The sequence below is a fragment of the Varroa jacobsoni genome, unplaced genomic scaffold (assembly GCF_002532875.2).
Source record: "Varroa jacobsoni isolate VJ856 unplaced genomic scaffold, vjacob_1.0 scaffold_1129, whole genome shotgun sequence".
NCBI lineage: Eukaryota > Metazoa > Arthropoda > Arachnida > Mesostigmata > Varroidae > Varroa > Varroa jacobsoni.
Genome location: NW_019214031.1, coordinates 222,552 through 294,640, shown reverse-complemented (window position 1 = coordinate 294,640; position 72,089 = coordinate 222,552). Strand labels below are relative to the sequence as shown.

Genomic DNA, 72,089 nt, shown 5'->3' with positions numbered 1-72,089 from the left:
CAAACAAGGACAGAGCCAGCGGTTTTGTCATGAGAAGAGACGCCTTGCACTCATAGTTTGTTTTAGCTCTCTGCGCGAGAACGCCGACGATATCAAGGCCCTATTAAAGTAACATGGAAGAAAAACATAATTAAACGTAATCATCACAGCGCGAAAGTATATGCAATTATAACGAGTACATTTTGAATGAACCCATAGTGATGTTGAATACATCTGACAGTCTACTTATGAAACACTCTCAATGTTTTTTTCCGTTTTAAACTTTGGGTTTTATTATATAAAGTGCTGGAAAAACAGCACCAGCTACAGCTAACACATGTGTGTCAACGTACTAATAGTTGCACTCTACAAAAATGTGCATCATTCAACCATTATTATATAATAATAGTTTACATTGACCTTCACTTTATGTATACCGCAATTAGCTCACCAAATTATAATAATCGAAAGGATTATTAACTTATTATCCTCTATGATATTTTATTTAAGTATTTCTTTATCAATTGATTTCGAGGTTTTACATCTGAGTTTTTAATTTCGCTAATATTGCTAATTTTCTCCGTTTTAAATACTTACCGCTTTCATGACTTTTGCCCGAAGTCTATCTGACTTCGAGCAAAAGACTAGATTGTTTAGCTGCTTTATACTACAATATTTGGCTAAGCGTGTTAATGAGCGGATGCGGATACATATCGTGGTGTATATACTAAAGGTGGCCGTTAATTGACTTTAACTACCTATGTTTCGAATTTTACCTCCGGCATCGCCTTTAGGTATTCTATCAGACGGTCGGCTGGCTCCCAGCAAAACCGGAATGGGTCTGTCTTCGGTTTTGGGGACTGATTCTAACCCGACCTTATTTTTATGTTAATTTTTCAAAGTTGTTTTTTCGTCAGAGGATGTGCAACTATGAAAAACTATAACATAAGGCATGGCATGCGTTCACAGATTTGATTCAATATACGCATAGGTCGATATCTGGTAGAAAGCTATGATTCCACCACAAAGAAGACCAGGAATGTAATTGCTCGTAGATAGTCGAAGGCTTGTAAGGGACAAGGAACAAAGGTTTCATGTTATATGCCTTAAAACTAAAGCAGGCGCGTTGCACCCGGTAGTGATTAAACTCCTACTTGCACTAGCCACGTGGATGGCATCTACGAGGCCTTACTCTTACGGCTATCGTGACAAAACAACGCCAGTTAATAGCTACCTCATGAGGGCTGAGTGTGAGACTCAGCCCCGCCGCTGGACTTATTTCAGTCGAAACTACTACACAGTAATCCTCTCTCAAGGTTCAGGCCAGACCTTCATGTAGCATTGCTACAAGCTGGTGTTGGGGAGTGGCTAGCCCCTAAGATCATTAGGCCGGGCCACTCTGGTCGCGTTTCCTACCTTCCCAGACAAGCTAATTGCCTTCGCACAGGTATGAGCCACCCCGCGTGCGTCCTCTGAATTTGACTAAACATCGCATGCCACATTACTCAGCCGTACCTTAAGGACCCGCTCTTCTTCCTTCAAGACCACCTTTGCTAGAGTTTCACTTGCTCCTTAACACTGTCGTGACCGAATGATGAAGGATACAAATCTATTATGCCGTTTCCTAGAAACAATATCAGTTCTCTTATCATGTGTCCTTCTTCAATGTGGGTATAGGTTGCTAGCGCTTCATGCCAGCAATGGAGAAGAATGCAGATTTCCCATAGGACTTTACGAACTTCGCAAAGAAAGCGTCGGAAAGCTCCGTTACCCGTAAGGATCTATGAGAGGCAGTAAATGCACGCTCCACGGGGGCATGCAGTCCAAGTCTATATGTTAAGGATAATATCCTTTATCGGCACTCTCGAAGCTAAATTGGGTATTGCCTCCCACTATTTTTGCCGCATTTTTAAGACTTTACCTTCCGTATCATCCGTTGAATTGTGGCACAACATACATTTTCTTTAACTTGAAAATCTTAAGGTGGAGCCTGCTAGAACCGAGGTCACATCCGCGCCGACCTTGTGGTGCCTTGGATAATCCTAAGCGTAAGGATTCACTGGGCACTTCTGAGTAGCTTTTTGATCGTGACCTCTATAGGTTTCGGTAACATCCAGACGGGTGGCCCGAAAAGCGCGATCAATTCTGCTATTGCCATGAAGAGTTTCCTCTTTTTTTCCTATAAGTCATAGATGTTTAACGAAAAATTATAAGCACTATAGATGCTGCGGTAGGAATTTTTAAGGAGGCTCTAGCCGCCTCTGTAGTGGTTTGCTTGATATGGCGCACTTTTCTTTTTATTAGGTTATTTCTCCTCTTAAAAACTGAGTGTAAAAGGCTGGCCTTTTTCCCTGTCAGCACGTAGTTTAAATTCCGACCTTGCAGAAACAAAAGACAATTCGTATTCTTTCATGGGTATCAACATCTTTCTTGCAGTCTGGTTTGCTCTTCATTACAGTTCCTCTACTGCTTAAGCCTGAACCGTGTCAACGAGGTCATTTGCACAGGTAGTAATTCCCACGTTTGAAAAAAGATTGCTTTACCTTACCACTTCATCATATGCTAGAATCTAGGGGAGGAAACCCAAGATAGACCTTTGTGGAACCCTTGCTGTTATAAGAAATATGGTTTCTTCATTGACTACCGATCTGTTCCACAGGTGCTATGGGACCAGAAAGACTAATAACTGCGGAACTTTTCCTTCCTTCAAACATATAAGTACTGTCCACAATGGCAGGTAATTAAAAACATATTTAACCTTTAAGAGGATCGTAACATTAAGGTTTCTTGTTTTAATCGAACTTTCCCTTATTATCTTAGCCTTCCTGAGGACCTTATTGATCACTGTCAGCAACGGAAACCATACAGACTCGCAGGCAAAAGACCATTTTCTTTGGCAAAGTTTCTAAGCCTTTGCGAATCAAATGAAAATGAGTCGAGGCGATGATAACATCGCCTCGACTCATTTTGCCAGCGTCCCTAGCGGTCATATAGATCTGTAAAAACTCTTACCGTTAATTATAAGCATGAGTTAATTTCTTTCTACTCAAGTGGCAAACGGCCTCAGCTGAAAACCTGCGTGGGAACCATAGCAAATATGTTAGGAAAACCCTTAAATAGTCTTTGTAGGTACGGCCGAGAGTCCGCTCGGGCCGGTGCTTTACTCGTTTAATTATGTTTTTTTTACCTTCAATAGCTCTGCTCTAGTAACAGGTCGGATCTCTTCTTCAGAGCTCTCACCTCGATCAAAAGGCTGGAGAGATGAAGACAAAGATCTTAGCACTTTCATTTCCTCTTCTTCTGGCAAAATATATTTTTTTTGCTGCCCACTTTCTTTTTTACGGACTTATAAGAGCAATCCTATGAGTCTTCTTGTAGAAAGCTTCTTTAGCAGTTGTTTTTGGTATCCCCGTTTCTTGTCTTAAGCGTCGCGTTTTTGTAATTGTAATATTCACTAACTGCGTGGAGCAGGCTCAGGTTGTTGCAGGCCCTGTCTCATTTAAGTTTTTTCTAGCTCGGCAACATGTTTTTCAATTCTGAATGATTCCTTCGTTTCATCGGTAGCTTAGTTTCCATGTTGGCTTACCCTACAAAACCCTTTAGCTGCGCAAACTTCTACTAGAAAGTTTTCTACTAGGTTGTAGATCTTATACACCTTGTGGGTCTCCGTATTCCTGCGTTTTACGCTTTACGACCTCCGCTGCGCATTCTTTTCCAAAGTACGCCAGCGATATTCTGTTGCTAGGACTCCTGTTCGCCTGGGATATACAAAGAAAACCTTATAGCATTATGACAGCTTAGTACTTGCTCCTTTGTAGACACTCTTAAGCAAGACGACCTGCTCCACCTCGCGTATCGTGAAATCTACGAAGAGTAAACCCTAGTGGCCCTGAAAAGTGGACGTATCGCTCGTACTTAGTATCATCGGGTTTTGCGTGGCTATTCGCTCTAAGAGCCGTCGACTTCCCCTGTTCAGCTCGACGCCTCTACAAGCACTCTATGTCTTTGATGCTATATTAAAGTCCCCAGCAATAACCACCAAAGCATCTCCCACTTCGATCATCAATTCCGACACGCCATCTGAAATCCTATTTAGGCCTTCTATAGCCCTATTAGGACTTCAATAGTAATAGTAAATGCGAGCTAGGTTCTCTATTTGTACTAAGGAAACTTACCACTTTTTTCCCTTCCATCTGATCAAATCCTCAGCCATCGGGACTTTATGACTTGCCATTGTTTCGCCACCATTAGCTCGCCGTTTTGTAGACCAGTGTTAGTCACACTAATAAGCAATATGGTAATCTCTTTTTTCGTGCAAGCCTCTCGAGCAAGCCGTGAAAGGTTCTGCTTCTGCTTACTTACTCCAGAGCCTTTTCCGATTTTCACATAAGGGAAAAAAGCTATTGTATGGTTTCCGCTGTCCTCTTTGTCTTTGATGTTCATCGCTGTCTTGAAGTTATTGCCTTCAACGGCCTGCTTTTAAGGAACAGGCACTGCAGCCGGCTAATCTGTGTTGTTTATTGGTGTCAGGACCTTACTAGCAAGTAATTTACCCATTTTATTTACCCGTATTCGCCTGAAAATTTCCTCTGCAATCTTCTCTCTGTAATTCGAGCACATTGTAGAAGTCGCAGGATGGCCTGTTTCATCACAGTAATAACAGGAAGGTTCACCCTTGCATTTCTTAGGACATGTCCTGATAACCCGCGCCAGCAGCATCTTTTCGTCGTAACAGTCTAGTTAAAGCACTCAAAAGCTTCGAGCTCCCGCCTTTTGACATTGCAGGTAACGCGGCACGGCGACCCATTCCGTCACCTTGTGAAAGGTCCATCTCATGCACAATTTGCTTTATACTACAATTCTACTTGCCGCTGCAGGGTCCGTAGATCGCACCTTAGCCGAACAGCCTCCACTAGTTCCATTCATTGCTTCATTAAAAAAGAAACAATCTCTTTTTGCCCGAGTGCTCTTGATGGCCTTAGAGGCCGTTTCCGCGAAGGTTCTCTCTAAAAGATTTTTAGCTAATAAGCGCTTATCGCAGGCGACGTCGACTCATGTCGATACAACCTCTTCTCCCTCAACCACCTTTACAAAAGCTTGAAATGCTCCCGCGCACACTTCTTTTATGTTAGTACCAATGTCGCCGTTCCGTAGAATCTTAACCTCGTGTTGCAACGTAGAATGCAACCTCGTGTCCATATTTCGTTGAAGCTTTTTTTAAAACATCTGCAGAGAATGTTTCCATAGGCATTCCTTATTATTATGTAATTCGAGGCTGTGTTAGATACCTTCTTAGTGTTGTGGTTTGCGGTCGCCAACTGCAGGTGCATTCCATGAGTCGCATTCTATACAATCTTCCTGAAAAGCCCGTTGTTTCTTGTACTCGAATATATTAAGTACGGTATTGAGTTTTTAAGTGTACATTTGGGCGAGTGACTAACCCAGGTTGACTGTAATTATCGCTCCTCAGGTATGTACCATATATAAAGACCGTACTGTAGGTCTTCCAATGAGTCTCGCTTAGTCTCCTTTTGATCCGCTGTGCGGCCGTGTCCGTCCAGATCAGGTTTTCTGTTCTCCTTTTGATGGCATCAAATAAAATTGGAACACTTAGGAATCTCTTTTATCCTCGAGCATATACATCGCTCTACCAGTTTTTTTAACGTCTCCTGGTGACAAACTTGTAGTTTTTTTCTTATCTTCCTTATTTTATATGCAATTTTCCTTACCTTGCTGTGTAGATTCTTGTGTAGGTAGAAGTTGTCTTTGTCCTTAAATTTTGTGAATAAAAACTGGGTTTCTCAGCTAATTTGGCTATATCTGACATCAACTCCAGAAGTTCAGAGTCAGTCGCCTTCCTTTTACTGAATTTCTATCCACATCTCGGAGAATCGAACGTACCAAATGATGTTTTGCCTCTCTCTATCTCATCTCTAGAGACCTTCATGTTCGTTTTATGGCCAGCAGGGTTTAGGTCTCTCAGCTATATCTTCCCTTTATCCGGTAATCGCAAAATTGAGATAAACACGCTTTCCAAGCGCTGATTCGTCCAATAGGTCTCAATTAGCGTTATAGGCTGTAGTGTCGTCCAAACGGCGACGTTCGCGCCAAGATCCTGAACGTTCGCCGCTTTCGAAACTATTCCCACTGACCTGACTTGTCACGTGTTTGGCTTAACAGACCGCGTATGCGCAATTTAAAAAAGCTTTAAGCCGTACAAGACAGAAACTGACTATCTAGAAACGATGCTTTTGACTGCTCTAATTTCTCTGTGCAATTCTACATAGGATAGGATGGTGACTTGTAGATTTGTCCTACCGTACCAAGCGTTATGGCTAGCACCTCGTTTAAACTCCCAATGGACTTGTTATTGCAGTAACCACGACTTAAGAAATTATCAAACGGGCCGAAAAGCACAAATTCAAATTTGTCTTTTCCAGCAAATCGCAAATCTTTGCACTCTTTATCTCGATTGAATCTACATGTCGCTATTTTCTTCATAAGACACTCAAAATAAAAGGCTTTAACAATTAAAATCCGCCCGTTTTTGGGAGCTTATATCAACCACGACCGCTCTTTGCGAAATCAAGATTTGATCTAAGAGAGACAAGAATACGGCGATAGGAATAGGAATCAGCCCAAAGTGGCTGTTTAGGTACAATGGGGTAACTTCAAAATATGAAACATGATAAAGTGCTTGCTATACTTAATCGTATTCAGAGTGACATTTATGAGTACGGTTTCTGGGAAAAGAGCCATGATATCATATGAGCAAGTTTGTTATTGGATAACGTAGGAGATTTCTGGAGCTATCCTAGAGTAATCAAAATGAGATAGAATAACCGGTGTTTCAGGTTTCAGATATAACTGTGTAGAGCCTCAACTGTTACATAATAGATATCCATCCACAAGAAATCGGCGCTTAAGCTTTGTAGCACCAGACATGTTGATGTCAGATACGCAGACAAACGCATACACGGAATTCAAGAGTAAGTCCACAAATAGGAATAAGTACCGTAAGCACAATGTAAGAGGTGATGCCGAAAAATCTGAGACTTGAAAAGTTCCTTCTATTGGTGCTCAATTCTGTCCTTCGAAACTTGTGTATTTGCTGCAAAATTATTGAGCCAGGCCCTTGATGCTGCCGTATCAATAAAAGGGGTATATATCGTCCACTTGAAACCTTTCTTTATTTCGAATTGTAATTTTCGTAACCTGTTCAGCTCCATTTCAAAAGGAGGAAACTTTCGAATATGGGTTCCCGAACTGAATGTATAGATTAAAAGAGGCCTTTTCCGATCGCTTTGACTTCTTATATCAACTAACCCATATCCAGTAGTCATTCTTGCATCGAAACTACGTTAATCAGTCACAGTTTTTCGTTGTGCCGTTGCTACGAAGTGGTATGCGGAAGCCAAGCCCGAACCGTCTTTTTTTTAGCTTGTAGACGTCGTCACTTATTAGACATTTACATCTTCGCACTTGTGGAATCTTTTTTTTTTTTTGTTAATATTTTCGGCCATTTTTGCTACGTGAATAAGTAACTTCTTCACTAAAGCGTCAATCACTTGTCTGTACTAGGTCTATCCAAAATGGGTTTTTCTAAATCTATCTAGGATTTTCCTACAGACCTATGACATGGATAATAATCATATGCCAACGCTTTAAACCAGTGATGGCCGCACGTTCATGATTACCGCAGCAACGTCTTCAAAGTGATGTGTATTAGCTACGAAAATTGTACTTTCGCGCAATTGATGATCCCTAAATTTGAACTGGCAGTGAGTAAAGGAACGGGCAAAAAGGTCTAAAAGGTGCAAAAGAACACAAATAGCAGAAGAAAATTACAGTCTACGTAGATGAGCCTACACTTCACAGATAATGACATATCAAAACAGCCCCAAATATCTCACTCCCAGATCATCAGCAACGACACGTTTTAATAAATTTTCTTTTCTTCAGCCCAATCTGTATCGTGGATTCCCTTTGTTGATATATAGAAATATCCATGGGATTATTTTATATATAGGAGAACGGCCACTGATTGGGAACAAATTAGATAATGAGCCCAATAAAAACAAAGTATGTCTTCGCATAAACATTTATTTTACATAAGCTTCAGACATTTATTTGCGTCAGCCAGGTTTTGGTTACTTTTTTGCACTTATCAGGCTTTACCTGTAAAATGGCAGGACGGAAGCTTTTCGTTAAGCTTGTCTACCGTCAGTGGACTGTCATAATACATCTTGCCTCATAAGTACCTCATTGAAAGCAAGTCGAGTAGAAAGAGCTATATCATATGATCTATGGTGTCATTTGATGTTACACCACTTAGAGATCTGCTGCTCACAGGATGGATCCTTTAATAACGCAATTACGTCATTAGTTACGTGGCGGAGTAAACCATATTGAAAACCTTTCTCAACGACTTGACCCGACGTACAAACCCTGAGATCATCTTCTTGTGGTAAATAAAGTTCATAGTTCTATCAAGGAAACACGATAATCCATCTGGCTCTCATGCCGTATCAAACAATGAGATTTTTGGGATATAAACTATTGGAGGGTAGCCCGAAGGTTCTTGATCTGCCATAATCCACGGGTGGTAAACAATTTTGAGGAAAATATGTGTGCCTTCATTTCAAGGATGAAGCCTCACGTATGCGACAAAGCTTTCCAAAGTTGAATGGCGTGAACAAGCGCTACAAAGAAAGCCAAGGAAGCTTGTCTTATTAACGTTATATTTAAATATAATCTTGAACACGTTAAGTTCGTAATAACAAAAGATTTATGTAAACTGATTCTTATTATTGTCATTTTGAGGTTGCCCCCGATCGACGGTCGTTCTTATAGTGTACATATATAATGTTGTGGAACTGTCATATGGCACGAAAAAACTCCGACATGTACTATTGGTTTCTGTACATTCATGCGAACATAGGCAAATATCGAACCAACAGCAGCTATTACATAATAGAATTAACTAACTAGTCTTATTACACGAGGACGTCAGCTCAAAAAGTTATTTTTCTTAGACATAATTTTTTCCTATATATCATTGAAGCTCAAATACATCGGCAGCGTACCACCCACCTACCTCACGGCTTAAGATAATCCGAATATATACACCACGCTAATGAATTTGTTTGGATTATTCAGTGATGGAAAAAAAGAGCGTATAAAGGGACATGTAAGCTAACAGCATATACGAGTGACGAATGGGTGTCGTCTTGTGACCGATGTCGGCACTTGTTTGGTGCCTCTGCTAAATTAAAATCTATATATATTACACACATTTTATGATATTATAGAACGGACCTTGGGACACGACCGCGTGGTGTGGCCAGGGCCAGCTGTAGGCCAAAAGGAACGACGATATGAGAAACTTTAAATCACATCTTCGCCAGTGAATTTTAATTTCAATAAACTACATTGAAATATCATATAAAAACTCAATTAAGGACTAGCATTTCAAACCTCGCTTACAAATTGAGATAACGCAGTGCTATTGATCTACCGCGCGCGTTCGTCTACCTATATGGCTTTTTCGAATGTTCCCCTGCAATCAAATTGGTCCCTTGAGCCATCTAAACCAATAACTTAAGTAAAAACAGAGAAATTTACTTTTTCTCATACGTTCGAATATTCCGATTATACCTATGAAAGCATCGTAACTATGATGGTAACGACAATGCGATGGCGATAACCATGCTGGTTATGGTTACTTTTAGAAGTTGCTATTAATTTACACGAACGCTCTTTGGTGCCTATGCCCCAAATCTAATTTTATGCCCTTAATAATGCAACGATCGATAGTCGTGCATATGCTTGCTGAGCCTGAAAAACTGATTCATTTTTTTCTACTTTTTCGAAAACGCGTTTTAAAAATTTCACCGTCACAAGAATGCGAATCTTACTTACGCCGATAATGTACCAGCATCATTTACCCTTGTTAATTTTCTACGAATGATAGTTCTTTTTCTTTGTTCGACGCTCTATCGGGCTCTAGATCGTGATTTGCTTTGAAGACTCATTTGCACCGGGCCGCAACTGACGAAATCTAGTTTATCTCACGCCTTACGTTGGATACCCTGTTTACTTTTCTCGTTCTGCATGTAAGATTTGTTGTCGTCCGCAGCCATAGATGCGCTTCTGTATGCAAGCTTACGTCTGTTTGAAGATCAATTTGTGAAATAGCTGCACAGGTACAACGCACGTCAAATGTTATTGTAGTTGGTACGCGGGCATTTGAAAAGTCTGAGCGTCTAAATCAGGCTTAGGACAACGACAATGACAGGTATTATGACCGACATGTCACGCACAAATAAAAAACTTAATTTGAGAATACATAATGGCTTATATGGTCTATGGGTAAAATTGTAATCGGCTATCGGCAATTGGGTCATGGGGAGTAGAGTGGACAGGTAGGTAGCTCGCTCAATGCAGTGACATGTACCAGATGCGTCCTATAAAACAGAAAATATAACAAGTGCACAGATATTATTTAAGTCATACGAATGTAAAGCTTTCGTTCTTTTAAACTAGTTATATTGTGGACATAGAGGAAATGTCTTGAGAAGGCGTATTTCCTCATCCACAAGCGTCATGGCCAGTCTCCTTCAGACTGTAAAGCTGAATTATTTTATCCTACATATATGCGCAGTAGGATTGTCAAATGATTCGTCAAATTAGGGCACAAGTAGACTTTTTGAATACAGCGCCAAGGTTTCGATTATCTAACGGATGTCCGCCATTGTTATATTTCGTTATTGAGCTAGAAAAAAACGTTGAATCTATTCACATATTCCTAGCAAAACCATTACTCCTTTGACAACGAAAAACAAGCTGCCAAGAACTGCAATGTCGTCGTTCGTTTGTACGCCCGGCGTACTTTTCACATTGAAATGAGACTGAGTTTCAAAACAAATATAGAGTACAAATTTGCGGACTCCCATTTGATGGAATAAAGCTAAATTACTGCCCATACATTTTTTTCTAGCCTGTTATAAGCCGGATTAACGGGCCTTTCTACTGCATTTCAGTAGAGGAAACGTACTGCGTATTTAGGTGTAAACAGTAGTTATCTATTAGACCGTTAGGGCGAGGTTTACAAGCTTGACAGGGAATCTCTTTTCGCGTCTCCGCGATCATTCGTTGTATGCCTGGAGAAAAGTCCGTATTGATCGAAGCTCTATCGGAGAGCCTTTTCGGTACGGGCATTTACTTTAGTAACTATATTAAAATAAACTGCTTAAATTATATAAACGATAGTATACAAGCTAAACTTTTTAATGTCCCTATGAATAAAAAAGGAGGTTTTGACATTATTAATGTTAAGTAAGAAGTTCGTATTACTGAGAACCGTCACTTGCATATATCTTCGCATAAAAGTAACTATAAATCTCTAAAAGTTCACTACCTGACTTCTGTCCAGCTGTAATATCACTCTTTTCCCACACTAAATTCAACAAAGAGCAAACATTAACCAGAGGCCTTCCTCTTTCTGTGCAATATACGAATTACCGCTGCCAGTTTAGGCACCCTGAAAGGCCGCTAAGGATTATAAACGGCCACTTTTTCCACGGCTAAGTGAAAGTGGGCAACTTTTTACGGACAATGTAAGACATTATGCCATCGTTGAGATAATGGAAACTTTGTATAATGTAACATACGAAGGTATAATTCTTAGAATTGTTTACATATTCATACATACGTAGACGTCGCATAAATTTAGAGAAAATTTGGAGTACTGTTTGGCGTAACGGGTATAGGCTATTTCAATACAAATAAAGGGTCTGTTCCTCATAGGACAAAGGAGTAAGCACATTATCAGATAGAATAATGCATTGTTTTCGTAATTTAGAAAAAAATGAACCATTATCTCATCTTTTGTGCCCTACTAATTCTGACTTAGATTTTAAAAAATCCCCTTTTGCTTGAAGTCCACGTTTTACGTTATAATCAGTTTTCAAGCGGCCTTTGAAAAATCTCACTAACATAACCTCCATGTTTCGAGTCATACGTCCGGCATTGCCGTTAGGCATAATTCCATCAGACCGAGAGATGGCTGGCTGGCTGGCTGGCTGGCTCCCGGACATAACGAAACAACAAAGTGTGTCTATAGCCCGGCTCAAACCTAGACAACAACGTGTACCAAAATCAGCAAGCAAGTTACCCACTGTCACATCATGAAAACTCTTTAGGATTCTCAACAGATTGTTTTTACTTAAGGGGCTTAACGGTGGATCAGAATGGCTCGCAAAGATGTACCTAAATTTCTGAGGTTTTTTGAAAAAAAAACACAAAAATTCTGGATTAAATCATCTAGTCCCAACGGTTAGGCTTTTTGTGCCTTTCTAGACTTTTTTTACAATTTCGAGGTCTTGTATTTTTGGGACATTTGGCCTGTCTTCAGGTCAGCATGTAATTCCGCTCGAGTTTCTTTTATTGGGCATATTTAAGTAATAGTTTGATGAGTTTATACCTGCCAATGGCTTGACACACGGCTACTGTTAAAAATTATTTACGGGTTAAGGAAGGAAGACTTTGAAAATGACTAGTATGTGGTTTTGGTGTCGCATTAATGCCGTAATTGCGGTAAATGATGGCTCTACTGAATGAACACGACCGTCGGGAATGATACTTCTAGCACAAGTAACACGTAATTTCACTGATTATATTTGTTTTTATTCAGATACTGTCGTAGAAGCGAGGCATAACAAGGTCCTTATAGTGCAGTGCTTTGTGTGTATATATATATATATATATATATATATATATATCGATAATTTTACCGTACAACAAAATTACGTGCTGTTATATAAGATAACGGGTCTGACAAGAGACATGTCTTATTGCTAGACGTCAGAGGAAAAATCATTCTTTATCGGAAAATAAATTTTTAAAATAAGTCGTCGACTAGCACACTTGAAACGTCTCCGGACGACGTAAGGCTCGAGGGTCGTTTGGACAAAGAGAATAGTTGTAACGCATAGTGTAGCTCTGTCAAAACTAATTTCGGTCGGCCAACAAAAGAGACGTTTCTCCTAGTTGTTGACCTCAAACCTCGATTAGATTCGTATCCAATATCTTTTAACATGACAGCAAATATTTTTCTCCATTACAATCCATTTTCGATCCATTTTATCAGCTCCTGGACGTAGTTTGTCAGCCTCGTAGACGACGGTAGAACGTCACTCAAATGAAACAAAATAATTGGCTATTATCTAAACTAACAAGGTATTTACAAATGTCATGCTTTTTCTTTTAAATCGAAGCTTGGAATCTACAAAGAAAAACACGTACAAATACTAGCGTCAGCAACAGAAAATTTTTATCGCATTTACGGCCAGTCTACTTCAGTAGCAATATAAACATCGTGTGTGAAAATTATAGAGACAATTGAAGTTTACTAACATTCACTGCATAGTCGATATGAAGAACGATTGCCAAAAGACGAAGCCATCTCTATGGCATACTCCACAGACCTTGTGTCTACCACTCACAAGAACCTGTTCCCGAACTACAACTTTATAGGAAAAGTAATTAAGCCAATGCGCTCATTTACTGACTCCTGTCTTTTTCTGGCTGCTTTAAAGTTAACTGGAGACGCATCCATATAAATGAGGACAGGACATATATACCTCTTTACCCGACTGCTTTATAGGGGGGTGCAACAATAGCGTATGACAGTCGACACGTAAATGGAAAAGATACACTGAAAACCATTTAACAAATTGCATGACAGGTGACGTCACGTAATTTAGTAGATCCTCTTTCAATAAGATGACGCTTCAAGTCTTCGATATGAATTAGCTATAATCAAACAAACGTATCCTTAATACCATATTTTATTGTTGCTATCAATGGCTTACATTCGTTGTTACGTCTTTCTAAGTAACGTGTCGAATGTTTCTACATATACATATAGGGTGTAGTCCGCAGTCACGCAGAAATGTCCTGTAATTCGTACAAATAGGGTATTTATCGAGTAATCTAATCGCGATTCAAATTAGCAGACAGATTGTGTACACGCTTTCGGCGTCTATGTTGCATTAACGTGTGTAATCATGGGCCTTTCAACACGCAACAAAGATATGAATGGTTTAATATAATACAAGACAAACACTATTTGTTTAGAGCATCAACAAAAGCAGGGAAAAAAATAATATGAAGATGATGGCGGCGCGGACTGCGCGAAGATTACACCGGCCAAATACGCTCTTCATAGAAATTTTAATCGCTGTTTCCTTTGGCTTTATGTCCAACGCGCTTGCGGTGAGCATAGAAATAACAATGAAGGACACTTCGGTCAGATCTAGGTTTCTCCTAGACCTACTTAGCATTTTTTTTTCAACTAGGATTTCTACGACACCGGTATAAACCAGACAATCGCAATAAATCCTACATCTAAAAGCAACACGTAATTTCCACAGAGAGCTTTTAATACTTAGTAATTCTATGTTTTACATAGAAGATGCATACGTGACAACTGGCAGCACGTAACACTCGACTGATCGCATGTAGAGATTCGGTTTACTAACCGTAAATGGACGTAAAAAACGCGAATTACAATATCTGATACGTGGTTGTTTCGCTATTTTACTAATACTTTGGAATTGTTGCCGGTGCTCACTCTCAAGTAACGCATTTGGTGAATTACTGTAGAGTCACGATTTTCGGTGTAAATAGCATTTTTTCTATAATACTTACGAATTTTAAATTTAAGGTTAGAGCATTTTTTCGTCGCTTCTTCCAGTGACAACAGGGCGGTACATTTTGGAGACACCATAGTTCTCATACCGAAAATTAAGTACATATAGGCCAGTGGTCCTAATCCTGTCGCGTGCGGACAATCGATACTTGCTTCTCCCCACTAGGACAGATTGTTATAAACTCTGAAACAGAAATCCTGATAATCAATTTGAATAGGCTAATATCTAATTGTTTCTTATAGATGACCACTTCAGATGCGGATTTAGAATCAATTTACATGGCATTTAATGACGCTGAGCGATTGGTAAATGTTGCCTAGTCGTTTGAAATAGAAGGTGGTAAATCATGGTGGTCGGAATGTTTGAGCCTATATGCAGGTTGCTTTTTGTACATGAGGCCTTGCTTATTTGTAGGTGGCTTCATTGAAGACGCTTTCCGTTACTTTACATGGCACGAAAGTTAATCATACAAAGGGTTTGCTTCGTGCCCCGGATGCACAGTCTTTGGGCTGTAGCAGTGAAAAGACTTCGAAATTCACTGGTTTCTAACTGAAGCCAAAGTGTCAACGAAGGTGGCACACATATAGGGTACTCCAATGATTTGTACACGAAAGCTGGCATACCCTCAAAAGTCTCGCGACGTTTACTTGGGCCTTTTCCAAGATTGTTAAAGGTGCTTGTAGCCGAAGAACGTACATGATTAAAAACTACAAGATTGTTTCTATCAGACATTATGAATATTGGGTTAATTTCATGCTGTTGAAATTCGGCATTTGACCGATAAATCTGACAAAACAGGTTTCTGACAATTTGAACATTCTCGTTATCTTCTGTTGGATAGGACCCATTTGTCCTATGTATTAACGTTATCCTTTACGAATTGCAGTAAGACCGTAACAGTAAAGCGTAGTCTCGTGTAAGATTATCTCCCTATATGTGGCTTTGCTCAAGTTCTCGTAACTTCTCAGTTTTCCTTTTTGGTTCGCAGGGCTTTAAGCCCCTGCTGAGCCGGACGATATTTCAGTCTATTCCCGTAGAGTTCGTTATTACTTTCGGCGGGGCATAGCGGCCTAGAGGAAAAAACACACACTCCAAAGGCTTCGATCACAGGTCGTCGACCGTAAGGCATCGAGCCTCTCCATATCTAGATTCATGGACTCATAGTCATCTTTCTTAGTAATTACAGAATGCACGAAAATCGCCACGGTTATGCTCCAATGTTCTAGTGGTTCTGGTGGTTGAAGAGTATTGCTTTAGGACCCGAATTTATGGGCAAAGGTAAGACTTGTGTAGGGCTATTTTTGGGGGCAGCCTTGCTGGTATATATCTTTGTAGGACTATTCACAATCAGGACAAAACAAACAGAATTGCAGAAATTAAAAAAGATAACTTTCTGAGTTTGTTTTCGCTACCACTACCTTGTTCTTGTTTCCGGGTGCAGGCCCTTGGCTTCCAGCTTATGCCCAGTATATAGGCCGCCAGTACACCAATTCCAATACAATATAGAGTACAACAATACAGAGACAATGAGTTCACTACCTTTTAGTTGCACTACTTCTGAGATATCGCAGTTGTGATTCTCATTTGATCGTGCTAGATTCTCTTAATAATAGATTTTCACGTTTACGATGACTGCTCGATAATTGGGGTCGTCTTATCCAAGCTGGATGAGCCCTTCAGCCATTGAGCGCTAACGCAGAGGTACTTTTATCGAAAATATAGAAAAAAATGCTGCGTTTCGGTACCGTTATAGTTAGTGTCCACAAAATAAGAGGTGCTTGAACTGCTTATCGTTGGACATCGAACTTAAATGTAGACACCAGTTCTCAATCTGATAAGGCTGCTACAGCTGTCTGCTTGAATAAGTTTTAATGTTTCCATTTTTGTGGGTCGGTCGCCATAATGCGAACCTGAGAAGTTGCCTTTACTATCACAGGTGGAGGGTGCAGATATATTAGGAACAAAATGCGTAATTTCTGACATACTGTGAAGTAAAATTGCGACCTTTACACCACCCCCATGGATTTAATTTATCGGAAACAAAAGTTATTGTGTACACGGTTTTTATGCTACGATGTTTTATATAGTCTATCAAACCACAGAAGGTTTCTAAGCGGTATGAGTTATACGCACCACACGAGGTAGGCCAAAGTCTTAAATATATACTGCGCTGGACTTTTCCTTACTTATGCCAAATTATTTCAATGATACTTGCGATTGTACTCTGTTATTACAGATGGGAAATACAAACACCCAAAGTAAGTGAGAAAGTTAAATGTAACTTAAAACGCGTTGTCATGCAGAGACAAGCAAATTGTAACTCATTAATTGAAGATCAATAGGTTATACGGGTTAGGTCGGCAAAATAATTAGAGTCTACTGGTCCAACCCACAGGTTCCACTAATTTGGTTCGTAGATGTCAACCGCAGCCACAGGTTTGACAGACAGCGACGGTTAGCCCGTTGTGTTCACACTGTTCTCGTTATCTTACTAACATATTTAAACAGTCTTATTCGACATGTTCCAACAAGAATGAGTTTGAATCGTATTATACCCTAACTCAAAATAAGAGACGGCTCAGTGGCGGAACCAAATCGTTAAAAGTATCCATTTTCAAGTGTGAAATCCTGTTGAGCTAGTTTCGTTCTCTTATTGCAATTATCCAGTAAAAGCAATTCTATCTTCCTGATTCATTTAGTATTGGAGATAACCCTGTTGCCTTTGTCCGACTCAATATTATCATTACAAACTAGATTTCTTCTTCCAGTGGCAAACAGAAAATGAAAAATACGATTTTGTAGGCTCGAAAAAATCAATTACTTTTCTACAGCGGAAATAACGAGGGGCGTTCGGCACCGCGGCAAGGATGTTGTCTATTAATCGCATCGAGAAACAATTTTCTGCCATCCAGATAAACACCATCATCTCTGAAGCTGAATTTTGTATCAGTTATACAAAATTACTGGCGTATGCCGAAATTTAGTTGTATATAGAAACATGATTAGGCTGAACGGCTATAGGGGCTATCGCAGTTCCGCTATGCAGCTCGAAATCGGGTCGAGTTCATCCTACAAGATCTATTTTTGTATCACGTTTAATAATCTACGTTACGTAATCTGTGTATAGGTGCAAGCTATGTATTTACAAACATGGACTTAATACAAACACGGAACAAAGTGGCAGATTCGATATAATTTAGAAAGATTATTTTCCCGAAGAAATTTGGGAACCAATCACGGTAGTGTGGAGAATGCAGTAACTCTTTGTCGGAAGGTAACTTTTGGGACAATCTAGCAAAGTATTGATAATTTACACCATATATATATATATATATATATATATATATATATATATATATACACACTTCGGGTATGTAAAATAAGTAAAAGGCCAGTCGACGAACACTCGGATAGGCACCACAGCTAACTGTGGCTGCTTTAATACTACGTTTGAGGGTTGGCCACAAAATAGGTTGTTTCCGGGTTTTTTTTTTATATACAGTATGCCTAGACAAGTTCTTTTTTGAAGAAGGAACTTTATATTAATAGGTCCAAGATCGCAAACGGTGTCAAGCAGAAGACTTCAAAAAAATTATCCTTATATGACGTCGCTTCACCTCCAGAGTCCGTAGTGTATGAGGGAGCTGGATTTATGATGTTCATGTAAAATTTATCGTGAAGTGGCCCTCGGTACCTGACCATAATGTGTGAGTGAACGGTCCTCACGAATAAATGCTCACGCGGACGAATGTATTATTCCCGTGGTGAAAACATAAAAATCAGTACTACGAAGTTACGTTCAAGACATTTTAGGACATACAAACACTCATAGCGGTTTCTAGTTATTTCAGATCATACCCAACGTTTTATGTTTGAAATTTTTGTGTCCCTTTAGTTCCTATAGCCCATCAAGTTCGCAACACTGGTTTCATTCAATCATGAAAAGGTCATTAGTGAAAGGAGATAGGAATAAGTTCTCATACGCGATTATGCCGAAGATGTAAGAAGTCGCCTTACAAGCGTTTCTTCCTTCGGTCGAGCGAGCTAAAATGCTGTCTATGGAAGGCCGACATTTTCTATGATCTCTGATACAAACAAGATAATCAAAATGAGTCACGAATTCAATTTGTATACTTCGTAACCTAGATACTGGCGTGGGGTTTGCGAAGTCACTGACACTATTTAAACAAATGTGACAGCCGGACCGAGTGAGATGCCACTAGATCGAAGGCCTATGCCCAATTTTGAGATGATTTTCGTTGCAGTGAGAGCCTAGTTCGAGTACATACATATAATGGGTTGCGAGTTGACGTTCCGAACGGAATTTTAAAATTAGCAATCTATATATATATATATATATATATATATATATATATATTGAACGTGTCTATATCATATACGTTAGCCAGTACATTTTTTGACTCTAGATTCGTATGCGGGATCATTCCCGGATGAGGTTACTCCGCCGAACTCTGCCTTAAAACGGGCGATTCCCCCTGATCGTATACGAGCTTAGCTACAAGTCGGCGCGACTGTTCGGGTTTTTATGGATCACGATATGAATCAAAGCTCGCAAGCATATATTTCATGGTTGGCTAATTCGATAAAGTACAACGAGCTCGTTTACTCTCTTCCTGAAACCAATGTGCTACTGGTTAGCGCGCCTCTACTACGCGAAGAACTAACAAAATAAACAGTCGGGCCGTCATTTTCTGTGTCACACTACTCGTGTACGATTAGTGTAAACATCTTGTTTTGTCTGCGTTCACCGTTCTTACTGTACTTCGTTTGAAGTGTAGCGGTAAAATACTTGAAGGTTATGCGCAATACGATTACTTATTCAGGTCTCTGAACGGGTGCGTTGCTATCCACAGTTTTTTCAAGTGCGCATTTTTAATGACGCTATGTATGCGTGTGTCGAGCTATCCGACATTTGTCTAGGTTCTACCCCCTATGGCTAGAATACAGTTGCGTGCTATGTTGACAACTGCAATAGACAGTTAATTATTAACTAAACTAGACTACTATCCAAGCTTACCATTCGCTTCGAACCCCCTTCAGCCTCGAGAGTTGTATAATCAGCGTGGCTTTGAAAGTCGCCATAGGGAGAGACTCGTGAAGTTACATCTATTTAACAATCGCCAACCTTATTTATTCATGTAGCTCAAACTTCGTAAGTACACCTACCAATATTCTAAAAAATCCGGTGACATTTAATAACGTTAGTTTTATAAATTGTATTTTCGGAAATGATTCGTTCCCAAGTCAACCGTCGGACGGTTAGAACTTTGCTAAAAAAAATCACCTTCAAGGTACATTAACATCAAGATCTCAGGTTCGAACTTTGTAGAAATAGCAAGGATTTTCATTGTAATCTGTCCATTAAGCCTCCGGGACTCGAAACGTTTGGTCGATGTTCTGTGTAAATATACGTGATAGTACTTCGTCTTTGGTCACATAGCAAGCAAAGCAATATTAACGGTTCTTTTTTTTCAGCTATTAGCAAAACGGGATTACGTTTCGTTGCCGCGTTAAATGCTAAATCATACAGGCGACGAACTTGATGGCACTGGGATCCACACGCCATCTTGGAAATGTTGAATCCTCTAAAGTGAAAGGCTAGCTAATGGTCTTTGAATAATTTCGAAAATATTTGATACCTTTTCCTTAATTACCATTGTTTGTTCTAATGAATGCGATTCATTTATCAATCTAATATTAGCAAGAACCCTATAGAGCACACTTTGTAATTTGGTCTCATCTACCAATTGAAGCCCCGAAAAAATTGTCGGTGGTTGGGAGCGTGATATATCGTTCCAATATGCACCAAGTTTGCCGTGAAGTGTATATGATGCTAACCTATGTTCGACCGATCGTTGCCGCCGCCATTAAGTGAGCAGTAACTGCTAAATAGTAAGGATTTGTAATCTTCTCCTCGGGTGTTGTTTTGTCTTAATTGTCTAAAGCAACAGGCACAACGCGCGCTACGGGGCGCGCGCGCGTGCTTGTTTATCTCAGCAAGGCAGACAAATGGATGGACACGTGCGTTTCTTTCTACTCAATCCAAGCTATTATCTAGCTAGACTAGTTGCAACTAGAGGCTACTAGAGGTCACTGTTATTAAGTGCTTTTTTGTTTGAGAAAGGACCACAGTAGTAGGACGGTCTCTTAGGGCCGTAGCGTTTGAATTGTCGTTTGACGACTCGATATTTCCTACCATAAGCTGGTTGAATCTAACACAATTAAATTTCATTTTTTCTTTGCTAAAAAATGTGTAGTATCTTAGGAGCCCATCCTTAAGCAAGCTGTGAAAATAGAGCATTAGAATAGGTATCTATTGAGTATTCTACTAAGCACTTACGTCGCTTTCGCATGCTGTTTTCGTTGGCTTTTGAAACGGGCGGACAAAGCGTACGGATGGCTGAAAACAGGCCAAAACTCAATATCTGCGTAATTGCTTCGAGCAGTTTTCCATTAATGAATAGAAGAGATCCCAGTCCGGACCGAATCGGACAATGCGTTATTATACGTTTCTGCCGCGGTATTGAACGTACGCTTTCGTTGGAATATTGTCACACGTACTTGTGTACACCCTTAAAATCATTTATTCTTTGTCCGTTGTGTTCTATGATCTCGTTTGAGATTTATTTCTTGTTGTGTCGGGAGAGACATCTTTTTAACGCGAGAACGCTATCGAAGGGTGTAATTATAAACGTTTAAGTTAGACAACGACAGTACACTTATGTCGAATCTCAGAAATTTTGTAATGTTTCGAAAATATTCTGACTCGTTATTATATATGGGAACATCAAGGATCATGTGAAAATCAGTTGTTAATCACAGTTGATTTACGAGCCGCAATTTTCTCTATTCTATCTAACTACTCTCGGACACCGTTAAGGGCAACCGCGCAGAGTTAGTTTAATTTACAGCTATAGGGTCATCTGCTTCATCTCAAGTGTTATGGGACACTCCCTACTCAATAGTATCTTTATTCACAGGTAAGAGATATTCCTTTGTGGGTGAGTGCGTCGTAAACGTGATAGTGAATCTATAGTTTATGTGATGTCTTTTCAGAAGCTTTTGCTTATGACCAGCCCAGGTCTCTGGGCTGGATGTGCGGGTTCATCTCAACAAACGCCCCTCGCTGAGTCCAAGCGTTGCATATTAACATTTAGCCCATTTTCATAAGCTTTCTGTTAGCTTATTGAGGCCTCGCACACTTGCTTCCCATAATTGTCGCTGGCTTGTTGAAACGAGTTGAAGCACAAAGGTAGCCCTCGTGTTAACCATGAATTTAGATTCAATACGTGCGTATTTCTTTTATAAGATTTCATTTGCAAAAGCCATTTCTAACACGAAAGCACATGTCCGATACTCAATCGTGATCCGTGACATTCGCCGTCGCAATGCGGTTAATTTGGCTAGATGTACTTACTAATGGCCAATTAATGCGATAAGTTTTTTTAACGTTTTTCTCAATTCGATATACTTTCTGTGCCGATAAGAACCGATTAATAGGGTTTGACTGAAAAACGTTTTTGAAAGAACAGCGAGTTTACCAGACGCCTATCAAATGGAGTGGTTGGATACGATAAGTAATTTGTCATACGAATCTATGGATTGGTGGCTCGAAGCTGGTGAATCCATGAACATGACTAGTTCCCCACTCTAGATAGCTAGCCGCTGAAATTTAGAAAGTTATGATACAGTGATTCCATCTCAAGCGCAGGCACATTGTGTTCTTCCGCACGATTGCTAAATTAGGTACACAAACTGGACTGTAGCATTAATTTGCACTGCCAACCATCTGTGGGCTGCGTCGCCCATGGGGTGCCGTGAGTAGAACGCACCATTATGCCGCCTAGGGCAGTAGATAAAATTGCATTCTGAAAATGGCTTTTCCATCAAAGCAAGCTCGAAATAAACGCTTCTTGACCATTCAACAGTGGGGACGTCTGATCAATCGGAGACGTTTCTCGTTAGTGGCGCCATCATTGCGGTTATCTTCACTTAATTTGGACGTTATAATTTATACGCCGTATAGTAATGCCGTAATAATTTAATACCGTATTGCCTATGAAACTGTTCATTCTTTGTTGTCCTTTATGTTATGTTGCCGTTTACGTGGTCATTATGTGTCTCTATGTAGTGTACAGCACCTAGACGGTTATTTATGGCTTTTTAGTGGCGCTCGAGCTGCACTCGTTCTAAATGCCTTTTCTTACGTTCAGACGTGCCGCAATCTGTTTAGCTGAAGAAGGGATTAGTGAATTTACTGCTCTATAAGGGCAAACGGGAAATAAATCATACAGAGGTGGCTTGGCTTGGCCTAGCGCACCTCTTTGTTATGGAGTTGCCATAGAAACAACGTATACATTGCCATCGGTCGTCAGTCTGAACTCATTGATGCATTTTATATGGTTGAGGTTGTTTTTCTTTCACAAATGTATGCATATAGGGAAATCAAAGATAATTTATGGCCAGCACAAGGCGAGAAGTTCAAAGCGGTTATGAATATGCTCATGCCTAGACGTACATGCTGATGAATACTAAATATTTCGGATTACACGGAACCGTTCGTCTTCGAATGACGATTTATTTTATTCTATTATAGGAGGAAGACAGGTAAAGCTAGCTACGGAAAATCTTCTATATTGAAAATATGTCGCTGCATAATCATGATCATAATATAAACTATACAATGCACAATTACCGAAAACGTGCAGTTAACATTAGCCAAATAAGAAAAACTTTATTACGTAATTAATACGAAGCGCCATTCTAGCATTTGTTATGCGCGGGCCCCCTACCGGTCCTAGTATTACCGTTATAAACTGCAACCTACGAGGTTAACTATAATAACATGAAAATTGATCATTATCTAATCTGGCGTAATAGATTTCTAGGTGAGGTTTGGCGATTTCGACTGAAAAATAGTCACGACGCTCTGTTAAAAGCGTCGCTTCGTTTCTCCTATTGGGCTCCAATCTATTTGCTCTCGATAGAAAAGAATCAAACACTGACTCACGGCTATCTATTTGTGTCTCGTTCCATAAAATATACCTGATTATTTATTCTTATTCGATGTACTTTTATGTTATGATCTTAGTAGCACAAGAACACACAGTGTCTCAATTAGCATTAGTTCAGGGTGCTATAGAGCGATGCAAATTTAGTAGGTTTTTACTCCGTAAACTTTTGAGATTATAAGAAATGCCTTATTTAAACGTTTTCAAATAGGGCATTTTTTATGTCGTCAATGAACCCGGCTTAGTAAAATGATTAATGGCCGCCTAACGAAATCTAACACGTATCAGACGCTGCACCTCCTCTAGACTTCTGATGACACTATTCATAGTCGAACTCGACGAAAGTAAATAGTATAATAAATTTAGTATCTGTTTGATTATTTCACACGACTAGCAGCTACGGCTGAACTTGTTTTAATAGTGCTTTTCTCAGTACATAGCCACCTCTTGCCAAAGATCTGAACTGTTTCAGGTTACCATATGCTTGTAACGAAGCAGGTTCTAATAGGCAAACTGAAAGTATTCTTATTTCCTTAATGAATGTAATTACAGGACAACTCCAGCATTTTCATATCAGCTTGATTAAGGAGATGTTCGTTGTTGTTCAAGCGGTACCATGTTTAGCTCTTGGAGTCAAGGGCTCATAAACAAAAAATTATATTTTCGAATATTAACATTACGTAAGATACATATTGTACAAGACGTGCTTGTTGTCTTTTCGAAGAAAAAAAATCTGTCCCGAGTTTTTGCTTAGCGAAAGGTTATGCACTATCAAGGGCAAATCCTCTATCTACAATTAAATCGGTCCACGTTCCCGCCAAAGTGAATAAGAAGATTACTTTTGTTTTGAAAATGGCTTGTCGCGACGTCAACTAAATGATGCCGATTTGCAGCGCAACCGGAACGCATCTCCCTAAAAATCCGTATCTTTTGTTAACCGCTTGCCACGGTCCTAATGTAACCAACATGGAAAATACTTACGATCTCTGTGCTTCAGGGCACATTTTGCAGATGTGCGGTCTCTATTTTTGTGAGTCCCCTAATAAATGTAACAACTACATAATGCAAATACTCCAGCAAAATGATGACTATTTGTTTTCCAGTGATCGTTTCAGCATCACAGGAATAAGTACATAAACAGATACGATTATATCGGTCCTAACTTAGTTCTGTATTATGGCTTATCTTAATCCTGCTAACTTTTGGAGGAATGCTAACTTTTGGAGGAATGCTAACTTTCTCTGCTAAGCTATTTCTGTAACTTTCCCAAGTCTTACTCCACACCGTACACCAGTGTGCCTGGACGAATTTTCGCGAACGAAGAAAGCGCCCATAGAAGGAAGTTATTCATAAATCCGCTATCGTATTGGTTCTGCCTCTTCCTTTAGGCCACTTGCTTTTCAGGTTATGCCACTTGGATCTGGCAGGACCAGTCTGACCAAGTCCCATTTAAGCTATAAGAATTTTCTATTGGAAATGATTCAGGGTGTTCTAGATCACGAAATCCGCTTGAAGTACAGCGCTATTATGCAACAAAATCACTTTGAGTTGTCCTTTGTCTCTTCATAATATGTTTTTGCCAGTTTCTTTACTCATTTTGACAACTTCAGTCTATCTGCATGCACGTCTTCGCTGCGAGTAAAGACCTTATATATGAAAGGTATCCGCTGGCGGCCCGCGTGGAGTGCTGTTATAAATCTGGCCCTTTCTCACGTTGAAACCGGTAATAAAACATCCTCCTTCAACTCCGATACACCGTTCTATGGTAAGATGCTACGTGATTGGGGCAAAATTTCAATCTAAAAAGGAGCCTGCAGTTTATCCTTATCCACTTTGTGTGGCTACCTGGATCGCGTCCAGTGTGACTTAGATCGGGTCCTCACAGTCCGAAGCACCGATCAGCCAGATTCCAAAAGTGCTGCCAGATACTACCTATTCCTCTTCAATTCCCAGTTGTCCCCGATCGCGAAGAACGCAATATCGGATATGCAATTTTTCTGTTCCATATTTTGGTCACATCCATAACGAATGCAAGTAAATACTGTGAAATGTTAGTAGTTCACCCAACACAAAACAGCCCAACAAAGAACTGTGTCACCTCATGGCAAAGTTCAGAAGCTGCCAAAACCATTTTCTTGTCTACCTATTTTCTTTAAAAACTGGAATTCTTCAATTAAGTGGTAACGTACAACAAAACACGTCGAGTTCCACTGTATATAAACATGTTTGGTCCGAAATCTTTTAGGTTCAAGGATCCCTCGTGTCACATACCAACTAATTTTCAAACGCGCAAACGTATCCTTCTGTTTATTACGAAAATTATAAGGAAATATAAAGGGTCCTGTAAGCGTGAGTACGTTTACCAGGTGTATTCCACAGACCTTTTTAAACATGCTTAATGACCACTTCGAATGTCGTTCATCTCTCTATTTGTTGGATCCCAGGCTACAATTGCAGAACTTGTGGACAAGGTGATACTTCCTTATTCACATATACACGAACAAAAGCAAAAGCATCCGAAGGGTTGTTTCGAGAAATTCTCTGAACAGTCGTCTGCTCTTAAAGGACTTATTGTCTTATTTGGCTCGGGCGCTTAATCCAATGAGTTTTTTTTTACCTATTATTAAACTGTAAAACTTCACATTTCAGAGTGTATGGCTTGCTCATAAACTGCTATGCTGTAATTATTTTCAGCAAGTGAACCTATTTATTAGAAGTAACAGTGCTTATATATTAATTTCCACTCCTGGGAGCTATAACTTGTCCTATTTTCTTAAATCTTGTAATAAGGCCTTAGTAAGCTTTGCTTAAAGAGAGAAAACAGTGATTATAATACCGTTAGGCTTTTATCGGAAAGCACCCTTACTGAAAGAATAAACTTTCTGGTTAATTTTGTGCTGAGTTGCAGTTATAGAAACATTATACCCCTGCATTCTATCCTGATCGGTTTTTATACTCATTTGAGAAAATCGCAAATGGAACCCCTGGTCAATTCTGGGGTGGCAACAGTATACGATGCTGTCGTGTTAAGGCGATAAAGTGTTTGTTTTGCAGTACTTTGTGTTATGTTGTAGTGAGCTCGGTATGGTCGAAATTGCTTTTGATTTTTTAGGTTACGGCTGCCGGCAGGTTGCCAGCACCTGCTTGCTCAAGCACATGGAAGATGTGTGGCTTTGATGCTCACTCGTTAGTCGCGAGCAAAAAGACATCGCGGAGCTTAAGTTGTCCTGTAAGTTGGCAAAAAGGGATGCCGGAGTACGCCGGCCGGAGGCTTGATGATAACAATCGCCATCGGGGTGACTGGAAGAAAATGTCTCAGGGTCGTTCGTTCGTTTTTTCTTGGATTTTTGAAAAATTAATATGATTCTTGCCTGTTTCAGCCGTCCGGCCGTCAGCCCACCTGCGTGCGCGGACCATGAACTGTAGATGACAAGAGCCTTGTTTGTAGAAAAAGACGTATGTTGCCGCAAGTAGACACGGTCCCATAAAAAAAGGCTCTTCTCGAATCTTTCCTAATATTATAATTATCTGTTATTATAATCGTTGTAAGAATCCCACAGTAACATTTATTTGGAATTCATAAGCGCCGATATTGTAACAATCAAATCAGAACCCTGCAAATTGATTAACTAAGCAAACTTCGAATACGAGAAGATAAAGCGCACGCTTTTATTATGAGCTCAGCAGTTAACTCGAGACCCTTGATTCGGCGGATATCAGTGAAGACTGCTTTTAGCGGTTTGTGTATTTAATACGTACTCCACATAGCTACGTTAATATTTTTCATTCATTAGCTTATGTAATTAATACAAAATATTACGGCAATCTTCTACAACCAAAATTTATTAAAATGCATTCATTGAGGATCGCGTAACCGGGTCACTACTTTCGATGCCGACGTGCACCAGCTTCGAAGCCTGCACCGCACATTGGATTGTTTAAGGCATGGCAAAATCATGCGGTGAGATTTATCAACCTTTTGTGAAAATCTGGGCTAACTAGTATATTATATGTCGTCGAAATTGGGACTCCTAACATTAATCAAACAGCTATGATTTCCCTCGCTCTCTCTATTATTCTTACTCTTTTTATATTCTTGATTTTATCTATATATATATATATCCGTAAGTATTTAATCTGAAAAAAAATTATGCCAACCTCGTCTAACATTAGACGCTACATTGCAGATGCTTCTGAAGGGCAGTTACCTTAAACTACCACTTGACGTCCATTGTTAAAACTTAAAATTTTAAATGAACAAGTGAGCAAATACTATTTCCGTCGCTGCTGCGTTACGTTTCAAGTCTGGCAGTTAGTACATTTGACCTGACGACCTAAGTAATTGCGGCGTTAGAAAATGCTAGTTGTTTCATTTCAACTAGCGTTTATTTGAGGACAAAACGCAAGGGAGCTTCAATTATATCAGTTGCGAGCGAAGCTGCTTGTTTTAGACCTGAGAAGCTCAGAACCCGGAGATGGGTCCTGGCTAATTGAGAATCTTATGTTAGCTGCCTATAAATGGCATATGTAATTTTACATATCGCTAGGTAAGCTAGTTCTATACACGCACTACCTACATCGCCACAACAGAAAAAAGCCAACAGCTTCTGATGATATTACCCGTCAATTTCTACTGTATATACAATTGTATAGAATTAGATTGATCAAATCGTAACGTACGAACGTCAAGTCTGGTTATGTTGCCCTAAATGGTTATCGGAGTTATGTGTCACCTTTATTTCTTATTTGTTTATAATGTTGTAATCTTCTGAACAGACGATTCCAGAACTACTTCAGACCTAAGTTTATCTCTTGAACGGAAAATAGTGACACAAACAACCTAAAGGTGGCTTATCGGCAGCTTAGAAAAGTTCCCGCCAACACTAAACCGCTGAATATTACGCGCGTTATTTCGAATTCAATGACCACTCGACAGAACGCAAAAGAAGGAAGAAATAGCCTTCAACGACCACTATAAAATCTATCGTTAAGGAAGATTGCAACTTACTTGTTTTAGCTTTTAGAGCTTTCTTGTAAATCGAACCTTTTCTTTAACGTCCTAGTTTTGAAACTGTTTCAACCTGTACCAGGTTTAGGATTCAGCCGTATACATTACTGACCACATAGATTAAGATGGATCTACACAGTCGATTGTGAATTTTATTCTGGCAAGGAGTGTTTATAATAGAAATAAAAGGCATACGCATCAATATGTTTCTTTGAGGAGACTATTTGTATTATAGTTCGATTACATATGGTAATACTCGTAAAGGTGTTGCCACCGTTAGCACGGCATGTTTCAGACGTTTTCCGATAACAATTGCTTGAAATAGAAACACATTAGGTACAATTAGTTACTGCGTTTCGCTCCGACGAACGTTAGGTGGCGCCGTGGATTCCTTTCGTGCCGCGTCTGTGCGATGTTGTATTTCGTGGACCGTCTAAAAGAAGAGTTACTCATTTTTGCATTTTCTTACTGGGTACGCAGAATGCACGAGCGTACATTAGTTTGCTTCGTGACAATGCCAAAGAACTTGGCCAAAAAAGAATTCGGTAGCTCATAGAAGTTATTAGCACAACTTGAACTCTTTCTCGTTCGACTGCCGCTAGACGAATTTCCCATAATAAGGTTTCCTCGGGGACTACGGAAGTAATTTTATATGTGTGCATCGTGAGGTTTTATTCTTTATTCAAGATCAATTGCCACTGCTAGGAGAGAGGATAGCTGCCTTAACGCATAGGTGGCCTATTCAATTTAAACCTTACCAACAAATAATTACCTGCTTAACCCACAATGACTCTACTGTGGGGGTTTTTTTTTATGTCTTTTCTAGAAATCTATAAAATACCTATCTGCCAGTGTTGGTCTTTCGCTTACTTCTAACGGACTTTACACAAATACTTTCTCGAAAAGCGAGCAGCTAAAACGGGCGATACTTCAGGATTGGTTACGTCGGACCTTTGTCTAAAAAGGATGAGTACGCCTTTTCTATTATATCCCTCCCCCCCGTCAGTCTGCTGACTCCCTGCAGGACCGGTGCACTACCGCACAAAAAAGTCAGACTCGACTATTATAAATCGTTGCACAATATCTACTTAATAGGACAAAAGTGACATTAGAAAATGTGCAAAATTGCTGGAGAATATACGAGTCTACGAATATCCCACCATAGATATTAAGGAGCCAATCTGATTCTCTGTTACATGGAATCGATCAGGCTGTTTGGCTTCAACGTACATGAAACGAAACATTTATTCTCCTCTACGAACGGTTATCTACGTGCACAATTACGATGCCACCCTTTCCGTCTAGCACGCACGCGCATTTGCTGTCGGTCTAAACGTTTGTCTAAACGCAACTTGTAACATTCATTTCCATATACTTGATACCAAAACACTGAAAAACGTGATGGCTTACCCGAATTTTGAAAAAAATAATTTATTGTGTATTCACCGTCACTCCTAATATCCTTTCTGTATTTTTGAAGTAATTTATTTATTCCAGCTCATCTAAGATTTTTAAATCGGATTTTTACTGCCAACTGTACTATTGCGAATTTCATTTGCCGTACCTGCCAACGAAGATTGCAATCCGTCGACGTTAAGTTTGGCAATATGATAGATGCAAAAGAAGCTGCTACTTAAGTTGTTGCACGGCGACCTGGATAACTTCCGTACCCCCCTCCCCCCTCGTCCCGGCCGTGCACTATTCTCATTGTACAAGATGGATAAACCATGTTACTTCGGCATTTGTTCAGAGAGCGAAATAGAACAGGCATCGAAGATACGTCTTTTTCCCCTATCATCGTCATCATTAGAGTCTAAAATCAAAAAAAAAAGATTCAATCCATTACACAATGAAACTTATAGGGAAGAAAAAGGTAGAAAATGAATATACTGAAAGCCGTTTACGTTTATATATGTACATATAGATATGTTCATGTTATGGACGTTGAAATGTTTGACATGATCGATCATCAATCGATAACTTTCATTGTGATCGGTTCTCAGCTGTATTTGTATGATACTTTATTGAATCCCGATATTAGCGTGGACCCGTTGTGCCGACGGGTAATAACATGCGTAAAGCGAAAAGAGTTTGCCTATATTCATAATATTTTTAGCGTTCCGTAACAAAAGAGATTGCCGGCCATCATTTTGCTCATGCGGACGTGCCACTGACATAGACCTACCATTATGTACTGGTTGAGGGAATAGCGTCACTAGTATATTATGTTGTACTCTGCGACTTTGAAATTTAGCTAAGATATACCACTTATGCGTTAATATCAGCCTTTGCGGAACTCCATTGACTTGTTATTATGAGATAAGCTATTTGTTGCACGTTGCGCGTCATCACGCCACGAGCTACGTGACCACTCATCATGGATTCGTTGCCCGAGGTTATCTAGTCATCGCAAGAAGGCAAGGTCAACCACCACAGTTACACTACGAACATAATACAAGCGAGGGGCGTCTCGAAGTCCTTGAGCAAGGTGAAATCACGTGGACGGGCAAGCCTATCGTTAATGAATTTGCTTCACAATATATGTAGCATGTTTGGCTGAAAGCTTTGAGGCTGCCAGATTAGGCGAGGTTTTAATAGCGGCTTCGTACTAGAAATTCTGCTGTGTAGGGAGACGGTCGCTGCTACCGATCGCGTTACCGGTGCTCGACGTGACCACGAGTATCTAAGTGTTATATTCTCTAAGTTTCGGTCGTGAAACGTTCGTACTCGAGGCGCACTTCTACGAATCGTGCTTTTGTCCGATATTTAGCTGAGTGATAAAATACGGATGTATTAGATCCATCCGTTGAATGCGTTCTGGAGAAAGGTTACGAGTAGAATCAGGTGGAGTTAAGGCTGAACGTGACAGCGTTGGCAGAGCGGGACATTTCATAGGCATATTTCTATTTGTATTTGAATAAAATCACACAACACATTTCGTTCGATACGTTTCATCATGATGTTCCGCTTTACATTTAATCCCGAACCGGCTAGCGAAACGTAATAAAGGTAATAGTAAATTCAATAAAGTCAATAAATATAGACGTATTATTTAGAAGACTTACGCAAATTCAGATACTACCTCTATTAGCACGTATATACTAATTTCACTTTAACATAGTACTTAAGATAACACAACCTAATCAATAACGACGAACGAGGACGGTGCGTTCGTTTTCTTTTGTTGTATTTAGAAATAGCTTTATTTAGAAATAGAAACAGTTGACAAACTTAGAAACATTGATGCTGTGTAGCAATGACATTGTGATGTTTTTTTTCAATAACTTTTTTTAATAATAGAAAGTGAAGACTCTGTGTAGGCAGTACTAATTTGCTTTCTTCGTGATTTTCAAGCCGGACTCCTTCATAGTTGTTTAAGTTAAGGAATCAACTTTCCTCACCATATTAGTGGCTTAGATCTTCTTCGCGGGAACTCCTATCTACTTGTCACATAGAGTTCGGGGCCATTATTGTTCATTAATATGAAACACTTCTAGCACATTATCTTATTTATAAAGTCCACGTTATATGCTTTACCGCAGCGAGGAACTCTGCGAACATTCTAGTTCTTCTCTGTGCATTTTATTTAGGCACACTCTTGTCCAAACAGCCAAGAGATTTTGGGCAACAACCTCCAATTGTATACTCCTCTAGCATTCACGTATTTATTACTGTGAAGATACTTTCTATGTGAAAACACTTCTTATCAGTGTTTTAAACATTTACATTGGACATAATTTTATCTCGATCTAACTGGCACTATTTAGAACTTTGATTTTATGATGAACGTGAAATCTGTTTGTGATGTGGGTCACGCGAAACGCAGTAATTCCACCCCGAGTCGCTCTGGCATCTTGTGTCCAGTAGCTCATAATAGCTCGCGACAAAATGGTTCTTTGCCATCGGCTTAGCTAAGGGCTGTAGAAGATTGTAGGCTCAGCTCTAGGGTACGACGCTGGGGTTTGGCCGGGTCAGTGGTGTTTGACTCGCCTTGCATCTAGTTTAAAATGCCTATTTTTTGTGGCAGCCTGATTGTTTGTAGATAAAGCCTAGAAGATATTCTCGTATTTTCGACCTACTTCCCGTTGAACACGTTAATCAAATACCTGTAAGAATGATTTATGCTAAAGTAACGTACTGAAAGACCTAAATCAGCGTGTGTGGGCTCGGTCGGTGTCTGGGAACATTAATTTCGGTCCAGTAAAAGATATATCAGCACCATCTACGGCATAAAAGGCTTTACTTCTTATGACGCATTCCATTTCTGATTCGTATTGAGTACTACGCATAATGTTATGAGAATAAATTGAAATCACCGCGTTCTCTCAATGCTCGATTGGCAATTGCGGCACCTAAACGCCGGGACGCCTAGCTATACATCAGTTTACTGTCTGCGTCTACGTCATCGCCTTCACTTACCATATTCGACGATAGAATGAACTTCACAGTAGCTGTGATATACCAAGTTGTGACCTGGGCGAAGGTAGTACAAGGAAATACTCGGAATAATAAGTTAATTAACAAATGAAAAACCTACATGACACAGTGAATCAAAAGGATACCATTTCTTTATTTGGCGACAAATAATAAATCTGTTATTTTCATTTGGAATTTCTTCTATGGACTAGGCGACTGAGGTCGAGGGGCCGAAAATGTCACATGATAAAGAATAAATAGCAGGCAGATTCGTTAAGTAGTTACTCGCGCAGTGAAGTGAGCAGCACAGAGGTCTAATCATTTCAGTTGCGCCAATAGTCTGTCAATTTATAGGCGTAGGAAGGTCCAAAATGCCTATCTATAACACCTGTGAAATGTCTACTTAGGAGTCAACGTTTGCATTACTGTCAATAGTATACACGCCTAAAATTCGTAAGCAGCAGCTACAATCGTATATTAGAGTGATACTGAAATACGCTTTCCTTCCTTTCGACCTTTTCACCAAAATGGTTTTTCGATGTCCTCGGGAAAGCACCTACTAAAAAGTCCGAACCCGTTGATGCTGTCGTTTCGAAAGATCGAGCTCAGACTAGTATTTCATTAAAGATTTAAGACATTTATAGGTAGTCGGAATGTAACTGGCCACCATCACAGCGCTCTCTGGATGGCTGCGAAAATTCTACCGAAAGACACAATTTTCAAGTCGTGAGCGTATACATATATATTCTAGTCAAAATTCTAAAACCGAGATACAGTTTTAAGGTCGCCAATACACGGTATCTGGATATGCTATCAGTTAGCGCTAAGTTTGGCCGCAGCAACAAAACTTGCACGGAGTTGCGAAACTGCAAACGGAAACAAGGAGTGCAGATATACATAACCGTCAAACTTGCTAGTTCTACTCAATATTCTCCAGGTAGTGGACCAGGACCTAGTGACGACCACTATCTGGATGCCACAACTACCATACTTTCATGTAGTCGTACAGGCTAAATAAAGCACCTGCTGTATGGACGTTAGGCATAGTTCCATCAGATGGCTGGCTCCGAGCACGAAACGAGCTCTGTCTATGACCGGGTTTAAACCTAGACCACTACGTGTCCTTAACCGAATAAAAGTAACCAACTTCTGGGTTAATTGAGAAGGATTACGAAAGGTTCGGGAATGTTATGCTAATTCCCAAGCTAGTACACAATAGCCAACGTTGCGTTCATGCCATTATCTATATAAGCGATGCATCAAAAAGGTCGTACTCAAGGCTTTCTGTGATTTGCCGATGGCAGCAGTGAGTTAAGTGCAGTAATGTAAAAGAGATCCCCAGTAATGCGTGTTCTGGCAGGGCAGCTTATCTATGTAAAATGTGTTACGACACATTAAACAAGGACCAGAATCTCTCGGACAGGTTTTTCGGTCGTGCTTACGTGTTACAAAATTTAGCAAATGTTCATACATATTAGCATGCACATATTCCTATGTGTTATCTGTACAATTGTTTAGAACAACGGCGCGAGCACAATTTGGAGATTTTCTATTTTGGAATAATAGCACATGTCTCAATGCAGTTCGGAGAAAGAATACTGCACTGTAGCTTACGTATTTGATGACGATTATTTGTAGCTTCGTAACAGGGTGCGGCTAAACCCACTTGGGTCGCCGTCTGCTGAAATAAGTAACAAGAGCAGCAAAGCATTATATAAGAAAATACCAGATAGACTCGGAATGTTCGCGTAATAGCGCAATGGGTAACATGTCTACTTGCTCGATAAATAAAGTTTAATAAACTAAATAGCGTACGTAAAACACCAAAAGCATTTTTAGGTAGGCTCTGAATATGCGTACGCTTCAGCGTGTAATTCATTCTTAACAAACAATAACAATTCGCGGTTAGCCATTTGTGTTATGGCGGTCAAACGGCGAAGTACACCCGCCGAAATTTGTTTTTTTTTTTTTTGTGGTAAACACCAAGGTGCTTCCCAATCACTTCATATATTATATACCTATAATATGTTTATATCTCGTAAAGCAATCGATTGTTATCGCTGCGTCTCTTAGCTAGGCTAAGCTATACGCCATTGTAAACATCTTCAATGAACTGCTGTTTCTATTTAATCTTAACTGGCTGGTGTTCATCGTTTCAGTGGTCGGCCTCTAGCGCCTCTGAATAGTTTAGGCATCCTATTCTCAAAATAAGTAACCAAAAATGGATCCATAGGGACGACATAACGACTACCCCGAGATTACAAGGGACAGGGTGTAAAAAAATGCCTTCTTGATCGCGACTCTTGCTGAAGATACGGCGCTCAACTAGATATGTAGCTGATTTACTTAGGCACAATATAACATCAACTCTAACAGTACTGGCCGGATGGAAATTTGCTCATCTTTGTCACTGCTACCTGTTCCTTTCTATATCGTAAGCTTCAAAGCGGCTAAGAGTATGTGTACGTAGCGTGCTTCACAAGCTATCTAACTTTAACAGTATTGAATTTTTCCGTATGTATTTTGTTTGGCGAAATACTCTTATCGACAATACGTCTGGATTTACGAAAAAAAAAAAAAGTCTAAAGCTGTTAAATATTCTACATGTATTTCGCTTGCTTAGAAAATAGGGGAGCACTATTTTCAAACTTAAACCAAGATTAATAGGAACTTTAATCAATTTCTTCACTCACTCCTCTTCATCCACCGCCCACCTCGCGAACACATTTTACCTGAGTATAAAAAAAAAAAAAAAAAAAAAAAAGTAAAATCGTACTTGTCAAACAGGAAACAAGCTATTTTGCCAAAAATCGATGTTTATATTTACGCGCTAAAAACGAGCAAATTATTGCTAATTGGGAAAGGATCTTTGAAATTTTAGGAAATTGTCTGTTTTCTTTAAAAGATATACGCGATCTCAATGTAAATTGACATGCTGATATTGTAGATTATCTTTACTCTTAACGTGCGTTATCAGTTGTATTGGTTTTGATAAGTATCACAGTGTGAAACAGATGTACCATTTTACCACCGATACGGAACGTATTTTGTGGCGCTACATAGTGTCGCTGATACCACAACAATAATGTTGTACGATTTTTTTCCATTTGTGCCATTGGCTGGATTGTGACCTACGTGGAATGACGGCGCTACACGTTAGGCCATTGTAAGAAGTTACAGACAGCAGGAACATAACTGAAGGATGAAATTTTTAATGGGTACGACAGCTTCAAATAGAGAATTGCCTTTACCTATGAAGAGAAATATGGCTGTTCTTTGATTCACTGGTGGGATCTCCATAGCGAGACAGAATTGAGGTTAGCGTTAAAAATTGTTAGGAAATGAACATTTTTCTGTAGTGTGTGTCAGAACCTACTGCTCATATGCAGCCGTTTTACGTAGTACTTTGTCATCTTTTGCAAATTTACGTACTCACTAAAAAAGAGGCCTATAGTTGTTAGATAGCTGATAAGTGCAAATAAATCTGTCCTTAATGAGATGTGGAGATAGAGATGAGTTGGCCGTGAGATCGATGGCTCTAACTAACTAAGCGCAAGCACTGGGTGCTCGACATGAATCCTTTCTTCGCTGCATCATGTTTTACCTAATCTAGTCCTTATCGTTACGGTAGTCAAAAGGTCACTTCTTCGGTATACTGTGCTCCTAATGGCGCTTCAACAACAAAGTAAAATACGTGTTTGGCAAGAACTAAATTCACGGAGGGTGTCTCGCTGAGCGTGACATTACGAGGTTTATTCTAAATGTGACTAATATCGACTTGAGTTGCATGAACGTAAAGAAGTTGAGAGACCATAACACTTGGAAACTTTGCAGTATCGTAACTGCATGAAGTTCTTGTAGAGAAACAGGCATTTGCAGGCGGAACCGAACGGGTGGAACAAAGAGCGCAGCAAGCAGGATGATACAATATTGAGCGTGTAATCTATAATTAGGCTTGGAAATCGATGGGAACTTGTAAATCGAAAGGTAAACAACAGCAGATCGACGATAGCCCCTCAAGTATCTGCAGGACGAGTCCAAAATTATGATGCGGCCTTTAAATCAGGAGAAGAGTAATAACAAACAAAGAAAGTTAAATACAATTGATGCAATTTCAAATGTTGGGATTTACGAAAATGTTTCAGGTTTGCGTAATACATTTGTGTAGATAGTTTAGTAGCGTTGGTGTAAGAACCGCGGTGCGCTGGTGCTAGAATTCTAAAAGGATCAACATAGTTCACTCGGTGTGTTTCGTCCAAACGCTTAAATATTCGTACGTAAGAGACTTCACCTCTATAACGATAGTACTACTATATAGAGTGAACTCTTCCGTACCGTAGAGTGGGCATATTATTTTCAACTAATTAGGAACGTGTTTGAATATGGCATACAATACAGATATTCAATAATGCCGTCTAACATGGGGAGACCTCGAAAGCACGCGTCCCCCTTGCATACAATGCCATTGGATTGATATTCATATTGCGTACTGAAGCAGTTGGTAGGCGTCTCACTTTTTGAGTGAAGAAAGAAAACCTAAACATAAAAGCGGGTTAAGCATACGAACCCTTTAAATTTTAACGACACAGACCCTGAAGCTTTCAAAAAAAAACTTCGCGGCCTGCTGTGTGATGCTGATGGCTAATGACGTTCGATTCATTTGAACTGAAACCATCTACGAAGGATTATACTGCTAACCATTAAATAAGTGTGACGTAAAATAGTAGTACAGGATACTTAACTTTGGATCGTACAAGGTAAGCTTTTTAAAAGGATACTTGGAAACGCGAACAAGCTTGCTTTGATGCGGACTTAAATCCACAGCCATGAAACGATTGTTAAGTGAATATTAAAAATGACGCCAAATTTTTACTTATGCCCCACTAGAAGCCTTATAGACTTGCAAAGTTTCATTGGTGTTATATATATTTTTTTGCAACTAAATTAAGATAGCTTATTTAGAAATATTTGTAGTTTTCTAGTTACGGATAATTATTATCATTGCTCCAAGGTATACATTTTGCACTCTATAGCGTACCTTACATGCTAAATAGACGTGCTCGTAACGCTGTCGCTGTTACAGGCATCACAAAAAGTTGTATTCGTTCGCTTCCAAATCATGCAATGTATGATATTTCAACACGCAACAATCGAGAATCCGTTCTGTCGCAGACAGTTACGCCGCTCCATTCGTAGAAAACGCCTATAGCTAGCCGGAACTTGTGAGCCTTTCCAAGCTAAAGTAAATTGGCTATTTCAAAAAAATGCAAAGAAAAAATAAAATTCAGGTTGTCTTGAAGGATGGAAAACTTTTTTGAAGATCAATCCGACGTTTTCCGAGCAAACAAACGTTTGCAGGCCCTTCATCTTTGCGTCAAGGTATTAAAATGTGTTTGATTACGTTGCCAGAAAACCGATCGGATTCCCACAAGGCCAGAGATCGACTGACGCTTAGTTGTGGACCAGACAGCGACACAATCCTGGTGCCATGAAAAGGTGGATATTTTGAAAACGTTTACTTGTCATATGATCAAATACAAAACAAAATTTCCATAATCAATATATACGCGGCTACTGCTGCTTGCTGGCCATCTTGCGTACGTGTCTGCAAAAGCGGTCCTTTGATGCTTAAATCCAAGTATGGGAAACAGTTGCGTTCATATCTACAGTCCTTATAAAGTAAACATTTTAGTAAAAGCTAATACATATCGTGTCATTTAGCTATGGACCACCTGGAGACGATGCATTTAATGAGAATCTGTGCGCAGTTTGTTCTGTTTGTTAACGTAATTACGCACACATGGCGAACCTGCTAGAGGTGCGCGTCCTTGAAGTTTTTAAACGCTGCGAGATATGTGAGTTTGTGGGCAAGGCCCTAAGGAGGATCTGAGAATGATATCAAACTCAATCCGCTTTATTCATCGAAGAAAGTTAGCTCGGGTTGCTGACAAAGGCAATCCCCAGCCTTCGATAAGATCCAGATTTCTGCGGAGGCCTCTAATGTGATTCCTGCGCGTGAAAGACCGAAGTAGGGCCACGTTCATTATTGTTGTTCCACTGAATAGCAAGAGTTTAATGCTCTTCTGCTGATTGCATTATGTGCAGTCATTCCGTATTTTGGACCATAACAGCAACAGCAATAGATGGCCCCATGGCCCTACCACTGGCGACAACTCCACGATGCTCCGCCTATACCCGTCCTTATTTGCCTCTAATACTCAAACACTAACCTATCTTGAACCCTAACTTTTTACAAGGCCTCAAACTTAAAAAGTTCCGAAAGAAAAAAAAAATATATATATATATATATATATATATATACAATTTTCTTTGCATGATATTTGTACAACTACATTTTCATCTTGATACGATCATAAAGCGATATATGATAAATTGCGAGAAAAGTTTTCTTCCTGGCAGGAAACAACTACCTATCTGCTAGGTTCATGCTTGGGCGATTTGGCCGTCCGTTAAATAATATCCACCAAATCACCCGCTCACTGTGTAGAATCCCTACGTTGTCATGTAGTTTATTTAGTCTCCTATCTCATTCATTCCAAATTCTGAAGAAACCAGAATTGGACTATCTTCATTATTTCTTATTTTATCTATCACATCCACTATATCCGATGGAGTGGGGCGAACGTCAATTGACCGAAGGGCAAAAACAAGATCAAATAATTGCGCATTGTTGCAAACAGGAAAAATTGACGTAACGATAAAAATGATCTTTTCTACGAATGTATATGATTTCCAACAGCAACGCCCTAGATAGCTCGTCGTTGCCCCGCGGCGACAAAGACTTTCCATTCAGGTAACTAGCAGGTACAACTATACGATTACTAAATTGGAACGACACGCTCATTGTGTACGTGACGCACGGTCACATTCCCATTTGTTCCGGTTCTTGGACCGCAACAAATTTAAAGGAGCTAGTCGGTCGAATATTGTGCTCGAAGAAATCTGGTATCGTGCTTATAGATGTATGCCTCGTCATACGGACCGACAAAGAAAAGAACAGAAAAAAATGATCCTACTTTTGCTGAAAGGACGAATTACAATAGAATCATCGAGTTCTCGATGGAAGTGTTTCCGACTGCTCTATTGCTCGAGCGGTTCAACCACACCGTTCGTTTACGGGTGTCACAACGCGGACATTGACGGTGTCAGCAGGCTACAATGTCCTTAAGGGAATTGCGCTGATGATGCCCCAGTCTATGCACCCTGGATGCAAACTTTGAACGCGAATTGGAATGCCCATAATATCAAATTCAATATAACACCTAAACGAAGCAACATGATCGGTACATAGTGTTCTAAACGGTGAAAACGACGCCGTCAAAGGTAGATAAATTACGGCTGACGCTTTTTTCATGTGGCAACTTCACTTCACCATATTCTCCCAACCAGCCCGAGACATTTTTCGTGTAATAATATTATGGTGTACACTAGTGGTGTCTGGTGATTGTGCGGAACGCCATGAGACCTTTTGGACTTCCGGTCGAGCATTAGTTCTTGATATTCTGATTAGAGTCGTCTTAGATTTACGCAAGGTTAATTCAACATCTTTCTTTGTATACATAAACTTTGTTAGCAGAAAATAGAAGCAGTGGAAAGGCCGGAGCCGGTTGTGCCTTAATGCCCATTCCTAGTGAAGGAGGAAATCGATGAAAGACGAGACGGTTCCTCTTACTATACTCGATATCTTTGATAGGTGCCCGGGCTTCTTTATCATGGGAACATCATCTACGACTTAACTCATCTGGACCCAATTTTATCTCAGTCTAAGAGCGTGGGGACCTACGTGATATTAGTTTACAGTAGGTAATCAAGCTTCCCTCTATTGTTTACAAAAGCTACAGACTCCGAAAAAGTGTGCCGCATAGAATCACGGACACTCTCATTGACATCACTGAAAATACGGCATCTGTGTCTAGGCGAACGCTAGTTATCTATGCCTTCTCTAAGTCGCTCATTTACTTGAATCCGTTATCAGTTTTCTGATAATCACGCCATATTTTCTTTGTTCAACTGCAGCGTTCGCTTTCCAAATTCTTTCTATAAAATTCGCTCAAAAAATCTTTTTTTTTTTCATAAACCACAAGATTCCAGCAACCTGCTTGGCGATAGCACCTACTGCACTGAAAGGGACGATCTCAAGAGCTCTACTTGCCATTTGTCTCTGGACCTTTTCGAACTTGATCGGCTTTCTCTTTCTGCATAGTACTTTTCTTCACATTAGTGCTCCGTACGTAGTAAGTGAGGCCACCACTGACGCAGGCTTCTTCGAGGTACATGCTTGGATCCGTTCGTATTGGATAAGACTTTAGTTGGCTTGTTAATCGTACTAATGGCTTTGTTAACAGCGTATTCGACATACGCTGCACCGTTAAGCTTATTATCCAGTACTATACCCTGATGTCAAATAGTTTCTTTTGGTAGGACCGTAAGGCTATGTAGCCCAATAGTTCTATCACCAATATTTTTTGTCTATTAAGGCTTACTGAGTCCTTCTTTTCCGAAACTAGTTTGAGACCGTACTCGTTGACCTAAACATTGACCGTGTCATAGGCATCAATGATATTGGATTAGAGTGCTTTTCTGTGTCTACCTGTTACTAAGCTTGCAAGATCATCAGTGAACGGCCACAAGTTCGGCCGACTCTAGGTAGCCCTGTTGCAGGATGTCATCGTATTTTACATTTCAAAATAACGGATTCTACACCAAGCCCTACAAGCCATACGATACGCGATACCTACATGCTGTCACGTGAGTAACTCGCAATAATTACGGTTCGACTTGCTTTTCTTAAAAGGTTTTCGTTATGACCTTTAATGACAAACGTTATTACAAATGCATTTCTGATGTTAAACTTCTCTAAGGCACACACTTGTTGTCTCCATCTCCCCCCGTGCCACCTCCAAGACCTCTGCAGCAGCACCTGTGGCTGATCTCTTTTTCTCTGACGGTCTACATTTTTTTGGTATTGTCTTTTGATTAATCTACGATCGGCAAAGATCTTTTCCGCCACCTTATCGACCCCATTTGATCGACGTATAATATGACAGGTTATCTTTGTCTTGACCGGGTTTGTCTGTTGGTAAGAGGTTTGCGTACTTCCAGCTCGCTACAAATGACATTGTCGCCTCGACATTGTCTAAACAACAAACAAATAGCCCCGTGTTCTCACTAGATGAATTGCTTAAGTTGGATTTTTCGAGGCGTCGTCATGTCGGTGTGGATTGTTTCGTGTTTAAAGATGTAGTTGCCATAATGATCCTGTTAGCCGTCATTTGGGGTATCGCATCGATCGTCAGTCGTGGCGAAATACGCTGTTATTTTTATCGTTGCTTCACTGTTAGTAAAGCTGAGTTATCGCCTATACTGCCTACCGCCTATATATAGAGGGGGTATAGAGGGGGTAGAGAGGGAGAGAGATGGAGAGAGAGAGAGAGAGAGAGAGAGAGAGATAGGGGGGCGTCGACGACAATGAAGGGAAAGAGGTAACGAGCTTTTGACGACACAAGACAAAATTAATTGACGTGCTAATTGAAAAATGAAGCGTTATCCGTTATTTGCTTCATGTTTCATGTTCATAACAATGTAAAATCTGTGGCGCAGAGACCAGGCCATCCTTATTTTCCTAAAAAGCTGAATTTTTTGTCGCTTGATGATACTCACCGTACATATTAAAGTCTTCAACGGGTGTACCAAGAACAAAAAAATCGATGACTAATTTTCATTTAAGAGCTTTAATTGGCGTTTATTCTAGGTGAGTGGTAGTGTACTGCCCACAATATGACGTGTGCCTATCAAATCTGCAAATTCACTCTTGCAAAGATGAAAATAGAAAAGAAAGCGCGTTTTATTCTTAAGAGACTCTAATGCTTTACCCGGCAACCATTTAAACATAGCAGAGCTGCCTAAACACTTAGCAGGTGCACATAGGCATCTTACGTACGGACTGTGTGCCTCAGCATCTTAACGATTTGTACCTGTAAGTAGGTTTTGCACACAAAAGACCAGCGCTCATGAAGTCGGGCCACAATACAGTTATGCCCAATAGAAGTAACTATATAGTCGAGTTGCTTTTGATTAAGGTGGAATAGTTATTGAACAAAATACATCGAGATTCAAAAACTACCGCCAAATTTGCGTTGATAAAGCAAAGACGTGTTTTGCATCCCCTTGAGCGAATTTTTACATATTTGAAATTGGTTTTTGTATCATTTTAGACTTTGATAACGCGCCTCAAAGCCTTTACCCGCCACAGAAATACTGTAACCCCATAGAATATATAGGCCATTACTAACGCCTACTGATCTGTTCATCAAAAGAACAGAAGCTTGGCATATGCACAAATTCGGTAAAACAAAAATCTGCCATGTGTGATCATCGTAAAGATGTCTCAGGTTGTAGAAGTGGTAAGGGTGACTGATGGCAATGTTATTAAAAGCAAAAGGATAACATCTTTGATCTGACGACGAGCAGGTGCTTATGACTGATATCTCGCATTGCTAAACGGTCAAATAAAGTAGCACATACAAACTACTACATTTTTAACTAGCTCAATGCGAGCTAGTGTCCCCATGGAATAAACGCGACCCCATGAAAACTGTTATTAGAAAAGCTTTTGCGATCGTTTATCTTAGTTATAATGAAAACGTGGCCTTGATCAATGGCCTTTAGAAGATGATCACAGCACCTCAACAACAACAACAACAGTTCTGTAGATTAGAGAAGCCAGCCTATAAAAGCCGTTGACAGCTTGCCCTTACTACTTACCCTTGATGTCAGGCCACAAAACGACGAAATCCTCAGCTGTAGAGCAAAACACAACCTACCATTAGGGATTAATAAAGCGCCAATATGTCTAGTAAACGAAACAAAGTTGCGCGTATTACATGTATAAGGAAACGTGATAAGGATTTTAAAATGACAGCTGGTTGAGCTGGAGAAGTACTCAATATTATAGAAACTACGTTTTAGATATCCTGGTGCACCTCAACGAGTACAACGGTACACCTTACCAATGCCCTGCTAGTTGAATTATACTTGGCATTTATGTTTCAGAGAACACTCTTCGTTGTTAGAATTTTGCGTATGCAGCGTATTATAATAAGCTTACACTTACCAATAATCTATTACCTGCTTTTGTTTCGATACAAGCCTAGGAGTAAGGCGTAAAAAATATTCTCAGTTTAGACACACCACGTATGTGTATTAATAATTACTCACTATTTATACCATTCAAACACTGACAACTTTTATAGCACGCGCGCAATGCGTTCTGATTCAACAAAATACTTCCACCAAACTTTATTGTTCTTATCAAGTTTCAAAAAATTCATAAAAATTACTTTTAGTCAAATTACTTGAAAATTGTAAGTGAAGCCGGATTAATTAGTCAACTTATCTAATGAAAACTTCCAAATGCTGCTTACGGTACTTTTGCGGCCGGTTTCGGCACGTTATTTATTATTAAAAAGGATTTTTAAATATAATTATGTGATCGGCAAATCGAGTCCCCCTATCCGGCGCGAATGTTCTTCAATTATATCAGAATGACATCGAAATTTATATATTGATTTCTCTCAGTTTCAACAAGTGAATCAGCGCTGTTCATATAACACTATGTCTAACAATTAGCATTTTATACAGGACATTTTTTCGCGATAGGCCAACTGAGGCCGCATAGTTTTAAGAAAATCAGGCCATACTTTCGATTAAATCATCTGAAGCATGATGTATCTTAACTTTTTAATTCTGAGAAGTGAACGCGATTTTTTTTCCAGTTACAACGGTGAAATCATCGTGTGTGGAGCATTGTTAGAACGCATTTGCCTTTCGCTAAACCATTCAAATTATGCCCTTAAGAAAACGTATTGACCCATTTTAACCCAAAATTTAAGTAGATTTATTTTTTATATTTTAAAATTATGTGACTAAACTGTATATGCGCTATTTTAATTATAGCTTCATTATTGTAGAACTCGTGTGATCTTTGATAAAACTGTATAATTCTGGTAAAAATGGTAATCTTTTTTTCACAAGATTTTTGGAAGCAGAAGTAACGCTATTAAAAAAATTCAGCACAGATTGAACCAGATGATGGCCTGATGGTGCAAAATCCGAACCAGACGGCGGACGCAATGATCATTTGCCACCCCAAGTTCCTTTTATGTATGCTGAACTCTTAAAGGCCTACATGATTTGATACTGTCGGTTTACTACGATCGATTGTTTTCAGTAGCTTGTTGTAATCTTCCCAGCTGCCGATAGTTGGAACCTGTCGTAGTCAGGCGGCAGCAAATCATACTCGACAATAATTCTTTGTGTCCTGGGCACATTATTGTCCTATCTAATCCACTTTTGATTATGGCTGAGGAACCTTTAGAAATGGTCGACTTCATTGCGTTTTGGTAGAGCTTCGCAGATGGAAATGTAGGTAGATAGGGTGATTTCCTTTGCGTTAGTGAATGTGAGGCCCAAATAGGCTCTTCTTGAAGCTAGCTTTTTGCCAACGGTTTAGAAATGTTTAATGGTGGACGTTTAGTTCGTCGGCGATATCATGACTCAACCTTCGCAAGAATCGCATCAAATTTAATTGGCCACTACCTTTTATTGGAAATTTTTATATACGGAAGCGCTGTTTCTTTTTTCGTTTTGACCATAAACGGCAAACATTTTTTTATGGACCTGGACAGCATTTATGTCTTTATTGTAATAAAACTTCAGTGTTTTCAGAGATTCTACCCATTTATAAAGCACTCTGTATCTCTAGTCTGCACAAGGGCATTTGGGACAATCTTAGCACATCTACTACTGTCAAATCTTAGCGTTCAAATGGCTTTTAAACACCGACCCGATCTATATTACCTGAGACAGGTGACTTAAAACCGTCTAGCATTTTTTGACGACCTAGTATCACATTGGAATATAGGTGATTTTGTCTTTCTTTAATGTTCACTCCCTTATCTTTTTACTGTTTTTTATATATAGCATTTGAAACTGCCCTCTCGTCTGTAAGTACGTTGTCAATTTATTGCGCAGTGAACGAAACTTTATATCGAGTTCATGTTTTAAGTATGGAGATTACGGGCGAAAAAAGTACGTTTTTAATACCTACTCGGTTTCATTATTTGGCGGTCCGAAACAATAAAATTAGGAGCTAAGTATCCCATGAACTAAGCAAATATCACAGTGAAAGTTGTGGTAAAAGCCTAACCCAGAATTTCTTTTGTACTCACCTCATTCTCCAGACCTTATTCCGAGGAATTATCAGGTTTTTTCACCAGTGGCAAATGAAATTTATAGCCACACGTTTGACAGTGAATAGAAACTGGAAACCTTGTTGGACGAGTTCTTCCACGTCCGACCTGAAGATAGAATGCCGTGAAGGGTGACAGAAAATATATATGTTCTGTCGTGTAAAGATACAATTTACTTAAATGCTTCAACCTAAACTTTGATACATTAGCGGAAATAAAAACAGAGGATACAATTTTTGCTTCAGTAAAATTGGTTATATTTTAAAGGAAGGAAAATAATCAATATCTAGTTTATGTGCGCGAATTGATTACGACAAAAGAAATTGAGATTTTACGGTATTGATAAATGTAGAGTTCTGTCAATGCGTATTTTTTGACTCATGGACTTTTCAACTTTCGTTTTTGCGCCGCTTTGAGTTGAATAGTCACAGATAGAAAAACGTTACCTTGTCAATCTGTTGTTATCTAAATGACACAATTTTTCACCGCCCTTTTTATCCACTCGTTTATAAAGGTACGTCTTTAGTGTACCGCTGTAATAAGCTCGCTTTTTGCGTGCTGGCTGGAGAATGTAACGGATAGCCATTGTTTTCTACTTGTATGCCATCTTTTTTTGTTTGTCTTCCATTGGTCAGGAATCTCCTCGATTGAAATGGTCGTCCACGAACCGTAGGGATCAGGAGCGTCACTTCTCTGCAAGAAAGAGCGATCTTCAAAAGTGAAGGGTAGACGCGGGTCATTCATCTTCATTGCTGGCGCATTAACCTACGCACACGGACTAAGAAAGGATTTGCCCATTGTTACGCGGTTTTTCGTTGCTTAACGCTTGATGACAAGAAAAAACAGGAAGAAAAGAAGAATACTGCGACCTTAAGTATTGTTGCGATTCATGAACAGACTATTCTTTCTCAATTACTGGAGTACTGAATGATGCGATCATTTTTCCTAACGGGACGAAGACCAAGCCAGAGACACGAGGAGCTAATATAGAGAAGGAAAAGAAAGGACTTTTCGGAGGGGTTGAAGACAAAACACGCTGCTTGTTTATGGGCAATACCGCTCGAGTGCGTAAGGGAAGCAAGTGCACGAGGCGCGTGGAGGGGCGGACTTTAATAATAATATCGGACAGAAAGCAAATATCATGATATACCGGTCAGAAATTTATTATACTTGCAACAGCTCAAAGCCGAACGAATGGACAAAGAAGTAACGTACAGATCGATTGCGTAGAAACAAAAAAAAAAACCATTTACCTAGGACTTCGACTAGAGATTGGCTATAGAGACTACTATAGCTATACGCAGTCTAGACAGGTGCCATACGCGTGAATGTATAGATTAATACCAAAGGGGGCAAGAGCCTATTTAGACCTATGAGAAAAATTAGGATCGCAGGTAAAGCAGAGCTTAAGATCATATGAAAGAAAGAATAAATAGTAGGTACGCTAGTAGTTATCTGTATGCACAAAAGTATGCACGTAAATGGCGAATAATGTTATCATTATATTACAAGGACAGGGTCAACACAGAAGCTACTTCACGTTTACCAGCTTCTAAATCATTTCGTTCTAAACAAGGTTTCAATATCTTTACGCTTCCCAGAGCCAAGCTTTCCAGTCACATATATAGCAGAAACACTTTTTATAAGTTAGCTTTTTACACCAGGAAAAGAATAAAAAAAAAAATTGCCAGCGGGCAATTCGTTTTTGGTGACAAGAAGCGGAAAAGAAGATGCAATATTTACTGAAAAAAAAATTGGCTTAACCGAAGAGGTGTACCAGAACGTATCACTCAGGTGTCATAGTTGTCTCTGCGATTCTATATTCCATCTGCTTACTTGTTGCATTTTTTTCTTGAGTTAATCTGTATACTAGTAAGAGAAATGAAAGCGTGCAAAGACGAACAGGCTGGTAGTAGTGATTCTGTTGTTCTGAACACATTTACCCCACAAATGAAATAGTATCTAATCAATCTAAATATTGCAATTTCTTAAACAATATAGGCGACGAAGTAAGAAAGTGTTGCTTCTAAAGTATTCCAATTTATGATATTATTTAAAGGCAAGTAAAAACATGTTGGTACGACTATGACGGCACTGGGATGTGACCACCCCCCCCCACCCCCCCAAAAAAAAGCCAAATTAAAAAAACAATAAGTAAATTAAGTTATTTGTTTTTTTCAGAGTGGCACACAACCCGAATCTGCAGGCTTTGGAAAGCCACTGCGGCTATAAAAAAAAAAAAAAAAAAACACCTTTGAAGGTAGTATGTTTGTTTGTTCAACTTTATCCTCTATTTCGTCAAAGATTTGTTTCAATTCAGTTATTTTTTAGCATTAGAGTATGCAATAGTTCATTATTCCAATAACGTGCGTTTGTTCCTAATTGATTGCCCTCCACTATATCACAAGGGTGAATATATATAAAATACCAAATACCCCGGTCAAGCTAAGTGCGATCAATGTTTTCTAGTCGAATCTATTTATATATACTTTTATTGCTGTTACAATTATGTTTGCCCGTAACTGTCTTATGAGCATTACGTCGATGCGTAGGCACTTTAAGTTCCAAGTTTGTTTATGGCTATTTTTACGATGTAGCACAGCGTAGGGCATGGCTTGAAGTAGCCGTTACAAGGATGATACTCTAGCTACAAGTCATACAAAAAAAAAAAGGTCAGTCAATATATAATAATAAAAAGGTAAAAACGATTTTTAAGGCAAAAAACATAGCACTTAGTTAATACATTGCTAACTTCGAATAGTGTGTGCATCTAGAGCGACTGCTACTAAGACAAATGTATTCCAATGTTGGCTGGTCGTAAATAAATAACAGGTACGCAACTACAAGGGTGCATACAGATACATTTCGTTGTATAGAGTACAAAATAAGAACGGATTTATTACTAGCCAAAATAGCGGTATCGGTACTAACCGCTCTATTTTATGGATAGTAAATGGAACATTTTTGGCGACATCTAACAATTGCACATATCGTCCTGATCATTTCTATCCACCGTTTAACATATGCATGATAGGTCTGCTAGCAAACTGTGCTTGACGATGCCGCGTATCTGCTGGATAGAACGGCAATGTTATGAGTTGAAAAGGGATATTTTGGGCTTCAGGTGTGAAACTGTGCTAGGATCGCATCAAACGGCTGAGTTCTGCCAGCGCGAGGTAGATGTATCTCGATTCGAAGATTTTCTTCATAGATCGCTGGCTAAGCTCGATGAGCATATACGTCGCGGAAACCGTTAATCCATTTGCGTCGTTATGAAATCATAGCACACAATTTTCATACGTGTACTTCTGGCATTGTTATTATATACAATTATAGACGCTATTCAAAATCCAAATTGATACATTAGTTAATAAGAAATTATTTTCTTCCAGAGTTTATCACAGCATTATACTTTCTTGGTACAATGCGAATTTTTGTGTGTGTGAAAGCAGCAAATGTCATTCTTTAATAGTTGGAAAGCTAAATACTCTGCCGTGACCTGCGCTAATGTCAAGATCTAGTCAGGTGCAGGGCCTTCGTGGAATGGCATCAGCTTTTTTACTCTACGAGTATTTGAAACCTCTCAACTTAATATGCGTTCTTGTGTACACCTGATAGATACAAACCATTGAAATGACCTTCCTGCATCTGCCGTGTCCTTGTGCAACGATCCTGCCTTGTACTTGATATGCCTTGCTTACCCTGGAACATGTATCGAACACCGAAGTGTTAGCTATCATCCGTCACTCACAGCACTCAGATAACTGAAGACAGGATTGGAGTCACGGACGCTCCGAAAGAACTTGTTTGAGGCACTGGCATTTTTATTTTTTTAAACGACATCTCTGTTTGTGCGTTAAGTTGCTCGCTGATGAAAAAGAACAGCCACACTAGCTAAAATGTATCCTGTATAAAATCAAGCGTGGCTGCTTGTATATACCAACTATTTCAGCATGAAACATGACAAACAATAATCTTATGTTAGAGTAGATATCGGTGGGACATATCAAGGCATTCTTTCCGTGTTCGAGATCCGCTGCTACGATTTGAAATCTGGGACCGTTCGTTCACATATGGTTACTCGGGCCCTCAGTAAAGACTCAGAAAATTCACGTGATTTAGAAATATGGGTTCCCTCCTGGAACTACTGCGGCAGAGGCAGCTCGCCGCAGTCGTGAAGATTCTCCTTCTAGAAATGCCGTAATCAGCTACTTCAAAAGATTCCGAGAAAACAGTTTTGAACTTGAGGTTATGTTTTGCGAACTTAACTAACGAGAAGTATAGAACTGTAGTGGAAGCCTACCATCCTCGAGGTGCGCGGGTGTTAACACTCAAGGTCTTCGTATATAAAATACTATAGTTGTTAATTTAGGGCAAGTTAATGAGGTAAAAAGAGAACTGGACAATTATATGGTGTACAAATTGAGCGGGGATCAAAAGCAAACGTATGAATACGGCCGCTTTTCCCTCACGTTATAACAGTAGTCATTGAACAGTCACTTATGTACCGATAGTTACTGACAGCATCGTTGAATGGATGCAACTTAGTAAAACATATATACAGCTGATAGGACTAAGGGTCTTTGTTTGGTAGCCTAATGCAACTATGATCCAGTAGAGCATCATGAACCTACAAGGTTCGCTCATAACGGCTGAGGCGTACTAAGTAGCTATAATAAGCCATTCCTGTTGCATGACAGCACCCCATTTCATACTACATGAACCATCCTATAGGAAGCATGCGAGAGTTACCCCCCAAGTTAGAAACGTCACCCTTATCATTACTAAATTATTTCAAAATCTTATTAACTTTAAAGCAGCAAAATCATTTCGATCTTAAGATTGTTTCACTGCCCTTCAAGACTTTGTAAACTCCCGTACCGAATGTTGTCAGCAAAATGACAAAGGACGTTAGATCATAATGATAGGTACCTCGATTGAAAATAAAAGAACTACGTATGTGGAAAAAAAATCTAAGACATTAGAGCTCATTGTGCCCCGATTGATTTTAAACGGCCTACCGTAGTGTTTTACAATCGTTGTCTAACGTCAGACGTATCTCGCGCAACCGCGTCACGGAGCCCGAAAGCGGAAATCGGGAGTTTACAGCGTGTGAAAATCGTGCTGCCGCCGATGAAAACTAGATCCTTAATGTTGTTTGTTGAACACTAGGCTTATCACAGGTAACTTAGTTGCAATGTCAAGCCATGTTCAATGTCGTTGGATCAATGAGCGTTCCATTTATTCGCCTTATTGCGTAGGCCACACGACGTCCACAGTAGTCCTTCTCATTTTAGCAGAAACACTGGTATTTTGAAAGTTTGCAAACGGCGTTCATGCAAAGGTCTTTTGCCTGTACTTAAAATGGCAGGCGCAGATGGTTGCGTTTTCTACAGCTGCAAACAATCGACAGCGACGCTAATAAAAACCAGCAGATCTGGTGACGCCAGTCATCTTCTAGTTGACCTACTTTGATCCGTAACTTGAAATGCTTGGCATCAGATAGTGGTTAGACCCTACAGTCTATATTGTTATTTGTACCGAATTATTTTATCAAGTATGTGCTAACCATTAGAGAAGCTTTTTCTAGTGCCTGCTTTGAAAGAACTAATGGAAATAGAAACGGATTTAGTTGAACCTTTTGTGTAAGTAACAATTTTTCACTTAAAATCGTGTTTCTTAACAAAAAAAGTCAAATTATAGTTTTTCGGTCGATACAGCGTTCTTCTGCACCGACTTCGGCCTAATCAATTAGGTCTGTGGGAATGGTGTATTTCGAAAACGTGTTTGTATCCACATTCATATGGCAGATATTGCAAGCGAAAGAAATCTCTCTTTTCGTTTTCATTTAAAGGCGATTTTGCTAAGCAAACCACAAAACAGTAAGGTCTGCTTTTTTTTTTTGGAGAATAAGACGCTATTGCAAGTTAAGGTCAGTCCTTGGCAAAATCCGTACCCGCTTTCGGACCAATGAGAATGCTATGTCTACGTTAGAACTTCGATAGACGCGTGTTCCATGTACGTGATGTAACTCTACCAAACGGCGATCCCGCATACAAAACTTGAAACGCATATGTGCGTGTGCTAATTAAATAAGGCCTCTCGCACTTGATAAATTTATTCAGAAATTACTAGATAGCAAGAACTCGAAGAGTAATGTTAATAACCGTATTACATATAAGAGCAATGATCATTTTTATGGGTAATTTCGTAATGTTTGCTTCCATGAATGCCCCGACATCTTTCTGTGCACTTTGTTTACAAACGAGTAGTTTAGCATTGAATCATTGAAGAATCATTACTCTCAAGATGATCTGCAATCTGGGTCCCATCGCTGCCACTGTACAAATTTTGTACAAGCTAAAAAAATTATCTTACTATTATTGCTTGTGATTCGGCTGCATATCTAACAAGCAGATCCGCTCTCTAACTAGGCAGAAAATTATGCAATTAAGTAAGATATGCGTAAATAATGTTTGGCGCTTCCACTATGGCGTTATGTCCAGACGCTCTATTTCGAAAATCAGCTCTATTTCGAAAATCATTGATATAGGAATCGTTCTATTGCGCATAATTGGTTCTGGAAGTGTTGTTCTGCAGCCTGTAAGTGGTTCTCGACGCCTGTCCTGTCTGCATTGAATACTCACCCAAATGGTAATAGTCACTGTTGTGGCATACTCCTGTCAAACGAGGTTAAAGTTAAACTTCTGTTAAAGTAATCAATGTAATGGTGATCTTGTTGACAAAGCTTGTACTATGTGATAATATAATGCAATAACAATCTAATGAATCAAAGGCACTTTGAGCAAATCATAACGAACGCTTGGAGGTCCCGGAACGTGTGACGTTGTGTCTTCGTAACATCTACAATCGCTGTTCAAATAGAATACCTTGGGAAGACTAGCTGTAAGTTGGCTATGTAAAACTTCTCTCGTCGCACTCTGGCGACCTGTACAGAGGATTCGTGTTATGTTTAAAAGTTTACCTGCTTATTATTATTATAAGTTTAACTCAAATTAGGCTACCATCTGCAGCACCCCGAATCCTGGACACCTTTTTCTCAAAGAGTGAAAACGCCTTTTAATGGAATAGCAGGAACTTTAAAATTTCCAGGCTCAATACTCGATGCCTTTACTGAAACGTCGATTTCTTAGTACTCTCTCTTATATATATATATATATATCTATGTATATATATATATATATGGACGTTAAGATATATATGTATACATATATAAGGAAATGTGAAGCTATAGAGCGCATGCTGTCATTCTAGCAAGTTAACGTTGATTTAAAAAATGGCTTTAGAGCTTTTAGGGTTTTCTTAGGTGAACGCAGATCATAGAGTCGGCACGATTCGCGTTTTTTGATCTAGATTTTTCTTTGATTCAATCTTAAAAGATGTGGCTATTTTAGAAAGCTAAGTATTTTTTGCAATTTATGCTAAAAAACAGAGAAGTAACCGCCTCGTATATTCATTTCGAAACGTTACGATATACATTATACGCTTACTTTGGGGGCTATATGGCCCAGAATAAACAGAGATTATATATGGTCCTGGATTTGTCGATGTACATGACCATTCTGTTAGTGTAGCGTGTCATTTCGGACAAAACAATATAACAACAAAAATGCATCAGATTGCCAATGATTATATCACAATGGATGAATAGAATATTTATAATAGAATAGATCGTGTTGAACCCATGTAGCAATCTGGTTATAGTTCAATGGATTATTGCCATGCTTCCTCATTTCTCGAAAAAAACAGCTCGCACATATAAACGAAGGGCGACAGCAGGACTTTGTGTGAGCTTACAGTAACCGTCTGTGACCCGTGCGAAGCATCGACTTTTACAACCATCTCTATGTACTTGTATATACATAATTTACGCGACAATCTGACTATATAATATATATATACGAATTATATTATATATAATAATTATATATAATATAATTCCATTTTCTTCTATTACGGTAGGTCTTTTTTCAATCGATTGGATTAAACCTGGCGATTGGAAAAAATAAAGCAAAAAGTAATGGTAACATTTATCGTCAATAGCAGTCAAAGTTATTCCAGATTGTCCACAATCGGAAGTTAGTCGATAATAATCAAAGCAAAACAAATGCTTCAAGTGGCATTCGAACGATAACGAAGCCGAAAACTTTATTCCGTTTTAAAAAATATATGTGAATTTTGTGTGGTTTCGTTGACATTTGACGCAGTCGTAATTGGCCACAATTTGCCATAGGGCTTGAAGAGTCAGCTGGAAGATCAGGTAATTTTATTGCCGTCCATTTTATTATAGCAACGTTTCGTACAAGCTATAAGTTGGAAGTAAAAAGACATTTTGCTAGTACGGCATTATAACGTACTCCACTCCAAATCCACTTACAATCTTGCTAGCTCATCTAGTTTGAGTATCTAATATATCGCAAGGAGATGAGCTCGCCGTTATTTCTAATAACTAGCTAAGTGAAAGTTGCTTGATTTCTTACAAAAGTCACTTGTTTGTAGAAATAAGGCATTGATAAATATAATTATAGGTTCTGTCTTTAAGAAGGAAGCTATTCTCTATAGTTAAATCAGATACCGCCTAAGTGTAGTGCGCTGGCAAAATCAATAACTTGAACCCGTGTTTCGCTTAGCGGCCTTTGAAGTGGACTTTCAGATTGATCGAACAACTTTAAAGCGTGACTGACATGAATTCAGGAAGGACGGCTATTTAGACAGTGGCCTAAAGAGCTCCTTTGGAATTTGATAACAATAAGATGACTCGATGAACGTACGAACCAGGGTTGCGTAAGGCCGAAATGGCGTTTATCCTTGGCCAATACCCCACTTAGAAAGTCTTCCTCCACAAACTGATAAATTATCGTCACTGTGTGCGCTCTTCTTCACGTGACGAGTCCAGAATTTAAGTAACATAGGCCAACAACTACTATTGCTCTTACAATTATTATTATCAATATAAAATACAATATATAATTAAATAATAATTAAATAAATATACAATTATAAACGTCGACTTGTTTTGTTAATGCTTGTTAATAAGTGCCTTAACATTTTTCGTCACATTGAGAATATATGGTGTCATCCTGTTACAGAAAGTTCTTTTGGTATCAAGGTATGTTCCAACTTTTTAGGAAAGACACATTGACGCTATAAAAGCTTCAAGTTCTCTCGAAGTCGACGAACACAGCCTGTCAAGCTTGGTCAAGAAATTTTTTTCGGTGTTGGTCAACAACTTTGGTCCTTCCGCAAAAATCCTTCGATACGAAGAAGGATTATAACACGACTGGTACGATTGATTTACGCGTTGGTATGACCATGGAGGGCAGATTCTCGATAAGATATAACTGGACGCCCATGTGACGAAAACCAAAATTGCGTGTGGGCAAGATCCCGCCTTCCAGTTCGAGACATCAGACTTCAAAGATGTCAGGCGCTCCATAGCCATATGCATGTCCTGAACAGCTTATAACTGTATTCAAAGATAGATGACCCAGCCTTCAGCCCAGCATTAACACGTGATGAGCTTACAAGGTAACTCAGACGAGCCGTAAGTAAGGTCCTTGTACGTGCAGCTATAGCTTGTGAGATTTAGATGTGCTCTGACTGGCCATCAGCATGGATACTCCTATCTGGCTAAAATTGTGTCGACAAAGAACATGCGCGATTCACAGCTGAGAAGGCATTCAGAAAGTTACTGGACGTACAAGCCGCCTACGAAATAGCAAGTATCAATACGATACGTAGCGTGCACAGAAAAAGTTGAAAGTACAAGCAGTCGTTATGGCGTAAAGGCTAAGAAGGAGTTTTATGTGTTATGTGAACGACCTGTCCATGTACAGCAAAAATGGAGGAGCGTTTAATGATAGGTTAATTGATTCGTAATCGTAAAAAGTAATCCTCTTTCACGCCCGATCAAATCATATATATATATATATATATATATATGTTGTATGTTTTGTTCCAAATAACTCCTAAGTAGTTCTTTATGCAGAAGAAATAATAACTAGTAATTTTTTACTAAGCGTCCGAGATATAATATGCGAGAATGAAAAAATCAGTTTTTTGTAATGTAACTCTATATAGTGGTGATAATATTTATTACGAGATTAAATTCATATAAACGCCAACTTCCGCCGGCATAGGAATAAGTGGGCGCGTTGAACGTTTTTCAGAAGTACTCGAGCATAACTAATATAAATAGGTGGATATAGGTTTTTAGTTTGATTTGAACTAAGTAAGTAATTATTCGACAAACTATTATGATTATATGTATTGCTCTTTAATCCATAGGTATTAGTGTAAGCAAAAAAAGGGAGACGATGTATATTTTTTTTTCAAACTTCCATGTGCTTCGTTCGCGAATCGATGCCCACCTCAGAGGGATGTTCCCCCCTGCATAAGATCGATATTTTCGCATTTCTGTTTATTAGACGGTTCCGTCTATATTGAAGTCGATACATTATTCTATACTTGCTGAGGGCAGTGCTACGTTGTATCGATAACAGTGAGGTTGTGTGAAAACAAGATCATATATTAATGCGATGGGAAGGCTGCAGGGAATACAATGTTCTTCAGGTGCGCGTTGTGACGACAAGTAGTCAGATGACGTTTCGATTAAGCTAAACAGACAATGTCTTATCCTGCAGAAATGCTATCTTCGTAATAGCTTGACATTTTAACGAAATTTTCCTTTTATTTAATAAGCGGTAGCGAATGTATTGCGCTTTTACATGACACAAGATTTAGGTGTTATATGGAAATCGTTAACCTGTATGGTATTACTGTTTTTTTTTTTGTTATTGAATTGTGTTACCGCAAATTCTTTGCTTAGCCTGAATGGCATTCTTCATTTGCTTGTACTGATTCGCGTTTCTTAACATTCAATTGGTTATTAATTGTTTTGTATTTTTGAACTTAGCTGCATTACCATTATTCTCTAAGAATTACTACAATTCTGTTTCATTTTATGTAGTAGATAAAATTTTGTATTGATTTTTTATTAATACCTTTATTTTACTGACTTATTTTGAAGCTTGTCTTGTTTTCTATAGAATTTTCTTACTTTTTATGTTTGTTATTAGTTACTTAATTTCCTTAATTTCCCAAGAGCGTGATATTAAAATAATTATATAAGGGATAATAATAGTTTTTCAGGCTAATATTAAAACTATAACGAATGAAAGTTCCTCGAATCTAGAGTTCTAGTAAAATTATTATGCCCCTTAGGAATAGTGTTTTTGTTAAGAATCTTAGAAAGATAACGTTGTCATATTCAGTTATAAAAATAATTGCGAATTTAGCCTTGCTGTTTAATATTAAACTCTGAAACTAATCTTGATTCTCGTTCGGTTAGTTCGAAAGGAGTTCAACTTTAGAGAGAATAACTTTATATCGCGGCTTTTTTTCCAGTCGAATTTACGCGAGTCAAATCGGCCTTGCTTTCGTGGGCTGAGCCGACCCTAATTCGCGTATCTACTATAGGCCTTTTTTATCGATTTATGCTACATCGTATGTGTAAGAGCACAAAGAAACATTTAGCGGAAAGAAAATTACATATCTACATTTGTTGCTTGTGTTCAGCATGTAAGTATTCTAAAACGATGCTATATTTAGAAAAGTGTTTACGGAACCCCAATAAATTATCCCGACGATCGAACGTTTGAGCAGCGCAACGCCTCACAAGAGAAGACGTATCGACGTTTATTATACACACGTTTTATTCACCGACTTCTCGTTCAGGGTGTAGCGGTAACGAACTCCTATAGAAAACATCACCCACGTATGAACAGCTTTAAAGATGAGCCTTCCTTATTTCTATCTGACCTGAGGTTTATCGTTTTTATATATATCCGGTTCTCTGCTCATGCAAGAGTCTCTTTTCGGTCTGAATGTGTAATCGTGAACACCCTCGCTCAAGCCCCACCTACTACGGTATCAGACCCGGCAGTACCCCGAAACCTTAGATTTAGTTGAAGCGAGTGAGTGAATTGGCTTGCAGAATGTGCAAACAGATACAAACGACTTCCCTGAATTCCGTTAGAGGACTATGGTGTCAAACTTACGTTACGTAGATTAAGGTGACTTTCACAATTACAAATGGGTATCGTTCCTTCGTGCTGAATCAACAGTAAAAACTATTGAAGAACATTCTGGTCAAATAACGTATTATCTTCGAAATGTAATAGAACGTTGTATGTGACCTGTAAGACAAAGGTGCTGCGTGTACAGTATGCCATTGACCGAAATGTTTTCCGAAGCGTCTGGGTACATGCGCGTTTAAGTTGAAGCCAATAAATTTTTCGTCGTTCATGCCTTACCGTATGATTGCTTTGGGAAGGATTGTAACTTATCTGAAAGAGAAGTAGGTGCAGTCAACCTCAACAGCAGGTAACGAAATGATCGACTTCTCCAGATTTTCACCCAGCCTACCTTCTTTCCCCCTATCAAGGAAAACAGTATTTTTAAAGATAGCATAATTGGACCCACTGACTCGATTTTAAGAAAAGCTTTTCCAAAAAGGCGCCGGTGGCTGTCCGCGCAGCCCTAACCACAAAATATCAAAAGTGTGGTCGCTAAGGCTAACTAATGCACGGATACCGTAAGTGATCCACATGCAGTGTCCGCCGGGACGGAATACCACAAATATATAATATTTGGGAAAAGAAGTACATTTTACGGTACAAAGACTAGCGAAGAAGATTATTCATTATCATTTTTTTTTTGAAAGAATTTTTAGGATTGAAAAGCGGCAAACGATATTCAAACGAAGAATAGAACACTACCAAAGATAATGACACCTCTTTGCTGTAACACTCTTTATCACCGAACATTCTGACATACCGACACAGTTACCGAATTAAGGTGGCAGGAAAACAAACCTCCAATACTGCGGGAAGCAAATCTTTTTTAGATGTGAAAATCAGGAAAAATTAAGCAAATGCGTTCCCAGATGAAAAGTAGTAGATTAGAATCAGTAGCTTAAGGGACACTGATAAACGATTTTCAGCACCACAACTAAGATAGCCAGATCAGCTTCCTGGGGACTAGTCAGCACCAACATCAGACCGCATATGACACTAACACTCGTGGCAGCGAAGCCGAACAGTTACCCTCTTGTTCCACGAGCATCATTGATCGACGATTTCGAGAGCTATGTCTCCGCAGCAATTGTCGCTTATGAGACGCCCTCAGAACGTAGCGGCTTAGAGTTGACCAATGGATTTGTGAGGTGCTACAATATTAATCTTTTCTAAATGGACGTCTTGAAGGTCGATAAAAACCTGGCCGACTTACCCACTTGATTTTCCGGGCTTCTATGTCGTGAGCTGTTCAGCTGAAAAAGTGGCCCGGGAGGTATCAGTAGAAGTATTTGTTTAGAACCACAGAGAAATTGACAGTTCCCCTAGATTAGTTAAAAATAACGTTATTGTATTGCGTGGCTCGCGCATTTGCATCGTAGCAGTTTATGCCTGCCTTACAGAATCAGAGTCAACATAATAATAATTAGTATGACATAGTCGGGGTAATAGAGAACTTCATAGTTGGTGACTTTAAGGTTCACCTATATTGGCCTGAATCAAATCACACATCCGCGCTTTAGGACACGCTTGCAAGCGATAATAGATAACCAATCCAAGTTAAGTATCGAGGTTTTAAGGACATGCTGGAGCATCCGCTATTGGTGTGTTTGCAATGGACATTACCCGAGATAGAGTTTGCTTCCTCTGAAAAAGTAACTTGTCAGAAGAGGACAGATGTATACAATAACGTATGTTGATCACCATAGATCTTCCCGGGCCTCCAGGAACCAACTCCAGCCACGTCACCTATATGCGAATAATCTCCTAACACGAAATCATTAGGGTTCTTAATGCCATCAAGATAGAGAGCTACGCAAAACACTTTACCGGAATCATTTAGTCATCCATACAGCCTGCCACGCCATGCAAAACGTAGGCCATGATTCGATGATCTCTATCTATCGCCTTGCCCTGAAGAGCAGAAAAGACCTTCAGTGGAGTGGAATTCGCGGTTTGCCCTTTGGTCGCGGCCATCAAGACAATTTGCCAAGTCACAAACACGACACAAGGGAACTAATACCTGAAGATGCGGGCAAGTCGACAAAAGCAGAAGCAGAGCGGTAGCCAGACGAACGGCAAACATATGGATCAACCATATGCCCAATAACCTCAGCTGCACTGAGGAATCATTTCACTGATGTGTTCTCGACGAGTGATATGTTCCTTCGAGTAGGTCGTGTCCTGTTTTTATGATGATGAGGAACTCACGGCAGAGCACCTGCAAGCCCTCGGAAACTTGGCAAACAACAAAGCAGCCGGTCCGGCTAAAGCCCACAGAAAACACATCAAGAGCGCCCTCGTTCTTGTCCTTGCTAGATTGTACATTGAGCGTCTACGCGTCGATACCTGCCGGCTTAGGGGAGAGATGCTTCGATGTCGGTGATTCCTAAGAGAAAAGATGAGTCAACTCAGCCATCGTAATGGCGTGGAATCGCTAAGAAAAGCGTTCGCTAGAAGCTGCTTACCGGTGCGCCGACCAGAAAACTATATTCGTTTTTAGGGACCAGGAAAACCATACCAAAAAAAAGAATATGATTTCAGAGAACGCTCGACAGATACAGCATTCAGTGTCTTGATGGCGGGCAATGAAAATAACTCAACGATCCAAGAGTTCCGTATACTCGGTGTTTGTCTATTTAAAAGCCGCATGCAAATTTTAGCGTACGTGGGTGTACTATGGTAAACGCTCATCCTGCTGACTACGACCCTACAAGAGAATTATGTGAGCATTAATAACGGAATGATAAAGTTGCCCCTTCTTTCTCAAACAATGGCCTGGCCCGATGTGATAATCTGATACCTGATACCCTGTTTCTTGCCGAATCTTCCCTTTCGGTATGTTGGCAGACTCCCGTATCTGAAACTGTTCATCTCTTTCAATGGTCACAGCTTAACCTCACACGTCACCGAAAAATGCAGAAAGCCTTTTCTGTAATCAGGCTCCAACTCGCCTTTCCATCATTCTGTGCTCACTAAATTCCCGCGTAGCGTCGGTAGCGGCTCATGGGTAAATACAATTTGGGAAAACCCTATAGGAAAGAGCTTCCAACTAATAAACCGGGTGAAGCCCTCTTTCTTGAAGTGTGGTCTGGGCCTGCATCGTATGAGACGAAAACGACTAATTTACCTCGTTTTCGACGTCCCGCTGTTCATCGACGATACGAGTTCTCATTTCCGACCCTTAGCAACCGACGCCTTCTCCAGACGTCTTAGTAGGAGGGAACAGAACAAAACGATGCATTTTTCAGCACGAGAGCGATGACAAACTGGATGCAACCGGAGCGGACAAAATGTCATGTAATAACCCGTTTCAAAATCCATGGCTTTCATCACAAATTATGTACGAACTGGCATCTCTATGCACCAAGTAAGGGGTGTATTTGTAACAGATGCGGAATAAATCTACGATAAATACCCTAGAGGCAGCTGTCCCGTGGTGTCCCCGCTCGCGAGCTTGGCATATCAATGGTACCGCAGGCTAAGCAATTAATTGTGAATCTTTAATTCTTTTGAACTTTCTAACCCTATAATTGCTAAAGAAGAGGACTGTGCGAATGTTACTGTTTCTATAAAATGATGTATATCATAGAATGACTACTGTTATGTATTTTTATCTAAACGTGACGTTGAATATACAGCATCAGAAAGGAATAAACATTGTATATAGCTTGTCTCTTCCAATCTCCGAACTCCACGGAGTATTTCAGCGCAATGAACATGGGATACTCAGCCGGAATGCGGTTTCGAACCGTGGATTATGTTAAAAACTCCATCATGGTAATTACCGTACGTTGCACTGCAAAAACCAAATAGTTTGATTTTTACCTACGAAGTAAATACATTGAAATGACTGAACCGAATGAGCCGCTAACTTTGAGTGATAATGTAGAGCAGTAATACCATTTTATTCTGTACTATTTTATATTTCAAATAGAAAAAAAAACGACTTCCTATTTCAGAACCGCCGCCCAGATCTATTGTAATAGACGTTACTTAGTCTGCATTCAATATTATGATTGTCTAAAGAAACGACAGTGACGATTTTCTTACGAAAATCTGTGTGAGTTTACCAAAATTTGTATTTATGCAAAAGTGCATGTTTAGGTGAAATGAAGTTTTCACGTATTCAGGCCTCGCTTGACGGAGAAACCGTTCGATGAAAACAATATGGATGGAAAAAATTTGCTTAATGCTAAAAATGTAGTAGAAAAAATACGCTTTTAATTTAAATATAAAGAGATCGGTGTGCTTCACCACGTCACAGTTTCGGTGGCAGGTTCCGATGTTACTGGTTACTCAAACGCAAAAAGAAGTAAGCCATTACACCATAGAAAGAAGCCTTTCTTCTGGTTTTCATATGCGTATTACCTTAATTTAGGTTTATTAAGACTCACTGTTATTGCACTAACAAAAAATGTTAATCAAAGCACATATGATAATAAAAGTTGTTCACATTAACAAGAGTTATATATTTCGAGTGCTTAAATTAACGCAGGGCAAAATTTACGGGCAATTCTCTTCGAAACAATATTTTGGTGTGACTTCTTTTCTCGAACCACTGTTGACACCTCTTCGTTACGGAAAGCGTTAAAAAAAAAACAGTTATTATTACTTTAGCTGGATAGCTAAACATGTATATGGTGTGGCATCGTCAAGGTGGCAAATGATGCCCCTTCTGTCCCGGCCGATTCCTTTCAGCGGCTGATTCTAACTTTATAGAGGTTTGAATCAATTATTTTTCAAGCCGCCACCATTTCATAATAAACAATTCCTTTTCAATCTCAGTACCACATATTACATCACTTTCTTTAACAGAAGCCCGGGCTTTGCCTCATATTTTCGTCGTGTGCTTTTTCGTATAGCTCCGAAGATAGAAATAAGATCGGGTGGGTTCTGTTCCAAAAAAAAAAAAAAAATTCGTATGGGACACAGATATCAAATACGATTTCGCAGATGATAGTTTCCAAATGACACCAATACGGACCTGAGGTGATTCAGAGAACTTGAAGCTAAAAAAATCGCAAATACTTTTTTATATGTTTTTACCATTTCTAAATATCTCATACAACATATACCGAACTGCTTTATGCCAGCATAATTAAGGTATATATATATATACGTATTATAAAAAGACTAGCTCTATTTAAACGTATTCGTACGATGGCGCAGTGGGCAGCATGTTTGCTTATTAAGCTTGTTAGGAGCCAGCTTGAGAAACAGTGCCCAAAATACTCAACTACCTACGAAGATAAAGCAAAAAAACGTATCAACACCTCATTTGGAAGCAACTCTTCGATACTGCGCTCGTTCCCTTCAAAGCGGTAACTAAACTTAAACACAATATAGAAGCTAACACTTGAGCGATCGTTAGTTAAGAGCGTGTGAAAAGCCTGCACGAACGGTTAGTGACGCTGATCCAAGTTAAGCTCGAATTTATATAGCTAGAGGTATACTATTATTCTAAAATTTATTACAACTTTTATACCTCTAGCTCAGCTGCCTACGGGAATTAAAAATTGTGTTTTTAGAGACCCAGAGACCCTCTGTGAAGGCATAGAGCTAGAGACATTTAGACAGATCTCATCGTATTATTAGTGTACCATCATATGCCCGCAGCGTCCTTTTGCCTGTTGAAGTAATGAAAAATTGCCGTTGCTATTAGGAGGATTATAGAGCTTGAAGTCATTAGCAGAAAGCTTGCAGCGTAAATCGCTGCAGCTGGAAAAGGTCTTTGTATTAATGAGAAACAGAAGGACAGGGTCCTTGGGGCACACCCGAAAGGCATGCTCTTTTAGAGCCAACGGTACTATTACTTCACGTGTAAAACCTACGACACCCAAAAAAAAGGTGTCATTCTACTATACGAAGCACTGGTTAATTCCCAACAACGAAAAGTCTCGTTTGGTTGAACTAGAATATATATACGGAGATAGATAGATTTTTCTTTATGATATATTTAGGCTGCATTTTATTCGATATTTCAATATTCTATTCAGCTTATAGTTGCGAGTATGATAAGTCTATTGCATAGAGGTAATGTGGTACGTATGTTCTACAGCTCACTATCTTTGGGTTTATTCTGTCTTATGAAGGGCTTAGTGGTTTTAATTGAATCCTTATAAACTGAAATGTCAAGAAGGTATTATGGAAAAGTTTTTCTGCTGAAGTCAGTGCAGGCTATTTTACATTTTTTTACTATTACGTATTTGTAATTAGCTTCGTCTATCTGTTATAGATTACAGCACAAGCGTCTTCTTAGCCAACTAAAAGATATTACTTCAACATAGATGGGGTAGGTACGCCATGAAAAACCTAATTGATAATATCTCCATAAATCGAAATGAGATGCCTGAAAAGCCGAGGTTATATCCATCACAAATTTCGTGTCCGCTAGGATAATGTCTTAAACGTTTACCAGTAAAAAATGTAAAAAATTTCAAAATGTACAAGGAACCCAGTAATATGTAATGATACATAGATCCTATAACACTTGAATTGTTCATAAAATAAATAAAATATATAATATAAAAGAGCTATTAATTTCCGCGGATCTGATAATTAATCCAGATCATATTTATCTCATGTTTTTATAAGATAACAATGTAATATCCGGTTGTGTCTCCGCGACACTTGGCCTAGTATATTACGCCCAGAACGACCTCTTGAAACCCGCTCAAGGACCATCTCAAACAGTACGAAATTTTCTGGCTAACCCTGCGTCTTTTGACATCATCATTCACGATAGTCTCTTGGGAATGCTCCCGGAGCTTCTATATATAAGAAGCCCCGGCCCGACACAATAGACATTTCCAATGCCGCAGGAAAAGACAACGGTTAGACGACGATATCAGAGTAGCCAACATGACGCGAAAGAGTGAATTGTACGAAAATAAATTTATATTAAAAGTCTGCATCGGCCTGTTACAGTAAGGTGTTTATACAAGCAAATTTAGATCCAGAATGTCCGCGTGAAACAATGTTTATTAAATGATTTTTATTTGATTACGAAGAGATACAAAGATACATCTCCAGAGCCGAGTAACTTCAGCTGATAAAGAGCGAGTACCATGCTAATTAATTTGATACTAGTAACAGGCACAAAAGTTGTTTGCGCGCATTGCGAGTTATTAGTATTTGATAAAAAAAAAAAAAAAAAAAAGTCGGAATAGTACCAGTTTACAGTGTGGTTGGGTACAGAGATCAGGCTTAGCGTATTTCAATATATGGTGCGAAATATCAACGCGACCTGAGAACCTCTACAGAAACGTCCTAGAGTAAGAAATTATGGACTTTACGCTGTTGTCGCGTGCTAGAGATTTGCTCACAACTGCAGTAAATGGGTTGAAAAAGCATCTCGCTAAACGTTTATATAGAGGAGCTCGTTTAGCTGTTGTTATTCTCAGACGAACTTGCTCGAAGGCTCGGTTCATGGATAAAGCTGATGTTTCTTCAGTCTTAAAGAATTCTGTGGACATCGGCTGTGAATAGACTGAAACTATGTGATTTTTTTTACAACGTCAACCAGTATGCTGGTAGTTCGTTTCCGAAATACACAAACTCTGTCTCGGTATTATATATAGGAGAAAAACATGTCGGTTTCTCAGTTACGTGTGCAATCGGCCCAGAGAAGAACCCGTCATATTACTCGCTGAGCTATTGGTAGCGTCTACGGCATTATCATTGCACTTCATAATAAAATGAAGACTAAGAATAGTAGTAGCATGTTTTCGACTTAGTTGTACATTACATAAAGCGCACACTAAACGTTTCCAAGGCCAATAAATATTTTTATTGAATTTTGTTATGCAATTGTGTTGTCTATTTGATAAAATAAAGCTGCAAAAAACTGTTCACAGCGCCTATTTTTACCGACTCACTTCACGATAAAGATGAATCATAAGAGCGATGTAGTTTTTTTTTTTTCTAGAATAACTCAATTTTGTCATAAATATATTGAAGCCTTATGTCCGTGCCCGAGAGTCCAGTGCGTTAATATCTTTCAAATCCGCAATGTCTTCAAAGAGGATAAGCAATGTTTTGTTGGCAATCTGTACGAAAGCAGCGAAACAAATCACGGATTCTTGAGTGTTTAACGTTAAATAGGCTTTTTTCATCAGTCGTCACGACCTGGAGATATGACAACAAACAGAGAAAATATACAGTACTTGAAAAACTGCTGAGTACTTACTTTATGGATCGCTGTCTTTTTGGGAAAACAGTGATCCAGAAATAGGTAATATGCGTAACGAGTCATACATTTAAAATGAAAACAAGGCTTAGAAAAATAGCTATAATCCGTACTGTTGCTGAAGACCCTGGCAGCTTGGGGTTTTTTTTATGGGTTAAAAACTCTATGCTCATCAAATCTATGCTATTATGACAGAGTTTCATTATATTAGGCAAAAAACACGTTTATTAGCTATAAAGGGGAGAAGAAAAAAATTAAGGGCCCTCTAAAGGGCCTATTGTTAGGAAAGTTAGTTCCTCTGTAAAGTCATTGGAAATGTACTATCAAAGGCAGCAATATATGTCATTATACAAATAACGTACATGAGTGCTTCGACGGGACCATAAGCTCGTCCCAAGAAGCGCCTATACATTTTTGAGAGCGCCGTAAATACGGATGCGTAGGACGTATTTCAGGTGTTGCTTTCAAACTTAAAGAATTATCACGTTAATAATGGATAGTCATGCAACGCGAGATGTATGCCGTTAGTGCTGGTCATAACAAATGCGATTTTTGCTCCTCTAATGATGTTGGCCTAACTCGAATTGGTGCGGGGTCGACAAAACAGCTCCATAGTCCTTTTATGAAACTTGTGACGGTTAACTATGGCCTTTAAAAAGGCAATAGGACAAACTCGTTCACAGCGACCCCGCTAAAAAGGAGCGAGTGGTGATTCGCCGCCAACTCACACACATAATCGAAACGTGCTGTATCAAGATAGAGGCATATGACGAATTCATCCTTTAATCCGTAGTCACCTTCGCACGTTCCATTACGAAAAGGGACGAGACGGTCATCACAAACCGAAATGTGTAGCCGCTCCCGCGCATCGACAGTGCTGGTCCTGGTATTCGCTAATTAAGTGTCCTGGATCTAATCAGCGAGCACTGACAGATTAGCGTGAGCCCAGGCTGTCAGGAAAAACGGCGTCCTTAACGGAAGGGGTAGTCCACTAGGTTAGGGGCACGCCATTCGGTCTAACCAGTGATTTGGGGGAAGTCCTGATATACCATATGTTTTCCGTCTACCTTAACAATGTCATATTTTGCACGCTAGATTTCGACACCCGCATGACGTACTTGCAAAATGCGCTCGGGGTCATGTACTTTGTTAGCCTATAATTAAAAATAAAGAAATTCACTTTTTTGTCATAGACGGTGAGATATCTAAGCCGTAAGGCCACGTCAGATGCTCGGACGAGCTGAGTAGTATTTGAAGACGAGCTTTTAGATGGACGTCAACAGCATTGAGTTAGAGCCTGTGCTAGACTAGGTAGTAATAGGTTACAAGTGAGCCATCGTATACACTTGCTTTAGTATCACTGATGCGAAGGCTGAATGTTTTTTCTCTGAGACTGAGTACTTAGTTTTTATGTGAACTGTCAAACTGTTCTAATCGTATTTGCATGGGTGCCGTTTTAAAGTAGCCACCGACAGTATTGTACTGAAGTGCCTAAAAGCGGGAGCAAACCTCGGTCCAATCGAGTCGACAGCAACGCGGGCGCTCTGTCTCCGCTGACCGTACCGTTGATACGGAGCAGTGACATCAATTTAAATGACGTTCGGAAGGTGCAAAGGAGAGATCCTGTGCATGGAAGTTTCCAGGATAGAAACGGCGTAGCGCCCGCATCTCTACGTACATAATTAATGACAATCTGCCATACAGAGTCGTGGGGGAAAGGTGATGTTGCTTGACATGTTTTCCTGTCCCAAACGAAAGAAGCCATCAACTTGTGTCTCTCGGGAAAGACGGCTGGGCACGTTAATCTCCGAATGACGTTGAAGACGCTAAACGAGTTAAAGCAGGGGACGTGGAAGATAGTGGCCCGGTATGAGGTCTGTCAGTGTCAGACTCAGGAATCAGCGACACGCTGCACAAGGTGTTGGCAGTAGAACGTTTCTTCAAAAATATAAGCCTAGACTCCATGGATTTTTCTTGAAGTCTTTGACAATGGCAAACCACGTTGTTTGCCTCGTCCAGCTCGTGGCGGTTCGAACGACGACACCTTCTACTGAGTTCCGGGTGCTAGAAGCTTTGCAGTACCCCCTTGGGAGTTTCGGTGCGATCGAGGCGAACTGGTGACCTGTTTCACATTGCGGTAGGCGACAAGCTGCCTCACACAAACCAGCACATTCGGACAGCTGTCGCGTATCCGTAATGCAACAGTCTGATGGAACGTATGATTTGGATGCTCATAGATAAGTTACACTTTCCAGTTGGAGAAGGCCGCAGTCCGCTTCAGTAGCTGCTACCTTGAGTGGGCAAGATTCCTTCTAAACAACTTTTTGGCTGCTGGGTGCTGCCCCGAGAGCCCTCAAATGAGGGACGCAGGGAACCGAGATGATGCTGAATTTTGCTAAAAGAGGCCGTAACAGATTAAAATACGGTTTTAGTAAAAGAAGTCTACCCTCCAGAGTTTGGGGATACCAGGAGGATGCTAGTCAAAGCCAGTTGGACGATGCCAATCTTGTGCAAAAAGTAGTAATCTTACTACTACGAGCTTTTTTTACTGTCATAAACAGACAAGTGCCACATAACCACAAGATTCTTCGGCCTCGGGGATGTCAGATGACCGTAAATGTGAAAGATACACATACAGTCATCTATCGGCAAACGAATGCAGACATGCGCGCAGCAAATATTAAAAATATCGTGATTCTTAAGCAAATGCGATTCAGATTAGGGCAAAAAGGGCTGTCCCGTGCCGATGTGATTGAATCGTATATATATGCAGAATGGAACTAAATTGAATCCAGGGGCAAATATTTCAACGAACTTTTCTGCGTGTACTAAAAGTCTCATTACTGCACACCACAATCGTAACTTCGATTCAAGACGAGCTAGTCATCTTTCAAATGCTCTTTTGCTTAAAATATCCCTTGTCAAGCCATTTTGGTATAACCTAGTTAAGTTGTCGCTCAAACACGTTACGTTTCAATGGAGTAAAATTCCGAGCTGGTAGCTAACCAAAGGTTTCTAAAATACAAAACCTCATTTGAGTTTACGCGGACGCTTCATGTGGTAATTAATAGTCTCCTCTTTAAAATGGTCGATAAGATCTGTGTTAACAATCATAATGTATCAGAAATGGTGTTTTGTTTCACTGTGATAAATTTTCGAATATTTCAAATATGAATTCTATCGGGCATTTTTTAATTTGCCTCACGAACGTTTTCGTTAAATTTTTCAGATGCCGCATTGGAACTGGCAATAACGTAGACTATCGATTTTGGGAAAAAAACAGGAAGTTTCCAGTATTGATGAGGATTCATTAGGGGGCGAGAATCCTTTAAACATACCTTACATGATGACATTTCAGGCCGCTGGTAGGCCGCTCTCGAAAGCGTCGTTTCTGATCCAACGATCGACGGGGTGAGTGTAAATAGCCCATAAATGTATACCGCAGCCAATACTGCCGTTCAACTTTGCCGGCAATCGCCAGTACAGAATTCTATTCCTATAGTTATAGGTTGTTCTTTTATAGACCTTGTTAATGGCCAACTCGTAGCGATCTTATGTCTTATCAGTGTGATACTTCATTTGTATCCAATGTCGAGTAAAGCTAAACTTCAACACGATAGATCGCCTTCTTTGCGTACGTACTTACCAGTTTGTCACCATTGTTTTATATCATATATGATGTACAGATTAAGACAATTATAGCTATCGATAGAATACGCAGTGTTATATGCTAAAAAAAAAACAGGTCATGCTAAATTTGCTCCGGACCGCTAAAATTAGCTAATTGACACTGTGTAAAATAATGAAACGTGGACGTATTTCAAATGAGAAGGCAGCGACCCTGTAGGAACTGCGGACCAATGGAGTTTGGGCAAGTCTGTCAGCCTTTATGCGATTACTGTGTAAAGTATGTGTCGTAGAAGGACGTTCGAAAGAAACCGCTGCCGAACGTTTTTCTCTTGCAGGCAAATAACAGTCCATCCTCGTTCCATCTGCAGACCCACGGTGAGCGTAAATTTGAGCACGAGACGAGTCGGCAAACCCTCACGGTGTCAATATATCTGACAGCCAAATGTTTCAGTTTAATTAATTACTTTTTATCTGTTTTTCGATTAGAATAATTGCTAAGCGATACTTAAGTACGCTTACTACAGCCTACTTGGGGAGGAAATCAATGACCCATTGCCTTCTAGGCCAGTATAGGGGATAGGGAATTTTATATAATTATAGGTAGTGAAAATCAATCATTGTGTTTAATCATGTCCATAGCACTATACACACATCGCTCAGTTGAGTGAATAGCATACCCGTGTACGTAATTGTATTGACAAGAAAATAAAGGACACGGTGTTTTAAATACTTTTTTAAACAGCGGCATACCTAAAAAATGAAGTTGTTGTACTGCAACATTTTCAAACCTGAATCATAGGCTTATTTTATGACCTTTGTATTAAAATGATGATTACTATGGATGATTAACCGAATCGCCCGTATTTGAATCTTCATTACACAAGATTATTTCGATATTAGGGGCTTTTGTTAGTGGGATCGTTCAATTAAGGAAAAGTGGACGAGCCCTCTCAAATAAGTTCCGTATCGCACAATGTATGATTGATTTACGGTGCTGCGAAGGTAGTGAACATATTGTGGACGTTAGCTCGGCTAAACGCATTACGCCTTCCCAACAGCTAAAAGAGTCGCATGTAAACAGAGGGAAACTTCTTAATTTACAGACCTCGTAGTTGCATTCAGCGGCATTCACGCTGCGAAACGAAAAGGTCCACCTTGTCCACAGAATACATGTGACCTTCGTGGGTGCATATGTGAATCAGACTAGAAATTATGCCAGTAACGCATTTGATAGCAAAGCTTAACGTGATAACGCAGGTCTGAGTAGCAGACGAACCTAGACAGACAGTATCGCTAGCGACTAATGTCTTGACAGGTCTTATTAAAGTAAACGGTGACACTTTTCTCGGAATAGCTATACTACACGTACTAATTTTCGATTGAAAACAGAGGTAACCTACGGCTGTGTAGCGTATGTTTTATATGTGAGGTATCAACATTGCGATGAGCTACGCCACACAGTATGAAACCTTACACGCCGCCCTGGTCATCTCGTAGCTCGATATTTTTGCAGGAACTTGAAGCATTTCTATGATATTATCTTTAGAAATACGTGTTTTCTGTAAACTCATTTCGATTAATTGTATGAGGACATTTTTTATCATAAGAAAAGCATGTTCTTCACTAAGTTTTGATATTTGGTTTCAAAATTTCTTCAATGTCAACGGTCATTTTTTCATTGTCCATATATAAGTAGCTAGTATTATAATTATTAACAAAATACTAGTTTGCAGTATCTGATTTACCTCAAACA

At 39.5% G+C, this 72,089-nt stretch overlaps 1 long non-coding RNA gene across 1 annotated transcript; it reads left to right on the top strand.

Annotated features, from left to right (window-relative positions):
• Positions 1 to 46,759: 46,759 nt before the first annotated feature.
• Positions 46,760 to 70,753, top strand: LOC147752615 (uncharacterized). The gene is made up of 4 exons (XR_015313598.1): positions 46,760 to 47,814; positions 48,602 to 48,680; positions 69,936 to 70,117; positions 70,672 to 70,753. It is a non-coding gene; the product is annotated as an uncharacterized LOC147752615 (long non-coding RNA).
• The last annotated feature ends 1,336 nt before the right edge of the window (positions 70,754 to 72,089 follow it).